The sequence below is a fragment of the Ictidomys tridecemlineatus genome, chromosome 12 (assembly GCF_052094955.1).
Source record: "Ictidomys tridecemlineatus isolate mIctTri1 chromosome 12, mIctTri1.hap1, whole genome shotgun sequence".
In the NCBI taxonomy this organism is placed as follows: Eukaryota; Metazoa; Chordata; class Mammalia; order Rodentia; family Sciuridae; genus Ictidomys; species Ictidomys tridecemlineatus.
The window spans coordinates 35,984,523-36,039,512 of record NC_135488.1 but is presented as its reverse complement, the minus strand read 5'-3'; the positions used below and the strand labels follow the sequence as shown (position 1 = coordinate 36,039,512).

At 45.6% G+C, this 54,990-nt stretch overlaps 1 protein-coding gene and 1 long non-coding RNA gene across 9 annotated transcripts; both read left to right on the top strand.

Moving 5' to 3' along the window:
- The first annotated feature begins 7,811 nt into the window (after positions 1 to 7,811).
- LOC144369246 (uncharacterized) lies at positions 7,812 to 8,540 on the top strand. The gene is made up of 2 exons (XR_013428711.1): positions 7,812 to 8,075; positions 8,302 to 8,540. It is a non-coding gene; the product is annotated as an uncharacterized LOC144369246 (long non-coding RNA).
- A 13,145-nt stretch (positions 8,541 to 21,685) lies between these two features.
- LOC144369245 (uncharacterized) lies at positions 21,686 to 43,737 on the top strand. 8 transcript variants are annotated; one of them, XM_078028454.1, is made up of 16 exons: positions 21,686 to 22,142; positions 22,678 to 22,768; positions 22,982 to 23,113; positions 25,266 to 25,350; positions 25,636 to 25,849; positions 31,167 to 31,354; positions 32,839 to 33,047; positions 33,284 to 33,489; positions 34,562 to 34,676; positions 36,011 to 36,126; positions 36,293 to 36,523; positions 37,606 to 37,720; positions 40,023 to 40,123; positions 40,290 to 40,403; positions 41,378 to 41,492; positions 43,366 to 43,737. In XM_078028454.1, exons 5-16 carry the CDS (start codon positions 25,808 to 25,810, stop codon positions 43,569 to 43,571), a joined length of 1,758 nt encoding a protein of 585 aa, XP_077884580.1. In that variant the 5' UTR covers positions 21,686 to 22,142; positions 22,678 to 22,768; positions 22,982 to 23,113; positions 25,266 to 25,350; positions 25,636 to 25,807; the 3' UTR covers positions 43,572 to 43,737. The 8 variants fall into 8 exon arrangements, with proteins under 8 accessions (XP_077884580.1, XP_077884582.1, XP_077884583.1 ...); XM_078028455.1 differs by lacking the exon at positions 21,686 to 22,142 and adding an exon at positions 22,149 to 22,386; XM_078028453.1 differs by lacking the exon at positions 21,686 to 22,142 and adding an exon at positions 22,149 to 22,386 and having other exon boundaries at positions 22,540 to 22,768.
- The last annotated feature ends 11,253 nt before the right edge of the window (positions 43,738 to 54,990 follow it).

The window sequence follows — 54,990 nt, the reverse complement described above, 5'->3', positions numbered from 1 at the left end:
ATTATTACCTTTCCATCCCTTAATATAGATTCTCTCCTTGGAAGACAGAGAGGGAATGGTAAAATTCTGAATTTGGGTAATAATTTTCAAAGTGATTTAGCAGTAGTCAACTTAATCATATTCACCAGGACATGATTTCAGCCTGATTTCTTATTTTTTAATAACATGAGGCTCATAGTCAGAAGTGAAGCTTAATTATAGAAAAATTTGAAGATTTATATTTCTGTGTATCTTAGGTTTATAGTCTATGACATTCTCTACTGGAAAAAGAGCAGGAGATATTTGAATGTGAAATAACGTTAAGGTCTAAAAAGGGAGGAGGGTATTTTAGTGTGGGCAATGATGTCTGCAAAGAGGAAAGTGTTGAAAAACAAGAATTCATATTAAGGGTAGAGAATCATAAAAAAGTATTGAATTTTAATGAGATCTTTAAACCACTGACCAGTCAAGAAGTGAAAAGGTTACCTTTCTCAACTTTGGGAGTGTAAACTGGTTCAATCTACTTTGCCTTTGTTCAATATCTGGTCATGCTGTATGTAAATATATAGCACTGTGACCCAGGAATTTCCTACTTTGGTTTATACCCAGGAAAACTGGATATAAACTCCCAAGGCAACATGGTCGCAATAATCAGAGTGGCATTGAGGGTAGGGCAAAGTCTTGGAATCAGCCTAACCACCTAGCAATAGGGGAATAGATATCTAAATAAATTATGATTTATGATAAAACCAAGAGAGAAGCGGGTTTATTCTACTCATTTCTGAAATGTTAAACTGCAGTGAAAGAACCAGGACTCTGTTTGAACATGGATGAATATGCCAGACATAGTGTCCAACAGAAAAAGAAATTTGGGGAAGAATATATATCTATAGTATGATGATTTAAATCTGTAAGCTTGATTATGATAAATATCAAAACTGCATGGGAATGAGAATCACAAATATCAGACAGAAGGAAAAGGAATGCTCTCTGAGATGGTATCCATTGGCTTCCGCTGTGCTGGTGATATCTTAAGCAGTGGGTACATGAGTGTTGCATTTTATATCTCTCTGTTTTGTATTATATGCAAAAATGTTCCTCTGACTAAGGATTCCTTATATCTGACATTGTGTCCATGTGCATTTTTTCACTAATTGGAATAATCAAGATGTTTTCCCATTTTGATGTAAACATGACCTGGACAGCTTTATTGACTCATCAATTAGTCATTGTTTAGTATTCCATAAGCCCAAATGTCTGGGGACTTAGTACATGTGTCCAGAAATCTTTGCTTTCCAGATAGTGCTGGAAAATGTGCACTCTGGATTTGTCTTATCCAAATGAGGCTAACTTAAAAGCCTGAGAATTAGCATGACTCTATAGAAAGAAGCAAGCATCCACTGCATAACACTCCAGGGACAGGAAATGTCTATGGGATTTTTTTTTTCTTAATCCTCTGCAAATGGACTTTGCTTTTCCAGATTTAATCCCTATAGGTGACTCCAAGTGGTTGGGAGGATCTGGTGATTCAGAATTATTGCATCCTTTGTGTCCAGCAGGGGGACCCATAATCTAGCAAACCTATGTAAAATCTTGGTACTTGCCTCCAGTCTATTGGATTTTTTGTTGTTGTTGTAGTCATTTGCTGTTCCCCACTGTCACCTAAGCAGCCAATAAGAACAACTGATAGAGATAAAGTTTATTAAGGCCACATGGTTTCAGAGGACTCAGTCCCTACTTAGATGGCTGACTCGATTTCTCTGGAGTGGGGCAGCTCATCATGGAGGAGAGCCCAGCAGAGAATAGCTGCTCAGCGCCTAGTAGGATCAGGAAGCAAAGAGAGGTGGGAAGGGGACATATGTTCAACACATCCTGCCAGGGCACAGCCCCAGTAACCCTGCTCCTCTAGTAGTATCCCACCTGCCTAGAGTTACTACCCTGTCATTCCAACTAGGATGAACTCTTTAGGTCAGAGCTCTCACAATCCAATCACTTCACTTCTGAAAATTTGTGGCGTTAACATAGAAGCTTTGTGTGTGTGTGGGGGGGAGGCACTTCATACCCGAATTGTAACAGATGGACATCATAAAAATGTTTATTAAGCCACATGCTCACATGGGACATTATATGTATTAGAATGTGCAATGAACACGCAAACTGACCAGCCTTTTGTCTTTTTCCTAACTCTCCTCTAGTGCAGTACATATACAAGTTAAGCATTGATTAAACCCTGAAACTTACAGATCTCCTGGTCCTCTCAATTTCACTTATCTTTAGTTTCTCATGTCCCTTCAATATTTTCTCTCCCTGACCTAGGAGGTGTATTTTCCTCTCATGCTAATGAGGCCTCTTCCCTCTGCCTGCCCTTCTCTCAGTTCCCTCACCCCTTTTCCCGAAGACCTGAGTTAGCATAGGCAGAAATAGCAGATCATCAGGCTTGGCTTATGAGTCACAGTTGCTTGACAGTCCTGGTCTGATCATTGCCTGCCATCTGAGTCTGGCTTCTGATGCATGCACTGTCTCTACAAGCTGTGATTTTTGCCTAATAATTTTTTCTTGAAATCTGGACATGATGTACTTGTTAAAAGAATTCAGATACATAGGCCTTGAGTAATGTGTGGGTAAGATGTCGAAGAAAGGGAATTTTCTGTGGTCCTGGGATTATAACTTAGTGTTTTGGAGAGCATGTGTGTGGGATTCTGATCATCCTCAGTGAAATTCACTTCCTCCTCCACCCTTCCCTTAGGTTGTAGAGGACAGTTAGAGGGGATTCATATTTAGAATTTCTTTTCCTCCACATGGAAGGTTAGAGGGGTTCATAATCTCCCTTTCCCCCATGCCAGCCTGTACAGCCTGAAGTTGCAGTTTTCCTCTTCTCCAGGTCATTTGGGCCCTGAGAATGAGTTTTTATTTCTCTTTCATGAGATTTAAGTTCCAATTATTATGACATATACTTCTTTTTTATTTTTATTTATTTTTTATTTTTAAAATATTTAATTGATTTTATTTTTTAAACAACGAGAGAGTGGAATGCATTACAATTCTTATTACACACATAGAGCACAACTTTTCATATCTCTGTTTGTATATAAAGTATGTTCACACCGATTCATGTCTTCGTACATGTCCTTTGGATAATGATGTCTATCACATTCCACCATCATTGCTGTCCCCATCATTCCACATCACCCTGTGCCCTCTCTTCCCCCTCTCACCCGTCTGCCCTGTCCAGAGTTGGCCTATTCTTTTCATTGTGTTCACCAATAGCCAGGAGGCAGGTGGCGTTGTGATTCCATTCATTCAAACCAAAATCAATGGGAGACTGGTTTGTGACTCAGGGAGAGGCTACTGCCTGGCTGGCCAAGGGTATTGGGCATTGAGACCACTGTGTGAAGAATAAGTGGTCAGAGGCCTCTGTTGTCTTTTCTGGTTCCCTGTTGCATATCACCTGACCAAGCCTAGGAAGTCGAAGGTATAATTTTGAGGAAGAATAAAGGAGAATCCTTCAATTCTTTTATTGTAATCCCTAGTACCTTTCCCTGTGTCATATTAAAACATCCAGCTAACATATATTATTCATGTTCATTTTTCTCATCACTACAATGTAATTTTCACAAGAAAAGAGTTTGATTGTGTTCATTGCCTTAAACTGTACCTTGAAGATTGCCAAGTACACAACGACCCCTCAATAAGTATCTTTGAATGAATGAATCCTTCTGATATATAAAGCCTTCTGTGAAGTGTCTTTACCACCTCTGGCTAAATTTTGTGTATTTTTACCTTATCAGCCAGAACTCTGGAGGGAAACTGGGGACAGAGGATTTGTGGTTTTAGACCACAAACTTCCCTTTCTTGTAGTGGCTGATGAAACACTTTTGTTACATTTATTGTTTTTTAAATAGTTCTTTTCACTGACTTGTTCATCACATATGTTATCTTTCTGACCCACAGAAAACTCTCCAAATCTTCTGAAAGATTCAGCAATTTTTTAAAAAAATTATTTTGACCAAAAGAAAATATGAAAACCTTTTCCCATGATAGAGGCATAAATTATATCATGATTTCAGCAGGACATGATGAATATTTTGGCATGGATTCTGCTTTTTAACATCAAATGTGGTATAATGGATACCTTTATCTGGAACTTTGTCATCTGATTTCTTTCCAATAAGTTCTGCTGGATTCTGAGTTTCATGTTCTATATTCTACAATCAGAGTCAAGAGAAAAGTGAAGACTTGATACAAAAGAGGGTAGAAAGGATATTGAAATGGATTAATGACAATAACCAGTAAGATATCATGAGTTAGTAAAAAAGAACACTTATCTCACAAATGGTCAACCTTCCAGAAACAACTCATTTTTCTTTTTTAATTTTCACACTAAGGATGGAACACAGGGGTACTTTACCACTGAGCACATCTCCAGCTTCTTTCATTTTTTATTAGGGTGACACTAAGTTGCATGGGGACTTGCTAAGTTTATGAGGTTGGCCTTGAACTTTGAATCATTTTTAACATGGCAATTGATAACTATTTTGTTTTTATTGGGAATAATGAAGAATTTTTTATTCTTAGTAAGTTTTAAACATCAACTAGTTCAGTTCATTGAAATGTTTACCAGACAATGACATAAGGTACCTGGTCAATGTCTCAGTATGGAATTGTGTCCAGAGCTCTATCCAGAACTCCTGCTCTGGCCAGGGCATCTAAGTCAGCTAGACATCCAACGGGGAGATCCCATAGATCTGACCCAAAGGAATTGTAATGTATTTCTAACTTTGATAGAAATGTCCCCAGACCATGGCAGTAGCCATATCATGTGGTGGCAGGAGGCAGGGGGAGATATTCTATGTTTCTGACAAGGTACCCAAGACTAGTGACTCTTGGGCCCAGCTTGATCTGGTGTTGAGGTCAGTTCCAGCATGGCCACTGATTGTTCATCAGAAGGACACACAACCCTGTGACACCACTGTGGTTGTGGGAATCCCCTGAGGAGAGGGAAAGTAGAAGGGCCTAGGCTGACCACTGTGTCTGTGGTGGGCTAATGCTCTAAACTGTGAATAGCAATTGTGCTTAATTTCCCTGGAATCACAGAATAAGACTCACAACGAATACTGAAAACTGTGAGCTGTGTGTGAACTATGGTCAAGGGGTGTTCTACAATGTGATCACAGAAATGTTTTAGAAGATTTTAGGGAGTCAGTGTTAAATTGCCTATTGTAATAAAGGTTTTTTCTTGACACTCATAGTGAGTTTTATGCATTCCTAATCACATATCCTCTGACACTGCTTCCATTTATAGGGTAGGTGGACATTAATTGGAAATAGTTTTCTTATTCTAATTTTAATATGCACAATTTCTTCACTGACATCTTGGTCTGTCACATCTACTCACAGAAGAAGAAACTCTGTTAGTAACATGCGAGTCACCATCAGAATGTTCCTTGCTGGAAATTTTGGCTGCGATGTTTACTCAACTCCCCTGGGAATTTATAAAACTACAGATTCTGCTTTACCAGGGCTGGATGGGTGCCAAGTACCCATGCAGCTAGTGAAGCTCTTGTTGAATATCAAGGCTATTGGTGATAAATTCATTTATGGCAACTGTAATACTTCATAGATCTTTGTGTTTGGTGAGTCATAGAAAGTATCTGAGTAGATTATGACTTACAGAAATGTTCACAACAATCTGACTTAACAGATCTTGGATGTTATATTTTATTATTTATAAAATAATTAAACAATAACATGGGCAGAGCTAAAATATAAGATCTTAGACATTCTGTAATAAAACTGTATCACTTGAAGTATTGAATTCATCATCATTGGGTAACGAAATGGAAGTAATGGTATCAAAGCAAATGGTTGTCAGTTTAAAATTGTATTTTCTGGAGTAAGTGGTAATGTGGTATTGTATTAATTAGTGAATTAAATAGGTTGATGGTGGTTTCAGTCAGCTCTATCACTGCTGTGACCAATGGATTTGACCAGAACAATTATAGAGGAGGAAAAGTTTATTTGAGGTTTCAGAGGTCTTAGTCCATAGAAGGCTGGCTCCATTTGTTGGGGTTTGAGATGAGGCTGGACATCATGGCAGAGGGAAACAGCTCACATCATGGTGATCAAGAAGCAGGGAGAGTAAGACTCCACTTTCTAGAAACAAATATATAACCTAAAGCCACTCCCCAATTCCCACATCCTCCAGCCACCCGTTACCACTTCAGTTACCACTCAGTTAATCCCTATTGGGATTAAATCACTGACTGGGTTAAGATACTTACAACCCAATCATTTCTCCTCTGAACCTTCTTGCATTGTCTTACTTTTGGGGGACACCTCACATCCAAACCATAACAGTCATTGTTTTAGGAAACATTTAGGTGCCGTCAAACTGAGGCTGTTGGCTTTGCGTCATATTTCTGAGGAAAGCTGGGCATGTTTAGTGACTTGGTGCCATCACTATCAGGATAGCCATACTGATACACCTGTAGCCTCAGTGCAGTATTGAATACACAATGTGTCTGGCCACTTTTCCTAATCTTCAGGCTACATGTGCACATTTGAGAATGGGTTTTAGCCATTTTCTCATCCTTTGGCTTATTCCCTTCATATGTTCTCTGAGATATTTTATATGTGAGGCTTTAAGAATAAAAGAATACTCTATAAAGAAAACCTTGTTATTTGTGTAGTATAATATTTAATAGGTTCATTCAGAAATCAGAAATCTATTTAAAGTTATTTGCATCTGAGCTAAATGAAACATATTTGTAAGCATCCTGGACAAGACAAAGGTTTTCTCTCTTTATAAACATCTGTTTTTCTCTTTGAGCTAAATTCACAAATTGGCAGCTCATTTTATCAGTTGTGTATTTTGATGGCATTTTATTTAATTACCCACTTTTAACTCTTAGATATTTTTGCATCAACACTGTATTCTTTTCTTTCAAAACAGAAGATCTAGGCTCACAAGCCCACATACCAATGGTTGGCTTGAACATGTTCTTCAGTTTGGCATATCCCTCAGTATCTCCTTTTGTTATCTGTTCAGTCAGCTTCGCTACTCCTTCTGCCTTCATGGCTTTCATAGTTGCCACATACTGTTTATGAATCAGGAACCCCAGTTCTACAGCATTGCATTCTCTGAATATCACAAGTCCCACTTTTCACTTAGCTGTGCCTGACATAGCCAGTAATATTTACAAGCAAATGCTAGTTTTTTAAAAGTCACTGTGTCACTGGAGGTTTAGCTCAGTTGGTAGAGTGCTTGCCTTGCATGCCCGAGGCCATGGGTTCAGTCCCCAGTACCACACACACACACAAAAAGTCAATGTAAACTTTTCCAAAAGAGCATTAGGTAGGTATATAGCATACATAAAAATTAAGTAAAGAACACTGTTTTTAAAATATATTATTATTTATAGGGAATTCCAGCAGATATATAATGGTGAAATGAGAAGTCTTCCACCCATTTTTATTCTTTGTTTCCTGATTATTTTTATGAATAAGAATCAGATACTTACTTGTTCCAATGCAGATAGTTCCCACTTCTGTGAATGGATGTTGAGTGTCACCTGCTACTTGGATGTCTGCATGTTGTGGTTGACGCTAATATCGTACTTGGTAGTTGGCAGAAAGTTAATACTGAAGTTAAGCTCTTGTGTTCTAGCAGCTGTGCTGCAGATCCTTGGTGTGCCACCTTCTGCAATCCGTGCTGCTCTGTTCATGTTCCTTATAGACTTCCTGGTTATCAGCGCCATGGTCTCCTGGTCTTTGAGTGTGGAAGATAGTCATGTAGCAGGTTCCAGGGAGGACAGATCATTGATAACGTACTCTAATCCATGTGCCCCACCAATGAACTGTTGTTTCTTCTTTGGTTTTAAGGAAGACAGGGTGTCTTCAAACACTGCTGTGCACCTGGGAAACCAGGCATCTGCTTTACTTCGACGAAGTGGTAGTGATTCATTTCAAGAAGACATGAGAAGAAAGAACTGAACTTCTGGTATGATGCAGGCTCCTTGCATTGCAAATGGGTTAGAAGAGAGAAGAGTTGCTTTATGAGATTTTATAACATTTTTCCTGAAAAGTTCTACACAGAGGTGAGTCTCCAACATGCTTAGAAACCATTTAAGATATCTTTTTTACTGAACTGAATCAGAGCCCACCCATATTGCCCCCGCACTTCTGGCCTACACACTGCCACCTGACACATAGACTTCCTCAGACACGGGGGTGGACATGCTGGTGCTCTCTCTCATCTCAGGTCAAGCCCTTAACACTGACCTCTCTCTTCTTTATTCCCATCTATCCTTCCTGACCATCCAGAAGCTCCAATTCAAAAGGGCATGAGTAGTCCATGGTATTGGATGAGTGTTCCCTGCCTAGGGGTAAACACGAAGGAACACACCTGCTCCCAGGCTTACCAGGACAGTCTTGGCATTGTTTTGGCTTTGTTTTTCTAACCGGATGCAAATCAAGCAAGTGTCTCCCACCTGCTTGTTTAAAAGCAGCCTTGACAACTTGGAAGTTGATTCTGAGAACTGTGGGGGATGGACATCAGCAAAGCCCAGAAACTGAATGCCACCCCAACTTGCCAGTTTGCTCTACGGGCATTCTAGAACATATGTCCATATGAGGCTTCTTATCACTTGTGTGCATGTGGAATGGCACCAGGAGTCAGCATGAATAAGGTGGGTGCTTACCTCCTTTCCCTTGACCTGGGTCCTCTTCATGGTGGGATGTTTTCTTACAAGGAAATGATACTTCATTTGAGGATGCATGGAGAAATAGATGATTGCATGGTCAACTTCTGCAGAGAGAGGTGGAGAGGATTGGTAGCTGACACTCAAGGATTCTACCACAAGACATCCCCAACCCCTGAGAGTCTCTGCCAGGGCAGGCCTGCGCCACAGACTTGAGAACCCTCTGATCCAGCTACAGTTTCACCAAAGACTTCCTCAGTGATTCTTCCCTGAAAGAAGATTATGCACAGGATCTAAACCACAGACTCCCCCAGATGTGGGGTGGACATGCTGGTGCTCTCCCTCATCTCAGGTCAAGCCCTTCACATTGACCTCTCTCTTTTTTCTGTCTATCCTTCCTGACCATCCAGAAGCTCCAATTCTAAATGGCCTTTGATATGTGTTAGTTTCCTGCCCTGGGCCAACCAGGAGACACCCCTGCTGCCAGGCTTACCAGGACACTCTTGTACTTTTTTCTGCTCTGCTCCTCTGAGCTGAAATGAACCAAACAGCTGTCTCCCACCCGCTTATTGTAGAAGGTCCTTGAGGATCTGCAAATAATGACTCCAGTGACACTGGACTTCTTGATCCATTTGGTGGCCATGAACCTAGGTTTTGTTGCAGAGAACTCCAAAGTTGATTTGAAGAACTGTGGGATATGGCAACATCAGCAAAGCCAGAAACTGTAACCCACCCCAGCCTGTTCTATGGGGCTCCTAGAACATATATCCAGGAGCTGAGGGGTTTTACCTCCTCGTGTGGATGTGCAGTGGCACCAGGAGAAAAGAGTGAATAAGAAGGGTGTTTATCTTCCTTCCCTTTACCTTGTCTCACTTGCTGGTGGGTTGTTTCTCTGAAGTCATATTTGACTTGAGTATTCATGGAATAAAAGACATTTCCTTTGTCAGGGATCTTCCGCTCTGAAGAGAGAGGACCAGTGGGTGGTAAGTGACTCTCAAGGGGTACACCACAGGACACTTGCAACACCTGAGAGTCTCTGCCAGGGTCAGGCCTGAGCCATAGACCTGAGAGCCCTCTGATCCAGCTACAGTTCTACCAAAGACTTTCTCAATGATTCTTTCCTGAGGAAAGACTGTGCATAGGAACTAAACCAAACTACCACCTTTCAATGAAAAAGCACCTTGGACTCCAGAATGTCTCAGTTCAGGTTGGACCTGCTAAAGAGACACTGCTGGAGTTTGCATCAGGATTTGCCCCAGTGGCTCATGTGCTGAAGCTCTTCTCCCAGTGAAGCAATGTTCACACATGGGTTTTCGGTGAAGCATTTGATGGTGAGTGCTTTGACCTTCTTAGGGGATTAATCCATTCATAAATGAATACAGTCCTGGGAGGTGGTATAAATTGGAAGTCTTTTGTGCATGGATGAAGGATGACTTAAGGAACTATATATTTTTTTAGATGAGCTCCACTTCCTCTTCCTCCTCATCATTATCCTTCTGATTTGTAATCTTATTCTGGTTATTTTATATCTTCATGTGCTTTTTATATTCCTCCTCCTCCTCCTCTTTCTCCTCCCCTTCACATCTTGCTTCCCCTTATCCTTCTTCTTTTTCTCTCTATGACCTATTGACCTGCTCTGAGTAGCTTGCCTCTCCCACACACTTCTGCCTATGTATGGCCTCTGTTAAGGACCCCAAAATGGAGTGAGTTCACAAAGAATGGAAAGTAGTGAACCCAGAAGCCAAAAGAAATGTTTCTTCATTTAAGTATTTTTTTCAAATATTTGTCACAGTCATGAAAGAAAGGATGCCTAACCAGGCACCCCACTGTGACCATGCTTCCTTTTTTGGTGGTAACCACCTCCAACTGGACCAGGCTTTCTAAAGCAGAGGCCACATCTCCAGAGTTTCCCTAATGCAAACAAGCATTCCAACAATCAGGAGAACCAGGAGAGGTCTGGGATCACTGCAACCCTCCTGCCATAATTCATATGTCATAACACAAAGTGGGTTTCATGCATCCAGCTTGTCCTTTCTTTGGACATCTGTTACCCACAATCCTCACTGGCCCAGAGCTTGCTCTCAATCAATGATGGATTGGATGTGTCTACTTTTGATTCCACTTTCTTAGCCTATTCTTTTTTTTTTTTTTTTTTTGGTACAGGGGTTGAACCCAGAGGCCCTTAACGACTGGTCCATATTCCCAGCTTTTTTCATTTTAGGCAGGGTCTTGCTAAGTTGCTGAGGCTGGCTTGAAACTTGTGATCATCCTGCCTCACTCTCCCAAGAGGCTGGGATTACAGGCATGAGACACCATGCCTGCAACTTAGCCAATCTTGGCCTTGCATGTAAGACACTCCAACCTCAGACTTGGTTATTTATGAAAATGTTAGAGAACTGGTCATAGGAGCCATAGGGATGGTATGTTTCACTGTGGACAGACTTGGATCATGGCTGATATGAGTTCCTGGCTCACAGGAAAGAAAATAGCAATGAAATTATTTACAGATCAGCTTTTTGGCCTATGTGTTTAGGACGCCCTTAGCTGACAAAGGAAGGGATAATAACCTGGCTGTTCTGATCTGATTTGGAGATGGGCACACAGGCACAAAGGACTTGGAATTTTCAAAACACAGTCCAAACAGGCTGTCTCCTGGCCTTTATGTGTTATTGTGTCCTGTTCCCAGTTGCTACAATACTGACATTTCTCCCCATAGGCAGGGCTTCTCAGGTCCTACCCCTGGTTTTTAACATGTGCTGTTTCAGTCCACATCAGTGCTGATTCCACTTGTAGCCCATTTTTTCCCATGTTACTGTTAAATCATCCCTATCAGTGACCCATGGTGTATACTGCTGCTTGAAGGAGCTTTTCTTCTTTGCCCCTCATGGATGTTAGCTTTTCAATGGCTGATCAGGTGCAGGGGAGGATACATGTTGGGGAGGCCCTACAGGCCCTGGGGCAGCACAGAGAATCTACTACAGATTTTAGGCCCACTTCAGTGCAGTTTCCTTGGTGCACAAGGCCCACTACACATTCTGCCTGTTTTTCTAGGCTAAGGCACTCTTCTATTGGGTTGTGAGTTGTCCTGAGCCTGCTCGTTGATCATTTCTCCCCACCATCTGATTGTCCCACTTACTCTAATGCTTGGAGATGATTTGCAGCAGCTCAAATTTATTCAGACCCTCCTCCTTAAGCAAGTGTTGGTCCAAAGCCCTCTACCCTGGCAGGTCACCTGGATCAGGGTGGGAGACAGGTCATCAGGGTATGTGCCCCGGAGGCGATACCCACTGGATAGTGGCCTGGGACATTCAGGAGACACCTTAGCTATGAATACAAGGGCACCTTCTTGTTATCCTGCTACTAGAATCTGGCCTCCATGTAATTATATGGGGTCTTCTGATGGGCTACTAGCCCAATCTTCATACAAAAGACTGCCTGTACCTGCCATTGTCCTATGTGGAGCCATATTTCACTCGAGTAGAAGTTCCATTCTACTTTCCACTTCCACTGAGATCAGAGGAATGGGCCAGTGGCACCCTCTATGCCAGATTTGCTCTGGGATGCAGGATGAATCTGTGCTTATCACAGGTAGAAACTCTAAAGGCTTTGGTCCTGACAGCCAAGACACCAAACAAGTGAGTCAGCAGGGGGAGGATTGAACATGGCTCCTCTGCAGCTGGACACCTGGAATATTGGGAATATACTGCACATCCATACAAATTCTACAAAGAGACCCTCTGATTCCCCTTCAAGGGATATGCAGACTCTGACACTCCTGAGGACAGGGCTCGTCCATGGTGTTTGCTATGTTTTCTGCCTTTTCCAGTATGGGCACCCAGGTGACACCCCTGCTGTCAGCCACACTAGGATGCTCTTGCGCTCCATGCTCTGCTCCTCTAACTGGATATGTGGTAGTGAGGAACTGCTAGTGGATACCCCTGAGATACTGGACTCAATGTTGCTTTTGATGGCCATGGGAAAGGTCCTGGATGACACTGAAGAGGTGCTGCTCAAAGATGCAGTGATGCTGGACATCATTGCTGAGAACTCTGAATTTGACTCCAAGAAACATGGGGATGGCAACATCAGTAGAATCTCAGAAACTGCGGGATACATAGGTTCACAATTCTGTTTGGGGAGTTCTGGAAATTATACCCATGCACTGAGCCATCTTGGCTCCTTGGGTTAGACAAAGATTGAGGATGCAGTCAGAGACAGCATTGTCCTCACAGTCTGCCACCAAACAGGGAAGCTGAACTTTGCACAGGGTCTGCTTCTAAAGGTTCTTTATCCCCCAAAATGCTGCTTGTCCTTTTGGTTACCTTGCCTCTCTCTGCATGCTGCTCCTTCTGGAAGGTACAAAGGCACACCTACCCCACTGACATCGGGAGGACTGTCACTTTACTGCCATTGATGCTGTCCTGATTCACCTGCCCTGCTCAGAGTTCATGGACATATCATTTCCTTTGGAACCTCGTCACCTCCCAGGAGTGAGCACCCCTGGCTGCAATGGCAACCTGGGGTTGGGACAGGAACACAGGCTCTGGAGCAGGGAACAGCAGGTCTAGGCAGCAGAGACCAGAAGGAAGTTCAACCGCCCTGCTCAGCCATGCCAAGACACCTCATCCATCAGCACAAAGCTCTCTGCCCCCAGGTCTGGAGGGAATGGTAACACATGAGGCTTTTCCTCCCTTAGCGCTTTCTCTGTGGCCACAGCATAAGACTGGCAATCCTCTACTGATAGAACTGGCACTAGGGTGGACTCCAGATCTAGAGTTGGGGACAGACTTGGATCCAGCAGTGGAGCAAGAGCTGAAGCTACCTGGAGCTCTGGAGCTGACACTAAATCTAACACTGGAACTGCCTCTTGCTTCCAAAGAGATGCTGGAGCTGACTTGAGCTCTGGATCTGACGTTAGTGCTGCCACTTGACTGGGCAGCAGTGCAGCTCCTGGAGAAGGCTCTCTCTCTGCAGGTGATTTTAGAGTTTGCACTGGACCTGAGGCTGCAGCTATAGGAGAAAAGATTCCAGCATGACTGCCTTGCCTTCAGCTTTGCAAAAACAGATAATACCTCTATCTGTCAGGAAGACCTTAGCCCCAGAGCCGACTCAGGACCTTTTCGCAGATTGGGGCCATTGCCTGAGTGGTCAAAGCCTTATAATTGTTCCCAGTCCAACACCAGACTTAAGAGATTCCATCCAGTGGGGCTAAAATATAACTGTTTCTTCATTTACCCTTATGTACCCACCCTAGGCCTCCTTGCCCTCAGGCTCTGCCTCATGTCCTCAAGCTGGGCCTGCAGGTAGTGGGCACAGTGCTCCAGGTTCAAGCCACGCATGTTGAGCTGCATGAAAGGCAACAGCAGCTGAAGGCACAGAAGGCCTGGAGGCTGATGGAAATCCTCTCTATCCCAGTGCTCAGAATGAAAGGCATGGCACTGTGGGCAGGCAGGTGTGTAGTCAGCAGAAGCCTGGCCTTTCCTTCCCACAGCCTTCTATAGCACCCCTATGGACCTTGACTTCTGTAACTCCCCTGTCTCTCCACAGGCCAGTCCACACCAGCCAAGACACAGTGGCTATACAGGCAGTGACAGGACAGGTCTCTCTCCTTCCAAAAAAAACACAAAAAACCCAAACTCTGGATCCATGGTGTGACCAGCTCTCCCCTACCATGGGAGAGGCCTGACATTCTTCTGTTTGTTTGCATTCTGGCAATCTCCAGGAGGGTCTGTCCTCCTGTCCATCATTGTCAGGGCTCGATTGAACCTCATACCCGGGTTTTTGCTGCCATGCTACCTCACTCTCTGTGATCTGTGTATCTTGCTCCCAAGTGACACTATTCTTCTAGAGGGCACTCTCTGAAGAATAGTGTCATGGGGAGCAAGACACTAGCTCTCATTTCCAAAAAGTGAGGCCTGGGATGAGAGCTACTACTCTCCAAATTTCTGTGGCCCTAGGGGAGAGGACGGGGGTGGTGCATTCAGAATGGGATGGGCGTTGGGGGGTTGATATGCACATAAGCTGGTTCTGAGGCCACAGTCTCCTTAGTTCCCCAAATGACCAAAATTCCACCTACATCTCCTACCTTCTTCTACAATTGAGGCTCCAGACCTTATACTGCAAGCAGGACTCAAAATTGTGAAAACCAGAGCTGGAGTTGCTGCTCAGAGGTAGAGTGCTCGCCTAGCATGTGTGAGGCACTGGGTTCGACCCTCAGCACCACATAAAAATAAAATGAGGGTATTGTGTCCACTTACAACTCAAAAATAATAATAAAAATGTTAAAAAAATTGTGAGAACCAATGTTTTTGCAGTCTTCCCAAGCCACAAAACCTTATATATCCCCACACTGGAGATAGGAGCCCCCCATCTCGACCCCAAGTCCACTCCATTTTTAGTTGATCCAGTGGTCCACCATCTTCACTGGAGTAGGACAAGATGCAGCCATGTCTCCTAGAGGACAGGTTGATGTGATCATTAGAATATGACACCCGAGGTTTCTGTCTAACTGATAAAATTATATGCCAATTTTATTTTGCTTGGCCTCCCCAAGCAAGAGAGTTGGGACAGCTTTCTGAAGAAAGATGGTACGGATTCCCCCCATTTTTCACTAAATTATGTGATGTGCTGAGAAACGTCTTTACACAATAGGTGCTTCTTATATATGCTCCTCAAAGAATGAGCCCAACCAGCTGCTTACCATATATCTCACCGGGCATGGGAGCTGCCAGGCCCCCGGCCCTTCTCTGGCTATAACTAGGATGGGAATTTCTCTCTATGGAATCTGGAACATCCTTTATGAATGCAAAATTGCTTTGCCCAAGTTAAGTGAGGCCCCTGGCAGATACCTTTTTCTTGCAGATGGGAATGAGACACTAGAGAAACCCACAGCCCTCACTGAGTCCACTTGAAAATGAGCTGGGAACAGAATATCAAGGAGTGAGGCCCAGTGTGAGTAGGCTGCTCCACATACTTCTGTGGCCCAGCTGGAGACAGGGTGGTTTAGTCTGGCTGAGGAGGTGAATCCACTTTCTGATGCAAGGCTGTGGCAGACATTTCCAGGACTCATCCCATTGGTCCTGACAATACCCTGTGAGGATGGTCTCCTAAATTCCTCAGTTTTCACACAGCAAATTGGGACTTAGAAAGTTACAGGCCATTCTCAAGTTCAGCTAGGTGGTGGCATCTTTGGGTTAGAAGGTTGGGAGCTTAGCTTGGGAGCTCCGCAGGCGCAGCACCTGCTGAGTCGTGATGAACCTTGAGTAGTTGCACACAAAGGTGGTACCTAAGTCTGGGTTCCTGCGTACAAGACAGGCATGGACCGCTTCATGAGCGCTTCCTCCCTATTTGACTCAATGGTCTCTACAGATGCCATCCGTGTTCTGAGTGGGCTAATTTTCACACTGGGGTGGGACCAAGAATGGTGGGTTTAAAGGTGGAAATAGCAGCAAACAGAAACATGACTCCAATAAAGTGAAGTAAAACCATTGCGGAACAGTTGTCCTCAGTGTGTGTACACACACACACACACACACACACACACACACACACACACACGCACGGTGGGGGAGGAGAGAGAGTTGGAATTCTGGGCCATGAATGAGTGGTCAGACATGAAGGCCCGCCTCAGCTAACCTTCCCTTTGCTGCTCAGTGTTAGTCTTGGGCTTCCCTGGAAAAATCGCCAGAGGCTCTGGCAACTAGGGCAAAGGCCCAACCAGTGTTCCTACACTTGGGTGATGGGGAACCCCCAAGATTTCCTGAGGCCTGAGCCTCAGCATGCTGTGGAACAGAACATCCCTCTTACTCCAGCCTCCCCAAGCAAGACAGCTGGGACAGCTTTCTGAGGAAAGTGGGTACCTTTTTTATTTTTAACCAGGGTTTCATGTTCTGTTTGAACCATCAACCAATGAAAGCACTTCCTGTAGTCCCTGTACCTGAGACTTTTATTCACACGAGACCACTCCAGAGTCCCATGGACTGCTGACTGTCCCCCACACCACATCAAGTACACAACTGAACAGATTTTCACTAACAACCCCCATCATCCCTTGCCCAGCTTGGCTTCAGCTAGAGCTCCTGCTTTGAGGATTCAAAAACTGGATTCATAACCAGTCCCCCCTCCTCACCAGCTTTGTGATGCTAGACCTACCTTTGTGCCTCTCATGGGTGCTTCAGTGTCCCCAACTCTTCCCTGGGAATTACTGTCACACCACTTCCTAAGATGGAATTGGGCATATGTGCCCATAAATGCCTGTATTGTCTGTGAAACCCATAGACAGGATTCACAATTACAAGAAGGAGAGAAAGAATAAAACCTAACTCATTAAAGGACCTGGGCAATGCCACTTTCCCTCCTGTTTGCAGTTCCCACTCTGATCTATAGCAAGTTTGAAGCAATTGGGATTCAGAGACTGTCACCCTCTAGCATAGAACTTCCCAAGACTTCTTGTGAGATTTCACATTGGCCCAAGCGCCTCTTCTCAGTCTAGGAGATAGGTAACCCACAGAGACTCTAAGATACCATAGCTTCCTGGTTCCCAAAGGCAGTACACCCCTCACTTGGAGGTGGATCATACTCTTCCCTCTTGTGTCTAAGGAATAGAATTGGGCAAAAGTGATGGGATGTCACCTCCAAGATTGAGTTATGGGAAGCCTGACTTCTGTCTGGCTCCCTCTCCAGCATTTTCCCCCACTCTGTCTCCCTTCCAATCTTGATCCAAGGAATGAAGTGTTATGCTGTCTTTGTATACAACTTTGTGATAAAGACCAGTCCTCCCATCAGAAAAGTGTTGAGTCTCAGCCAAACTGTTTTTTTACCAGGATCACAGGCAAGAGCTCAGGGGCAGATTCTCCCAGCTAAGCCTCAGTGGGGTCTGCAGTCAAAGCCTCCAGGGACATGGAGACAGAGGCATCCAGCTGAGCCACCTTGGACCCAGTTGCACAGAAACTTGACCTTATAAATGCCCATGGCTTTCAGTTGTGAGTTAGGGGGTGGTGATCCACAACTCTGGACATTGAGTGCAGTCTTTGGGCTGTGCGGTGTGCCCTAACCTATCCCTATCTGCCCAGGCCCTCCAGCCATATTGGTCTTTTATCCATCCTCCTCTTGTGGCCACACTGAATCAGGACTTCCAATTTCTATGTGGCTATGCCTTCCTCAACACACTGTTCCCAAAATGAGCAGAACTGGCTTCCTTTTGTCATTCTAGTTCCTGCAGCAATGCCACATCACTGAGATGGTTCTCAGTCTCCACCTAGTGACTCCAACTTTCCTTCACACTGAGCCCTATTTTGGCTCTGGCTCTTGTTCTTTTCTTTCACTTGCATCTGCTTTGTGATTTTATGCACCTCCAGCTGCAGATGTGCAGCTACCAGAGGGTAGGGCTCATGGTGGTGACTTTCAGAGCCTGCGCAGGCCCAACATGACCCCTTTAGGTAGGGTGAGCGCTGGAACACAGTGATGAGTGAAGAAATGAATTCAGAAACCCCCTGCCTCTTAGTTGCTCCTCCTATGCACAGGAATGCTAATGATGGGAGGTCCCATGGCATGGGACACTTTGGACATACCATGACCAGGGCCCTCTGAGCATGGACAATACTGCAGCCCCTAGTGGCCAGCATCAGCACTATGCCCCAGGGAGGAAACCCCAAATCAAAACCTTGACCTGAGTGTGGGTATTCCCAAGGCAATGAGGTCTCAGGGTCCCTAGCACAAAGCAGTAAATCTTCTAAATTCCAGGGGAAATGAAGGGAAATCAGAGTCTCCCTTGTTTCTTTTTTCCCTCTGCAGGACCCAGAGTGTTGTCCTCACTTCAGCCAGGGCTATGACCCTGGCCCCATACCCAAATGCAGATCATTAGATTTCTAAAGGACAGTCCTTTCACTGGACCCAGTGTTATGGGCCAGGCTATATGGGCAATGACCAAACAGATGCCATTTTACAGTGAGACTCCATATCATGTAACAAATGCTTCTTCCATGGGAAAGCCCTGCCTCTGTACCTATTAATATTACCTAGCACAACATACTTGGCAAACAAAATAGCAATTCTTTTTTTTTATTTTTATTTTTTTATTGGTTGTTCACAACATTACAAAGCTCTTGACATATCATATTTCATACATTAGATTGAAGTGGGTTATGAACTCCCAATTTTACCCCAAATGCAGATTGCAGAATCACGTAAATAGCAATTCTTATACAATGTAAAATTGGCTTTTTTTTTGTTTGTATTTTTCTTGGGCAATGTACCTTCTCAGAGATCGATTGTCTAGACGTTAGTAACCATTTTCTAACTTGTCTGAACTAGGGTCATTTTGACCCACTTCCCTTCTGCTTGCTTGCTGCTATGCCAACCTGGAAAGTCCCATGGGAAATACCAACGTGCCCATTGCATTGTCTTGCTCACTGCCTAATTTAGTTTCTGTACCTGCTTGCTTGCAGCTACATCACCGCAGATGGTTTTTTGCCTTTAAATATCCTAAAATGTTCAGGCTCGGGGCTGTTCCTTGCAGAGACAGTTATGGGAGTGCGGGGAGAGTCACTGGCTGTCTGGCTAAATAAAGACTCTTCAATTGGGACAAAACTGGGACGTGGTGTGTTTTCTGAGTGACCTGCCCCACAATACCAGGAAGAGTATTATAACAATACCCTTTGCATAATCCAGGTCCCTCTTTCCCCAAACCCCAAGCTTCTTGCTCTTGAGAAAACCAGGAAAGGAAGAGAATTTTCCAAGGATCATGATAGGCGAGTGATTCATGGATGGTGAACTGTCACCACCAGAAACTACTGGGAGCATATATGGACTTTGCATCCCTGGCTTGTGCACCTGGATTTTTTTTTCCACATTGATTTTTTAAAGGAAGTGAGGCTTTCTCATGTGGCACCCCAATACTAAGGCGTCTTCCATGGGAACAAGTGGTGGGCAATGGACCTCATACCATGTCTTTCAAGAGCATGCAGAGAGCATCCCCAGCCCATCCTGACCCTAGGGAACCTGGGGGACATCCCACAAACACCATAGCATTTCTCCACTTCACATGCAAAGATCCCAGGTGAGAGCCCTACATTCCACTCTGGACTCTGCCCCTGTCATGTGCCTTGAACAGTCCTACCTCTTTCCTGCCACAGTTCCTTGATTGTCCTTCTATGGTTAGTTCATGGAACCCAGGGGGCTTGTGGCCCACCCTACCTGGCTGGGATCAACTGTTGAGATCTATAGAGAAAGTGGTGACACTGTGGAATATGTCTGGGAACCTTTGTATGATGGAAAGTCCCACCCTCCAGGTTTTCATCTTCAAGGTAATGTGTAGAAAGGGAGCCAGAAAGGTTCTGCCAGATAGAGGCAGGTGTGAGAACTGACTGAGCCTCAAAAAGGTGCCCAGGTCTCTGGGTGCAGAGTTAGTTTCATGTGGAATTTCTGGGGACCCTGAAGAAAACCTATTTATCTTTATGCAAAGAGACTGGACTCCTTCAGTCTAGTCATGCTGCTCTGCTTCTCAGATCCCTGGGACATCCCAGGTGTGTGGAGGTGGGGAGTCCACATAACATCCCAGGCTGCACCTGGGCACCTCTATCTGGATTTGAAGCATGTGTATATGCCTCAGGGATCATCAGAACAGTGTAACCCCCTCTGAAAGTGGGCTTAAAGACACTCAGGTCTGAATTAGCCCTGCCCTCTGGACTCCCTAGTCCCTGTTCTTTAGGAGACAATACCAATTCTTAGCCCACAGACTGGGCCCACTCAGATCCCAAGAGAATCCAGGTAGTGTTTCTACCTCTAGCCTTCATGACCCACAAGACAGTGTGTGGATGGACAAAATCAGATTCCTCTGCACCATGGGGATGGCCCCAGCCCACTTCTTAGCATGCTCATGTCTGTATATCGGCCTGTAGACACCTGGAGGAGGAAGGAACCCACAGGCTGATCCCATGATCAGAGCTGCTCCCTGACATGAACAAACAGGTCATAGCACATAGTCACCACTACCTGTCACTGAGAATTCAATTGAGACACCTGCAGAATTGAAATTGATCTGGCATTCCCAGGAGTAGGGGTAAACTGCATCCAATTACAATGATGGTTTCCACAAAAACATAATTATTTTTAGAATTTCACTTATCTCACATTCCCAGTAATCAGGTTCATAAAAACATAAAGTAGAATTTTCTTTTCTTGGGCCTGGGGAGGGCACTAGAATTCAGTATTGACAGCAAGATGAGAGTCCTGGGGATGGATGGTGGTGATGGCTGTGCAGCAACATGAATGTACTTAATGCCATTGAACTGTGCACGTAAAAAAGGCTAAAATTACAAAATGGATGTTTTGTGTATTTTACACAATTACAAAATTAGAGAAATTGTTGATTTACTCTCTTGGGGTTGTTTGTGTTGTGATGGCAAAAACCGTGTAATTTATAGAAGAGATTTTATTTCTCAAAGTTCTGGGGGTTGGAAATCCAATATCAGGTACCACGTTCTGAGAACATTCTTGCTGTGACCTCCTGTGTCAGAAGGTAAAACAGGGAGGGACAAGGGCTGCTTTGAGAAGCCTCCTCTGTAAGGACCTTAATGCCATTCTCATGGAAGGAGTCTCCATGGCCTAATGACCTCTTAATGTCCCCACCTGTTAACACAACATATTCAGGAGACACACATTGAAAGTATAAAACCACTAAGCAGAGACAAACACAATGATATAGATGGTCCTGCTGTGCCTTCCCAGGGCCCTGTCCTCCTGTGCAGCAGTCCTGTCACCCTGTGTGAAGAGCTCTTTCAGACCAGAAAGCCCAGCATCCGCGCGAGTCACACGGCCCCACGGCCACGAGGGGGCAGCCGCAGGCCTCACACCCCTCAGGGAGTGTGTATCCAGGTGAGGATCTTGTGGCAACCTAGGTCCCCAGCTGAGGGGACAGGCCAGCAGGCGGAGCTCGCGGAGGGCACCGCCCCCAGCAGGCCAACCCTAAAGGGGAAGCGGAGTCGTCGCCAGGGAGACGGGGGCGGGGCCTGTGCAGGGCGGGAACTTTGAGCCGCTGTCGCGGGGAGCTCCGAGGGGGAGGAGCCCGGAAGTAGCGCCCGCGGGGCTGGAGGTCCCGGATGGAGGGTCCGGCTCGCGGGGTCCGTGACAGGAGAAGGTGCGCTGCCGGGAGCGGCCCCGGTCTAGGCGCCCACACGAGGGGGGACCCGGAGGACTCTGCCGCCGCCCTGGAGCCTCGGTCCCCGGCTGCCTGTCCCCTGGAGCCGCCGGGGCGGTCCCCTCAGCGCCCACCGCGGACCCCGCGTTCCGGTTCTCACCTGAGGGCCCTCCTCGGCGGAGCTGCTGGTCACAGCGGGTGGAGTGTGACCTGCAGGGTCCTGTGCAGGACGCGGTGGCCTCAGCCGTGTGGCCTGCGCCGCGGACCTCAGAGAAGAGATGGCCTGACCCGCAGGCCCCTGGAGAGGGGAGGGCGACGGAGGAGCCCAGGTGACCTGGGGGCAGGAGGCGGTTTAGAAGGGAGACCCGCCCAGGGGTGTCAGGTGTCTCTGACTCTGTGTCCTTTTGTTTTCCTGTGGCACCTGTGGGTTTTGTTTTAAGTCCTCGCTTTAAAAACCCTTTCGTGTTTACTTCCTGCTCCTGGTGAACACTGGGAAGAGATCCTAAGGTCTTTTAAGGATTCTACAAAGCAGTGCAGTTCCTGGAAGTGCCATGGAAAGAGCAGCGACTTAGGGTAGGAATCAAGGGAGTGAGTCCTGCGGGCTCCAGTTTCTGCACTGTGTGTGAGAGAGTTGCCTGAGGACAGTTTTTGCAATATGTGCCATGGGATGATTCCCAGTGATGGCGGTTGATTGCTAAAATGTGTTGTTTGCATGCTTGGTTTCAGACACTAGCCTAAGCACTGATTCCTTTAGGAAACTCCATGGAAACCACGAGATGGATAGTCCTATTAGTCCTATTTCCTGATGCATGTTGTTGGAGGAGATATGCTTCCTTTCTCCTGTGACCAGGGGTTTGTATTCAGCTTGGCAGAGAATGGATTGGACACCATAAGGAATGTGAAGTAGCACGTGTTCTGACTGCTCAATGGACAGTTAAATCAGAACCTAGGACATGTGAGTCTATAAAAGAGTACAGTGTAAGAGGTTAGGGTTGCATTTTGCGTAATACAAGTTATTGAGTTGAAGTTGCATTTGTTAATTTTATAATATGGAAGGAAGGATGGAGGTTGGTCCACTTGAGGATTTATTCAATGGAATATCAGACTTTGTTTCTTTTTACTGGCACTGTGGATATACGAATGATAACAAGTTGGTGACATCTTTCAGGTGGAAACATTGCCAGAGGAGGAGGTCATCAAGTTGGCAAAGAAGCCATTTTGTGAAGCACCTGTTGACTCAAGGCTTTTGATGATGAATTCACGTATGGAGACTTTAATTCTTCCTAGATATTTGCATTTGGTGAGTCACAGAAAGTATCTGAGTAGATAATTATTTGTAAGCATGTCCACAATAATCTCATGTAGTATGCATAAGAGAGTAACAGATCTCTGATGGGGAAAAATTGCCATTTCCTTTGTTGCATTGAAGAAAAGTAATCATGACACAATATTTTCTTTAAAAAAAATTTTTTTTTGCCTTGAGGTATGCCACTGTGTTGACCAAGCATGATTATTGGTAGGTAGGATAGCAAGAACTTGAATTCAGGGATTTGACTGTCATGTGTCCATCTGTTTTTCATTGATTTCTTTGAATAGATCCAGATCGGCAGCTGTCACAGTTTAGCTTTTGACTTTCCCAGCTGTGGGCATCCTGATGGCCCTCAACTCCCTGTCAACACAGACAAGTCTATAAGGAACATGAGGATAAATATCCTATGCATGTCCCCTTGCTTAAGCAATATGTAGGTAAAGTACGACAGGTGGAATTTCTGGGTAAAAGAATGTCTGTTTACGTCTTTGACTAAGCAGTGCCAGGTGGCTCTTCTGAAGAGCTCAACCTGTCCATACATGGCCAGCATTCTCTTCTCTAGGTTTCTGACTTGTGCATGTTGAGTAGCTAGCATACTGTTTTTGTTGGTATATTTCTTAGTTTCTATTCTGATGCTTTTCATTGGGGGATTCTCTCCCATGAAAATGTGCTTCCTCTGGATCCCCCTGCCCATTCCTCCGCTTGACCTTGTTTTCTTCTTATCGCACATGTAAGTTCTCTGGGGATGTCGGATTGTTTGTCCATTATGAGACCAACACAGGCCCTCTAGAACTTTCAAACAATTAGTAAAATTCCTAAAGAGAAAGTGAACCCATTGTGCTAGCATTTTGGGAAGAAAAGTGTTGGATGATATATTCAAAGCATGAAATTCTATTTTATTCTTTCCAAAATATCTCTGGGCAATGAAATGGAAGTCAGGGTATCTGAGGAAATGATCATCTGTTTCCAGTTTTCTGGGATTTGGTTTAAGTGGTCAAGTTGTGATATGTATTAATTCATGGATCCAATAGGGTGATAATTCTTTTAGGTTACCTTAGGTGCCTTCAAACTGAGGTTGTTGGCTGTCCTCAGGTTTCTGAGGAGAGCTAGGCATAATTAGTGACATGGAGCCATGACAGTTGTTGGTACACCTGCAACCCTAGTGCAGTCTTGAAGAGGCAATGTGTCTGTCCCATTTCCAAACCTTCAGGCTCAATGTGCACATTTGAGAATGGTTCCAGCCATTTTCTCATCCCTTGGATCATTCCCCTCATATGTCCTGTGAGACATTTTCTATGTGAGGCTTGAAGAAGAAGAGACTATTCTGTAAAGAAAACATTGTGGTCTGTGCAGTATAATATTGAATAAAGTCATTGAGAACTCAGAAATTCTGTTTAAAGATATTTGCATCTTAGCCAAATAAAATCTATTTCTAGGCATCCTGGTGAAGGCAAGGATTTATCTTTATATCTACCATCATCTGTTTTTTTCGCTTGCATGAAGTTCATCAATTTACAGGCCGTTTTATCAGATGTGCATCTAGATCCCATTTAAATGACACACTTTTAAATGGTAGACCTTTTTACATGAGTGCTTTATCAAACACAGGTTTGGGCTCACGAGCCCATATATCAGTAGTTAGCTGGAACATGTTCTTCAGTTTGGCCTATCCCTCAGTATCCCCCGATGTCGTCTGTTCAATCAGCTTCATTCCTCCTGCTCCATCACTGGCTTTCATAGAAACCACATGCTGTCTATAAATCAGGGATTCCAGTCCTACAACATTGCATTCTTTGAGTATTTAAAGTAATCCAATTTTCACTTCACCATGCCTGACATCAGCAGTAACATTTATCAGCAAATGTTAGCTTTTCCAAGATGCAATTCTATGTGCTCCTCTCCCAAAGAGTCTTACTAGGCATATCGAATACATAATTATTAAGTAAAGGCTGTAATTTTTAAAATGTCATCCATTGTGCAGTTGACACATGTCTGAGATACTTTTTATTTTGGAGGAGGTATTATTTAATAGGGAATTTCAACAGCTACGTAATAGTGAAATGAGAAGTCTTACATCCATTTTATTCTTTGTGTATGACGATTTTTATGAGTAAGGATAAGATACTTCCTTGTTCCAATGCAGATGATGCCCACTTCTGTGAATGTATGCGGAGAGTCACCTGCTACTTGGATGCTGGATATTGTACTTGACACTAACATCGTACTTGGTAGGTGTCAGAAAGTCAATACTGAAGTTAAGCTCTTATGTTCTAGTAGCTGTGCTGAAGATCCTTGGTGTGCCACCTTCTGCAATCCATGCTACTCTGTTCATGTTCTTTACTGACTTCCTGGTGATGAGCATCATGGTCTCCTGGTCTTTGAGAATGGCCAAACATTGCACTGTGAATGGGGAAGATGGGCATGTGGAAGGCTCCAGGGAGGAGGGATCATTGATCATGTACTCTAATCCATGTGACTGTTTAATGACCTGTTTTTTCTTCTTGGGTTTTAAGGGAGACAGTGCCCTCAAACACTTTTGTGCAGCTGGGAATGCAGGCTTCTGCTTCACCTTGAAGGACGCATTAATGATTTATTTCCAGAAGACACGAGAAGAGAGAAGTGAGCCTCTGGTATCATGTAGGTTCCTTGCATTGCCCATGGGTTAGAAGAGAGAAGAGTTGCTTCATGAGATTTGATCCCCTTTTTCCTGAAAAGTTCCACACACGGGTGAGTCCCCAGCATGTTTAGAAATCATTTCAGACACCTTTCTGGACGGAATTGAATCAGAGCCCCTGATGATGTGGAAGAGCTAAAGATGGGTTTGCTATGAATTTTCTATTTCATTCATCAGGGCCTGAGTCAAGCCAGTCATTGTGCTGTCAGCGCATGAGCTGCTGGTCAAATGTGAGGAAGTGGTCTTGCTTTATGAAAACACCACCCTGATTCAGTGAGCCAGAGGCAGCCTGGAGTCCCTGTTTTCCTGTAAAGGCAGATTGCTGTGGATGGCCTCTGGCCTCGTCATGCAGCCCTGCTCAGAGTAGGGGATTGAGGGTCCAGGCAGATCCCTAGTTCCTTTTAACCTTTATTGCCATTGGGCCACCCCAGGATTCTTGGACTCTACCTGGTCTTCTGGCCTGGGTCAGGGGATGTGAGGTTTGGAATCCCCCTCTGTGGCAGGATCCCAGGCCCCCCAGCCACTTGAGGACAGGCACAGCCTTCCCTAATTGTGTTAGAGGGGGAGACTTCTCCCACCCATCCTCATCCATGCTCATCCCACATTTTGTAGCTTGACACCTGAGGACCTTTATTCATTGACTTAGTGGTTAGTGATGATGGTTACTGAGACTAAGTGACTCTTTCAAGTCACATCACTTGCATGGTAGGGCTAGAGCATGGATCTTCCTAATTGATTTCATGAGACTCTCTCATGGAAACTGTGACTGCCTCCTAAACACACACTCTACATTTGGAGTGTCAAAATTCTTGGCACTGCCTCCTTGGCAAGTGTATCTTATCTTCTACATGGGAATTTCACAATTTTTTTTTTGGTTTGTGGAGGTCATGCAGAAGTGATTTCATTTGAAATAGTCCAAAACAAGAAATACCAGTTGTCTTTTTCGCACATGGATGTGTGTAGTGAACATCCCTTTCTGTGTGCTTGCATGCGTTGCTCCTTTGAATTTGTTGAAGAATGGTTGGCTGGGGAGCAAGGTAATGAGAGATGGATATCAATGCTTGTCCAGTATTCTTAAGTGAAGAATGTATTGAGGATGTGAAGGCTTTTCTAGCCAGTTCCTATGGCTCAGTCAGGGATCAGTCAGAGGATTCTGTCTGGTAGACTCTTTGGAGTAGATGTCAAAATGGACCAGTCTTACTCTGTCCAGGACTGAATGCTGAGCTTGAGTGGGAGCTTCTTATCAGTTCAAGCACTTCCATGAGTCTGTCCTCTGTTCTCTTTGTTTGTTTTATTTTTTCAGTTTTCAGTGGACACATCTTTATTTTATTTTATGTGGTGCTGAGGATCGAACCCACTGACTTGCGCATGCCAGTCGAACATGTTACCACTCGAGCCACATCCCCAGCCCACTCTGTTCTCTTTTTTCCGAGCAGTTTCTAACAGGAAAGGAGAACAAACATTGAAAGTACAGTGATTGATTATGTATACCAATGTTATTTGAATCAACTTTGTATAATTCAAAATTAACTTTTTGCTAGTAAAATTTCATATGTTGAGGAAATAATGAAAATATTGGGGTTGGGGGATGAGGATGGGCAAATCAAATATTTCTGAGCACCAAGACCTGTTTTTTTTTTTTTTTTTTTTTTTTTTTTTAACTTAAATCATAAGCTGCCTGAGGACCACAGCAAGTAGATATTTCCAGAGACAGTGGAAAGGTAGTAGCACATGAGGAAGGGAAGAGCTCTCAGATTGGGAAGAGGGGGCCGCTTCAGGACTCACCGGGCAAGGCACGAGGCTGCTGGCCATGGTACATGCCTGGGCCCACTGAGTGGGGACGATCCATGCTCTGTGTCCCTCTACCCTCCTCTGTAGCTTGTGTTGGCAGCAGATCAGGGAATTGGGGTCAGAAGTGCTCCTAGTAATATAGGCACCAGCCCCCAGAGTGTGTTCCTAGCCCTTCCCCACCTGGCCTGACTTGGTGCTTGTGTTGATGCAGGGCTGAGACCCTACAGTCATCAGAGTGTGTCTGCGGTCCAGATCCACCCTGCATGGCCAACATGCTCAGACCTTCATCTGGGTCCTAGGCCTGCTACAACCAAACTCTGTCAACTGGGTGGCCAACAACAGAGGAAGGGCCTTCTCTCAAGCTCCAGGGGCTCAACACACAAGGTGTTGGGCGGTCCCACTGCCAAAACACCTCACAGGTTCCTAGGGGACTGTCCCCCAACTCTCCCAGCCCTTGCCCACTCTCCTATTGCTGCCCACGATCTGTGGTTCCCATATGGGCATCCCGTCCTGGCTCCAACCTCACATAGCTAGTATCCCCCAGTCTCCCTGGTATCTGGTCCAGACTCTCCTCTTCCTACAAGAATATCAGATATTGGATTTGGTCCCAGTTGATGCTGTGTTCCATCATGTGAGCTCCTAGCTTCATCACTGTGCAAAGACTCTTTTCCCACACAAGTTTGCACGACTTTTGGCTGGCTAAGAATTTTCAGGCGACACTTTTCTAATGAGTACACTTTCCTTCCTTCCGATCTCCCACCAGTGAGCATTCCTCGCACCCTTGTCCTACTTCCTTTATGGCAGTTTCCCTCCTTATGGCTGAGAGGACCTAGTGACCCCTGGATTCACATATTCTCCTTATTCACCAACACACTGCAGAATTCTCCAAAGGGCCATATATGCTCCTGGAAGTTGGTGGTGGAAATAGTTCTCCACCCATTAATCACTCCCTCACTCACTAATGTCCTTGTGTCCTTGAGAAAGGCTCTCCCTTTCCTGGTTTTCTGAATAGAAATCCTCTTGCCTCTTGGGTGAATAGGGTTATGGGTTGTGCAGAGGGTGTTGGTCCACTGAGCATCTTAGAGACTGTCCTTTATGGAGCCTAATGATCCTCATTGGGGAATGAGGCCAGGGTCCTAACTGTGGTTAGTGTGAGGACACCCTGGGTTCAGAGAGGGAAAGAAGGACAAGGGAAACTCAGATGTCCCTTCATGGGCCCGGGAGTTAGAGGACTTACCCCTTTGCACCTGGGATTAGGAGACCTCATTTCCTCGAGGACACGCACACTCGGACGTTAATCTTGAGTTTGGGTTCCTTTCTGGGGTCCAGGGCTGTTGTTAGCCACCAGAAATGACAGTGCTCTCCATGCTGAGTGGAGCCAGTTTTGCCAGGAAAGAGAGCCCATGGTCACGCCTTGTGCAAAGCATCCCACGCCAGGGGCTCCCATCCCTACATTCCTGTCCTGAAAGGAAGCCACTCAGAGGCAAGGTGGGTCCAACCACCTCCCATGTGTTCACTCATCACTGTGTTCCAGCATCACCCCAGTTAACAGTCCTGATGGGATTGGATGTGTCTCAGAATGTCACCCTCATGAGCTCTACCCTGCTACAGCTGCAGTTCTGCAGTGGGAGAAACTCAAAACCTCAAAACACATGCACATGAAAGAAAACAGCAAGAGTCAGAGCCCAAACAGGCCAGGTGTGGCAAAGACAGCTGGAGTGCCTAGGTTGGGACTCAGAATTATGTCAGTGGGGTGGCATTGCTGCTGATACCAGCATGATAACAGAGAGCCAGCCCTTCTCCATTTGGGGAAGGCAGCAGAAATTGAGAGGCAGGATTGAGTTTGGCCCTAGGAGGAGGTTGGGTAAGAGGCCAGTGTGGTTTGGAGGGCCTGGGCAGATAGAGACAGGCCAGGGCACACCCCAAAGCCTGGAGACTGCACTTGATGTCCAGGGTTGTGAAACACCACCTCCCCTCTTACTCACAACTGAGAGCAAGGGGCATTGATGAGTTCAGTTTGTGTGCGGCTGCATCCAAGGTGGCTCGGCTAGGCACCTCTGTTTCCTCTTCTCAGGAGGCTGGGAGTCCAGGCTTCACTGAGGCTCGGCTGGGAGGATCGGACTCTGAGTTTATGCCTGTGTTCCTGGTAGGATCCATGTTGGCTGAGCCTCAGTGTTTTTGTAATGAGAGGATGGGTGACTGTCATGTCTTTATCACAGGACACACTTGCTAAATGGATTTGTTTGCTCTGAGGAGGAAAGAGAGAGAGGGGAGTGTTGCTGGAGACAGGGATGCAGACAGAGGTCATGGACTTGGCATAACTCAGTCTTGGAGGTGATATCCCATCACCTGTACCCACTTCAATTCTTATGAATTCAGAGGCTGAGCCCCCTTGAGGTGAGGGGTGAACCGGTTCTGGGCAGCAGGATGCTGTGGTACCTCGGAGTCTCTGTGAGACCCCAACACTAGACACACTTGGCCCTTTTGAAATCTTAGGAGAAGCCTTGGGAAGTTGTATGGCAGAGGGGAGCAGCCTCTGCATCTCAGTCCCCTCCAACTTGCCATGGTGTAGAGAGGGAACTGCAGCCACGATGGGATGGACATTGGCCACATTCCTGTGTGGGACACAGGCCTGATTGAGTTAGGGTGCATTCTTTGTCTCTGCCCTTCTTGTGATTGTCCCATCTCTACATTTGTGCTTTAGCCACCTGTGAGTCCCATCTCTGGTTTCAGGAGAATAGAGGGTGTTATGGGCCAATAGACACAATAAACCCTAGATATTAGATGCTACCCTACTTTCCAGAAAAGACTGGGAACAGCATGAGTTGCACATTAATGGGACCAGGGTCCAAAAGCTGCTGAGAGGGAAGGACTGGTTGTGAATGCATTTTTGAAGGCTCCAAGCTGGAACTCTAGTGGCACCAAGCAGGGCAGATTTTGGTGGAGATGTTTGGGTAGTTGTTGGTGAACACCTGCGCACCTGAGATGGGTAGGCATGGAGGAGAAATCAGAAGCCCATAGGGCTTTTGAAAGTGGTCTTATGTGAAAAGAGGCTCAGGTATGGGCACAGGAAATGACATCATTGCCTTGACAATGGATCAAACAGAACATGGAACCCTGGTATCCAGGCACCCACTTAACTGACCAAGCCATCCGAGCTCATTTGGTTGGAGAAACTGGAGTGAGAAGGATGTTCTCCTGTGGTTGCAAACAATGCCGAGCCTCAGGCTCCCAGGAATCTCAGGGGGGCCAACTAGCCCTTTTGTGGATGCACTGGGTGAGGCTTCATCTTAGACGCCAGAGCCTCTGGAGATTGTCGCAGAGGAGCTCAAGAGTAACAGTAAGTAGCACAGGGCAGGTGAGCCCAGCAGGCCCTCTAGTCTGATCCCTGATGAATGGCCCAGGACTCCTATTCTGACTGTGTGTGTGTGTGTGTGTGTGTGTGTGTGTGTGTGTGTGTGTGTGTTTGTACTGATGGGAACTGTCCCATTGTGCTTTGACTCTAGTGTATTGGCACAAGTCATTTTTCTGTTTGTCACCATTTCCATTTTGAACCCACCATTCTTGGTCCCAACCCAGGGTGAAAATGATGAGAACACGGAGGAGCCCTTCAGGGTACAGAGCCTTGAACCTTACAGGCAGGACCAGCTTAGGAATGAGCTCCTGCCTGTCATTTGTGGGAGAAACCTACATTTCAGCAGCAACATGGGGTTAATCTCCTGGGATTCCATCCCCACCCAGCAGGTGCTGGATCTCTTGTTCCCAAGGTAAGCACCAGACCACCAAGCCCAAGTGTGTAGCCCCCTCTTGCCTGTCTTGCGGCTGCCATGTACCTCTCAGGGACCCAAAGGTTTGTGATACCTAGTGAGATAGAGGACCACACTCATAGTGGAATGTCAGCCCCGAATGGGACGAGTCCTGGAGGTGCCTGCCACAGCCTTGCAAGGGGAGTGAACTTCCCCTCTCAGGCAGAGAAACCATTCTGACTCCAGCTGATCCACAGAGGTCCGTGGAGCAGTCCCCACACATTGAACTGGGCACCACAGCTCAATGGTGTGCACTGAGCTCATTCCCAGGTGGACTCAGCGAGGCCAGGTGGTCTTTCTGGTGTGATGTTGGCTTTGTGAAGAATGTAGATCTGTGCCAGAGGCGTCTCAAAACTCGGGCCTTGGGAAAAGCACTTTTGGGTTAATAAAGACATGTTAGTTTCCATAGTGGGACAGAGCGTCCTAGCTGGGACATAGCTGGACAGGGGCTTTGGACATGGCAGCTCCCACACCCAGAGATATGTGGGAATCAGCAGTTTGGGCTCATTCACTGATGAACATGGAGAAAGCACCCACTGTGTGAAGACACGTTTCTAGTCACGTTTCATAATTCAGTGAAAAATGGGGTGCAAATGACTGCCATTGTGTCCCTTTTCATGGGGGTCAGCCTCAAACCGCAGGTGCCATGAGTACATATCCTACATGTGACTGCATCCCTGACTCCATGGGGCATAACTGCACGTTGTCCTCTTCAGTGACTATGGTGGACCCTTGGATCAACTTCAACATGGAATGGTCTTGGGGTCAAGAGGGTGGGCTCCTGTTTCTAGAGTAGGGACCTGCAAGGTGATTTGACTTGGGAAGGCTGAGGAAAGACTGCTCTCCCCAATTCAGTTTTCTGCCTGCAGTGTAAGGTGTGGGGCTTCAACAGTAGGAGGGGTAAGGCAGGGAGTTGTAGGTAGTCATGGTCCTCTGGGGAAGGCCCTGGGATAATGGATCCCCTACTCTACACCTCCCTGTCCTCCCTCAGGGCCACAGAGATGTGGTCTGCACTCATGGGAAAAGAGAGGTCCACCGCTACTCAGGGGGACTCAGTGAGAGCTCACAGAGAATGAGGTAGCATTGCAGCCCTCGCCAGGGGAGGAGGTGTCTCTTGAGCCCTGAGAAGAGTGGGCAGGAGGACAGACACTCCCGGAAGGTGCATTCCAGGTTGGAGAGCAGGTAGCCAAGAGGAAGAAGAGTGTCGGGCCTGCCCAGAGGAGGGGAGAGCTGGTCATACCATGAATCTAACGCTCCTTCGTTGAAGGTTCTTTGCCTAGCGACCTGTCCTGTCCCTGCCTGTACAGCCACTGTGTCTTGCCTAAGGTAGACTGGTGTGTTCAGAACCAGGGACGGTTCAGGAGGGTAGGGTCAGAGGTTTGCTCTGGAGGCCATGGCGAAGGCTAGGCCAGGGTTTTGCTGACTCCACACCTGCCTCCCCACAGTGCCTCATCTTCTTTCCTGGGGACCTGGGTGAACTTCCACACTGAGGCTTCCAATCAGCCTCCAGGCTCTCTGAGTCTGCAGCAGCTGCTGCCGTACGTGTGGCTCCTCCTGAGTGGCTTTAACCTGGAGCACCAAGCACACCACCTCCTGGCCCCAATTGAAGATGGCATATCAAGCCAGGCAGAGCCTGAGAGCCAGGCGGACTGTGGTGAGTACCTAAGGGTGTATGAGGAAAGGTCTGACTGTTGTTCCACTGCAGGTAGTCTGTATGCCTGGTGTTGGGTTAGAAATTAGGATAAGCCTTTGTCCATTCAGGAAGTGACCCTAGTTTGCAAAGAGGTCCTGTGTGGGCTAAGGGTCTGAGTTCTTCCTGGCAGCAGGGGTATTGTCTGTCTGTGTGAAGGTCAGGGCAAGGCAGTCATGTTGGCATCTTTTCTCCTCTAGCTACAAGCTCAGTTCCTGTCATGGCTCCTAAGCCAACCCCAGAGCCAGAGCCTTCTCCCAGGGAAGGGGCAGAGCTGGAGTCCAGGACATCAGGGGTCTCCACTCAGTACTCCCCACGGCCCAAATATACCAATCCGATGAGAGGCAGGTGCGTCATTCGCATCTACCTGGAAAACGAAAGGACAACACAGTATAGGAGCATCCTGGTGAGTCTTCAAGCAGGGGAGTCTCCTGGGAGCCCACAGTGGGGAAGACCGAGTCCACAGCAAACACTTTGGACTAGGCCTGTCTTCTTGAACTGGAGCTTCTGGAAGGTCAGGAAGGAGAGCAGAAAGTGAGGAAGAGAGAGGCGGGAGAGCAGCAGCATGCCAGGTCTGGGTGCGAGTGGGCCTGCGTGTTTGGGGATGTGCAGGTCAGAAGTGCAGGAGTGAGTGCTGGGTTCAGAGGAGGTCAGAGAAATATCGAGGGTACAGGCCATCCTCTACTGACCTTGGTATTGAGGAGGAGTATATTGAACCGTGGAGGTTGAAGCAGAGGAGTTGGCAGTCATTTTCTTGTGTGTGGGAGGGGATATGTTGCTGGTTGAAGGGAAGGGAGCCATTGTAGAATGATTAGGGTGGGTAGGTGTGGGTCACAGAGAACTGGGGGCCTTGGAGGGGCCCATTAGTGTCCTAGTTTGCATGTATGTGAATAGAGATTTAGCGGGTCTCTCTACAGGATCTTCCTGGGTGTGGAGTATCCATCATGAGACTCTGGTGTCCACCTCCAGGGGAGCCATGTTGAACCACTACACCTGCTGGGTCCGAAACTTCTGACACCCCAGCAAGCACTGACACTCTCGAGCCCAGCAGCTTCCATGCCTATCATTAAAGAGTCCTAGTGTGTGTTGTGCCTGGGTGTCAAGACCAAAGCACCTAGGGTTTGTGCCTTGTCCACACAAAAATGCAGCTGCATCCCAGACCAGAGCAGGGATATGGAAGTGCACTGGACCATTCCTCCCATCTTGATGGGACTAGAGTGTGTCTGTACAAAGCCTTTTGGTCCTTATTCCCTTGTCCCTGTAGGGCATAGCAGGTTGAAGCAAACTCTTGTACCAAGATTGGACTAGAGGCTCATAGGAAGACCCCCACATGATCACATGAAGGCCTCAGGTAGCAGGGTATCAAGATGGTGCCCTTGTGTTGAGAGCTCACTTGTCTCTGATTGTCCTTGAGCACTGTCCTCTGGGTAGCTACTCCCAAATTCCCTCTCTGATGAGCTTTCTCCAACCCTGCTTAGGTGACCTCCCAGGACAGGACTCCAGTCGTCATCCGCAAGGCCTTAGATGTACACTTGCTCCAGCAGAAGGATCCAAAAAACTATGAGCTTCTGCATATTGTCTGGAACCATCAGAGTAAGTGGAACCATCAGAGGGTAGGGAGCAGTGAGTCACAGTGGGCTCACGATAACTGGGAGACAAAACACAGTGTGCGTTGGCCCAATGCCCAGGAAGAGTATGGTGGGACTTGTGCACAAAACAAAGTGTAATGATGGGGCATAAATCTGCAGGTTCTTCATGTTCCCCAGGGGCTGTGGACCTGCCTATCGTGTTCTTTCCTTGGCCTGAGGAGGCACTGCAAAGCTATTATCCACAAAGGGCCAAGAAGAGAGGCTTCTTTGTCTTGTGTCAAAGAAGACAGACAACCACAGGGTGCCTACTTTGGCAGCCTTTCCTGACCTAGATGAGTACATGAGAAAAGCAGTTCAATGAAGAATCATTTCTGGCTTCCAATCTTTTTATTTATTGCAAACTGAGTCCACTTAGGACCAGAGGCCATTTCTAGAGAGAAGTGTGTAGTAGAATAGAACCTTTCACAGCTTGTAGACTGTTCTTGGAGAAAGAGAGAGAGAGAGAGAGAGAGAGAGAGAGGGAGGGAGGGAAGGAGAGAGAGAGAGAGAGAAGAAGGAGGAGGAGGAGGAGGAGGAGGAGGAGGAGGAGGAGGAGGAGGAGGAGGAGGAGGAGAAGGAGGAGGAGAAAAATGAAAATAAGTTGAAGGAGAAGACCATGAATAAGAAGTTCAAGATGACTATAAGAAGAAGCATGAGGAGAAGATGAAGAAGAACAAGAACAAGAAGGAGAAACACAAGGTGAACAAGAAGTATAACAATACATTGATTAAAAATGTGAATGAGATTTATACTCATGAGCAGGAAATGCAGTAGTGGGGAACTCAAGAGAAATATATTGCTCTGGATGGCACAGCCCTGCTGTGGACATCCTCCACCCATGCTCAACACACCTCCAAACCATACCCCTCCAATTAGTGTAGCCCTGTATGAGTGTATGAATCCACTGGCAAGGTGGAGGCACCCACCATCAAATGCTTTTCCCCAAACCCACCTGTGATCATTGCTGCAGTGGGGAGAAAACCTTCAACACTTGAGTCTTTGGTGACCAATCCAGATACAAAGTCTAGCTGTTTCTCTTTGTTGGGTCCAACGTGAACTAAGAGAGTCTGGGGTACAAGGGGCTATTTCTTTGAAAGGTGTTTCTGTACTGGACCTCCTGTGCATAGAGGGTCCTCAGGGAGGAATCAGTGGGGAGTCTTTGGTGGAACAGTAGCTGGATTCGGGGGCTCTCAGGTCTGTGTATGAGACCTGAGCTGGCAGAGGCTCTCAGTTGTGGGGGATGTTGGGTAGTGTATTCCTTGAGTGTCACCTACCACACCTCTGCCCCTGCCTCTCCAGAGCTGAGGGTCCCTGCTAATGCGAAAGTATATGGTGGCCTGATTGGAGGAGCGCATTATAACTTTATTCTTCGGGAAACAGATGCCAGCAAGTCGTTGAAGTTCAAGCCAAAGGAGGTAAACAGTCACCTTCTTTACTCTTTACTCCTGGTGCCACTCCACATCCTCCAAGGGGACAAGAACCTCAGGTTCTGGATGGATGTTGTAGAATGCCCACAGAGCCAACTGCCAGGCTGGGTGGGGTGCAGGTGCTGGGCTTTGCTGATGTTGTCATCCCCCACAGTTCTTGGAGCCTTCTGTGGCAGTGGCATCCAGGACCCCAGCAGCTGTGAGCAGCAGCTCTGCAGTGGCTGCAGGATCATTGCCCCAGGCCACCCAAAGCAATGAGTGGTGCATGAGAAAAGTCACCAGTAGCAGCTCCTCACTGCTTCACTCCAGCGAGCAGGTGGAAGACAACCGCTTTGTTTATGTCCTCCTAGAGGGACAGAGCCTGAGAGAGTCAAAGCGCATCCTGGTAAGCCCGACAGTAGGGCTGCCTCCTGGGTGTCCACACAGTGGAAGGCAGGAGACACAGCTAACCCTGGGGCTGTGGTGGGAAATTAAGAAGAGAGATGTCAGTCTTAAGGGCTTGACCTGAGTGGGGAGAGCCTCAGCATGCCCAGCTGCAGCGGTGAGTGGGCCTGTGTATTGTGGGTTTGGCAGGCCAGAAGTGCAGACGGAAGTGCTGTGGACAGATGAAGGCAGAGATATGTCCAGGGTGCAGGCTGCAGTGCCTAGAACTTGGTATTCTCAATGAGTGAGGTTGGAGCAGAGGAGCTGGCAGTGACTTGTCACATGTGTAGGAGGGGGTGTGTTCCTGGTGGCAGGGAAGAGAACCTCCTTAGCATGACTAGGTGTGAAAATTTGGGGTCGGGATCACCTGGGGGGTCATGCCAAACTTCGGAATGTCAGTCTTTGCATGTATGTAAATACGGAGCTAAAGGGGTTCTTGGCAGAATTTCTATGGATGTGCAGTAGACACGCTAATGCTGCAGGTGTCCAGCTGCAGAGGAGACATGTTCAGTGACTGCCAGTGCTGTGTCAAGTACATCATTAGAACCAGACCCGCACCGAGCTTCCAGAGCCCAGGGCCTCTCCAGGCTATCATGAAGCACTCAAGTGCACACCCTTGTAGCTGAGTCTGTTTTGTGTAGTGGCAGTCAGGACCAAAATTTTCAGTGCATCTGCCTCTTCCACCCACAAAGGCAGCCTGCACCCCAGAGCACACTTGGTGCGCAGATCCCTGGCCCATTTCTCTCGTCTCAGTGAGATGAGAGTGTGTCTGTGCATAGGCAGTTTGGTCCTTTGACCTGAGTGGAATGTGGCTCCCCAGGGGGAGGGGAGATGGCAGGTACAGGCAGATATTTGTACCAAGATTGTTCTAGTAGCACGTTGCAAGAACCCAGGGGGTATATGGAGGCTACACTCAGGTAGCAGGATAACAAGATTGTGCCCTTGTATATGTAGCTGAGATTTCTCCTGAATGTTTGACCACAGTCTTCTGGGTAGCTCCTCTAAAAGCCATTCTCTAATGACATTTATCCCACCCTGATCCAGGTGACCTTTGTGGATACGGTGACGAGCCTCATCCGAAGGGCCTTGGACCAAAATTTGTTGCAGCAGGAGGATGTGGACAACTTTGAGCTGCTGAGAATGATTTCTGAGAATGAGAGTAAGTAGGACAATCAGACAGTGGGGAGACATGATCCACAGTGGGCTCAGGATAACTCACAGCCAAGAGAAAGTGGGCCTTGGCCACAAAATACCAAAGTGTGGTGGGCCTGGTGCGGGAGACCAAGTGCAGTGATGGGCGTATCCAATGTGGAGGTGCTCAATGAGGCCCAAGGGGGCTGCTGAACCTCCCTAAATGTGTTCTCCCCTGGACCTGGTCTGGCAATGCGAAGCTAATATCCATGAGGGCAAGGCAGAGAGAGGCTCAATCCATGATCAGTTTGGTTTATGGCTCACCGATAAGGATGCCTTCAAATGAAGAGGAGGAGAACATGGGTCCTGATTGGATCAGCATTGCTATGGACAGAAGCAGCACAGGTCCCAATCCATGGCCAGGATATGAGAAGTCCTGCCTACTCACAGGAATGTCAGGATTACAGCAACTGGGAACAGGACTCAGTGAAGAGGAAGTCAAGGCTAGGGGACAGCCTGTTTGGGTTCTTTTGGGAACAATTCCAAGTCCTCTGTGCCTGGGTGCCCATCTCCTGAAGATATCAGAATGGCCAGGTTATTATTCCTTCCAGCAACAAAGAAGGGCATCTGAAGAACAGAGGCCACAATGCTGAGCTGTCTACAATTCCAGTGCTCTTTCCTTTCTTGTGAGCCAGACACTCCTAGCCTCCACCATCCCAGCCTGTCCACAATAGAACCCACCATCTGTCGGGCACGTAAGTGAGTTTTCCAATTTTCCCACACCACCTCATTTGAGTTGGCTCTGTCTCACACATGAGGAAGACTGAGGTGCAAGGAGCTGGGCAAGGGGCAGTGTCTGCGAATCTCAGGGACTTGGGAGGCAGTGCAGGAGGATGGGGATTTCCAAACAACCTCAGAAACTTAGGGAGACCCTATACCCAAGTCAAAAGGCCTGGGAATGGTCTCAGTGCTTAAGTGCCTCTGGTTTTATCCCTGGTACAAAAATAAGCCAGTCAATAAGGAATTACCAAACTGAGAAACTACGAAGATGATTTCAGAAACAGACTTTCAACACAAGCATCAGTTGAGAGCAGGCTGCAGACCAGGGGAGGTTTGTGTGTAACAGACGTCAAAAGGGAGGACTATGGGGGGCCTGGAACCCACTAGGTGTGATGGCATCTATGCCTTATGGCAGGAGGGTGGCAGTGATGCTGGCCCTCTCCTAGATTTTGGAAACCTTGTTTTCATTGGGGAAACTTTATGGAGGTGGAATCTATTTTAGCAATCCTGGTCCAGATGAGGTGCGGACTTCCACAGGTAGAAGCCTATCCAGAATACGGTGTCTGTTATTCAGTCTTTCCTGACTGTGACAATGACAAAGAAAGGAAGTCACTTGTCTTTGGTCTTGGTTTCACTCCTGACCATTGATTGAGAACTGATTTCATGTTGGACTACTGAACAGAAGCTGCATCTGGGCAGAAGAGTGTGATAGATTTGAACTCCTCAGGACGCCCCACCATTGCCAGAGATATAAGGAGAAGGAGGAGGAGAAAGAGGACACAACTGAGTGGGGAGAGGATCACACGATGAAGAGCAGGAGGCAGAAGAAGAAAAAGAAGGAGCTGAACAGAAGGAAGGGTGGAGGGAGATACACAAGAAGAAGAACAAGAAGGAATGATGTAAGAACAAGAAAAAGACCCAGAAAGAACTACAAGAAGATGCAGGACAGAAAGAAGAGCCAGAAGTAGAACAAGAACCAGAATAAAAGTACCAAGCAGACAGCTCATGATGAGAAACAAGGGGAAGGAGAGCGAACTTAGAAAACAATAGAGTTCTCCAGGGCACCACCCTGCTGAAGTCCTCCCATGTCCATGCCCAACACACCTCTGATGGATACCACCTCCCCTCGGCGTAGTCATCCATGAGTGGATTCATCCAGGGCAAGGGGATGAATTCGCCCACCATCCAACGTTTCCCTGAATGCCCATGTGTGAACATGGCTGCCCTGGGGAGAAAGGCCTAAGCACAGGAGCCTTTGCCAATCCTGATACAGAGCCTAGCAGTGTCCCTTTGGCAGATCCAACCTGCACTGAGAAGTTCTGGGCCCAAGGTGCTGTTTCCATTGCCAGGTGCCCTTTTGGTTTAGAATCCTGTACATCATCTTCTCCAGGGAAGAATCACTGAGGGAGTCTTTGGTGGCACTGTAGCTGGATAGGAGGGCTCTCAATTCTGGTGCAGGCTCGCCCTGGCGGAGACTCTCAGGGATTGTCTGTGTTTTGTGGTAAAATCCTTGAGTGCCATCTAACAATTCTCTCCACTTTGCTCTGCAGAAATCAAGGTCCCTGACCACTCACTGATGTATCTGTCCATGAATCCACAAATCAAATATTATTTCATCGTGAGGAAACGCCGCGAGGTCAAGGGAAAGGAGGTAAACACCTACCTTATTCAAGCTGTACTTGTGCTGCCATTCCACTCCCACCTGGGGAAATAAGAAGCCTCAGCACCTGGACATATGTGCTAGAAGCCCATAGAGCCAACTGACAGGCTGGGGTGGCTTTCTGTTTCTGGATTTGCTGATGTTCCATCCCCCACAGTTCTCAGAATCAACCTGCAACAAGTGCTCCAGGCCGCTTTTCCAGATGGGAGACACCTGCTTAATTCGTGTCCACTTAGAAACACAAAGTCCAAAGATGGCCAAGAGTGTCCTGGTAAGCCTGGGAGCAGGGGTGTCCCCTGGTGCTTACACCTGGGTGGGGAGCAGACACTGGTCCAATACCATGGACTACTCATGCCCTCTTGAATTTGGAGCTTCTGGATGATCAGGAGGATAGATGGGAATCAAGAAGGGAGAGGTCAGTGTGAAGGGCTGGAGCTGAGATGAGGGAGAGCAGCAGCTTGTCCACCACCATGTCTGAGGGAGTCTGTGTGTCAGGTGGCAGCATGCAGTCCAGAAGGGCAGAGGCAGGTATGGGTGACAGATGAGAACAGGCCAGGACCTAGATTGCAGGTTTCACTCTATGGGATGCTAAGGTCTATGGAGGAGGACAGCAGTGTGAGGTTCTGCATGTTCCTTGAATAAGGAGCTGAGAGGGTCTCTCTGCAGAGTCAGTATGGATGTGGAGGAAGCACACTAAATGTCCAGGTAACCCAATGACCACCCTTGCTGGATGAGGTGCCCTCCTACACCCCAGCCAGCACTGAGCCTCTGGAGGCCAGGAGCTCTCATGGCTATCTTTCGTCACTCCTGTGTGTGGTCATGTTCCTGGGTCTGATTTGGGCCCTGGCAATCCAGACCAAAGCCTGTAGGTTTTGTGCCTAGGCCATTCCCAATGCCGCCTGCATCCTCGGGCGGACCTGGGATCTTGGAGGCTATTGTCCAATTCCTCTCAACTTGTGGGATGAGATTGCATCTGTATGCAGGTAGTGGGGTCCTTTCACTTCTAGAGGAGTGCAGCTCCACAAAGAGCAATGGCAGGTCCAGGAAGTCCTATGTACAAGGATTGGGCTAGTAGCCTATGGGAAGAGCCCATGCGATGAGCAGGAGGTCAGCCTCAGGTAGTAGGGTCATTGATGTTGCCCTTGTATTTAGAGTGGAGGTACCTCCAGAATGCCCCTGCCCACTGTCCTTGAGTAGTCACTTCAAGGCCCATTTCCTGAAGGCCTGTCTCCCATGCTGCTCCAGGTGACCTGCCAAGATCGGGCTCCTGTCGTCATCCGCAGGGCCCTCGAGCTGCACTTGCTTACTCAGGAGAACCCGGAGGATTATGAGCTGGGCCAAATCATCTCTCACCGTCACAGTAAGTGGGACACTCAGATGGCAGAGAGCAAGGGTCAGGATGTGGACTCAGGTCAACTCTTAGCACCAAAGTGTAGTCTCTGACCCCCAAGAACACTCCAATAGGTGTGTTGGGTTCGTGCACAAAGCCAACTGCACTTCTGCTGGTGGAAGGTCTTGAGGTCCAATGGTTTACCCCAGTGGATATTGTGGCTCCCCACCAGGTGCCTCCCCTGTACATGAACAGGCATCCAAAGCTGACATCTTTGAGGAATGAGGAGGAAAGCCTCTTTCCATGAGCAGTATGCTTTCATGGTCTGGGATAGTGGTTTCAGAGGAACATGGAATGCATGGGCTAACGAGGGAACTGGCATTTTGTGGACTGAAGCAGTAGGATTGAAAGCTTCTGTGTGACCAGAAAACCACTGCCTTGGCAGAGCATTGCCAGGATTCTAGCAAGCAGTAACAGGATGAAATTGGGAAGAAAACACAGCCTGGGAGACAGCTTGAATCATCTGTCTTTGCATAAATTCCATGGTCTTCTGTACCTGAGTTCACTTGCCAAGGAGTGATCACAATAGCCAGGTTATGATCCCTAACTTCCTGAGCACGTAGCCACAAAGCTCATCTGATAATAATGCCAGCGCTTTTTCCTTGGTTGGTTGGTTGGTTTTTGTGAGCCAAACACCACAGCAGCCATTATCCCAGCCTATGTATGCTGAAGACCACCATCCCTACGAGTTCTAGAATCACTTGTCTCCTATCTTAACCTACTGTTAGGTTAGTAGAATCATTGGAAGAGGAAGTCTGTCTGGGGCCTTGGTAGCCTTAGAATTCCATAGCAGAGATCTTCACATCCAACCCAGAAGGGATGGAGAACAGGCTCTAGGTTAGAGGAGGGTGACAGGAAACACGTGTTCAGAGCAAGGAGAAGCGGGCTGTTGTATTCCCCCACTTGGGGTCATAGCACCACTGGACCATACACCATGTTGGAGGGAAGCATTCCCTTTGCTGGCCTTTGGAACCATTGTTCTCAATAGGGCAGCATTTGGAATGTGGCCTCCATTCTCAGAAGCCTGGTTCACATGGAGGTGGGCTCCACCAATGCAGAAGCATGGCTCTAATGTGGTATTTGTGCTGGTCAGCCTGTCCTCACTGTGGCCATACTTGAGGAATCCTTGGCCTTTTCTCTGGCTTTCACAACTTTCTCTTTGGTTGTGTACTGAGGCTGTCCATAAAGCTCTAGTGTGTGGCAGTGGAGAGCTCCTCAGCCCTTGCCACAAAGGCATAGACAGGGAGAGAGAGAACAAGGCTGGGAGAGAGGGAGAGAGAGAAAGATGGAGAAGGAGGACCTCTACTTGGAGAATGAGGATTCAGTGGAGCCTACAGGAACAAGGTATTATTGCCCAGGGCGCACCCCTGTTTAGGTCTTCCTCCAACCATGCTCAACCTTTCTTCCAGTCCCTCCCACCTTGCAGTAATGTATTCATCTTGAATGAGAATTTTATGTTGACACCAGAGCACTCACCATCCAATGCTTCCCTCCAAACCCACTCATGAAGATGGCTCATGTGTGGACTGAATCTTTGGCACAGGAGCCTTTTGTGGGAGATTTCAGATGCAAACCCTAGTGGTGTACTTTGGCAGATGTAAGAGGACCTGGGATGTTCTGGAGTCCAAAGCCTTTGGTAGGAACCGACATTAGGTCTGTTGAAGTGCTCTGCCTAGTTCTTCCTCAGGGAGGACTGTGGAGGCTGTCTTGTTGGTATTGGTGCTGAATTGGAGAGCTCTCAGGTGTGTGGCTCTGGCCTTTTCTGGCACAGGCTCTCAGATGTTGGGGTGTCCCAGGGAGCACCTCCTGAGCCACCTTATTTTGTACACCCCTCTCTCTCCAGAGCTGAGGATTCCAGCGCAGGCCAACGTATTTTACGCAAAGAACCCTCACATAGAACCCAACTTCGTGCTGAGGAAAAGGAGCCTCTCCCAAAAGAATGATGATTGGATCCAGCCTCAACCTCCCCCTCATTCTACAAAGAAGGCTGCAGCCCTCCTGAGGATGCTTGCAAAACCATTCTGCTGCTGTGTGCCTGGGCAGGGCTGAGGCAGCCCAGGAATATTTACATTGATAATTATTTTCTTCAAAGTTTGAATCTATAGTTTGCCATTGTCCTTGACCTTGTTTAGTTACACAGTTGTTACTCTATCCTGTATTTGTTGTTTCCATTAATATATTATTATTTTAAAATATATATGTTTTTGTTACCTGATCTACTGTGATGATTTGAGTATACTCAATGTAGCAGTGATTCCTAAAGGACACATCCAAACCAACAGGAAGGAATGTTTCCTTGTATTAGCAAGAAGTTTGGTTTTTAGGAGTTTGGCAGATGGCATTATCTGAGTCAGTTTTCCAATGGGGGCAATGAAGTATCGGCTATCATGGTACAAATACAAACAAAGACACATAAAGACACACTAGAGCGCACACACACACACACACACACACACACACACACACACACACGAGCACACACACTGACTGAGCGATAGATACACAGATGGAGTTGGTCTCTTCTGAAATACTTTGGAGATGTGGTTCTGATTTCTCCCATTTTGGAGTATTTTCCATTGATAAGGTGTCTTGCAAATGAATCCCATGTCTGAAGAAGACATGCATGTGTACTTCACATGCCACTTTCTACATAACCAGAAGGTCATGTCATGTAATATTTTTCATGCAGCTGTGTTTTCACTGTGAACCATCCCATGAGGTCAGCTGTGGAATTTTCCACTGGTAGCATCACAATGGAGATCCACTCTTTGGATTTGGGGATATTTCTGATTTTCTTGATTCAGATTGGAAATATATATATATACACACATATATATATATGGTTTTTGATGAAAATTCTGCATTTGATGATAATGAATGCCATGCATCTAGGAATCTGTAGACTGTAGACAACGAATGGATGCCTACTGTTGTCTGGACTGGTCTGCAAAGTCCTGTAGCATCTGAGCATGTGTGAGGGCTGTACAGGTCTTGCCAAAAGTCCAGGTCTGATGATCCTGCACAAAGCTGAGCTAGTGGTCTCCAAAACAGCATAAGGGCCAAGGAGAAACACAGTTCCACACAGAAGTTGGGGAGCTACCTTATGAAGGTAATCATATGTATGGGATCCTCTTGCTAGGTCCCTTTTTCCATTGGGCCAGAACTGTTTTCTGAATGTGCTTGCTGAGAAGAGCTTGGAATTTTCTATCTGAAGCAGTTTATGCAAGCTGCTTCCACTTGCAGGAACAAAGTGTGTTCTCATTGACCACTTTGGGCTTTCCCTGGTTCAACTAGAGTGTGTCAGAAGCACTTGTAATGATTGGCATTCACGGTTTCACATTGAAGCCTCTGTGCCATCTGTCAACCACTGTTGGCTGCAAGTGGGGAATGGAAGCCATTTGCTGCAAGCAGTTTCAACTTGCAAGACTAACTTTGTTGTAAGTAGGCACATGGTGTTTTTTTTCTGTGTGAGCTAGAAGAAAGAAAAATTGCTCCTTACAGGTGACAGGCATGCTTTCACATTGAAGCCTCTGGTGCCATTGATCAAAAACAGTTCACTCATTTGGGTACCTGCACTTCAAGTGTATATTGTAAACAAATGTGACAAGTGGATGTCAATGAGACTTTGGAGAACTGATCTTCTCAGCTGGTCCTCTTTCCTCCTGCAAGTTGGTGATCTCTTTCTGGTGCACTTTGTGTTTCATGCCTGAACTGTGCTCTGAATGTGCTTGATGAGAACAGCTTAGAAGTGCAGAAGTAAAACTGTTTGTGGAAGCAGCTTCAAGTAGCACAAGCTAACTTGTTCTCAGTGAGCACATGGGGACTTTTCCCAGGTTGAAGAAGTGTGAATGAGAATGGCTTCTCAGAGCTGGTAGGCATGTTTGCATTTGGCAAACTTTGCCATCTGTCACACACAGTTCCTTGCATGCAGAAACCTGCATTTCAAGTGTTCTCAGAAAGGTCCGATGAGTGGGTTTCCATGGAATTTTGTGGAGTTCATCTTTTCAGCAGTCCTCATTACCTTCTCAAAATTGGTGATCCTGGGTGCAAGGCCTCTCTTGTCACCAACATTGTATTTTGGGCCTGACGTCGGTTCTGAATGTGCTTGCTGAGAGTAGTTTGGGAGTGCAAAAGTAAAGCAGTCTCTCAGCAGCTTCAACATTCAGGAGCTCATTTTATTCTCAGTGAGCACATTGGGGTTTATCACTACTTAAACTAGCATGAAGAACCACCGCTTCTCAGAGGTGGCAGTTTCCCTTTGAAGTGTTTGTACAATTGGTCAGTGCGAGTTCAATGCAGGCAGGCACTTGGATTTCAAGTGAATTCCGTGACAAAAGATTGAGCAATGGATTTCAATCCACCTTGGGGAATTGCTCTTCCCAGTGGGCCCACAGTTCTCCAAGTTGCTGACCTAGGTCCAAGGGCACTCTTGCTAGCACTCTTTGCATATGGGCTGAAACTGTGCTCTGAGTGTGCTTCCTGAAAATATTTTGGAAGTGCAGCACAGAAGAATTTTGACAAGCAGCTTCCACATTAGGAAATGACATTTTTCTCATCGTGCCCATTGAGCTTTGATCCTGGCTGAAGTAGCCTTAAATCCAATGGCTTCTGAGAGCTAACAGGCACAGTTTTCATTGGAAACAACTGTGCTCTTGGTCAATGGTAAGTTGGTTGCTGTCAGGCACCTGCAGTTTCAATGAGTTTTTAGAAAAAGGAGACCAAGGGAATACAATGAAACCTGTGCAATTCATTTCCTAATCAATGTTGGTGATGCTAGACCAGAGTGGACTTTTGCAAGGATACTTTCTCATGTTTTTTGCAGGAAATGTGTTCTGAATGTGCATCCTGAGATGCATATGTAGGGGGCAAACAGAAAAATTTTGTGCACAAGTAGCTTTGTTCTCAGTGAACACGTGGCGATTTTTCCCTGGTTGAACATGCAGGAAGCAGAACCTCTTGTCAGAGATGATGGTGCCATTTCACTTGGAACCATCTATGCACTCAATAAAGCAGAGGTCATTGTAGTCAGGCTCATGCAATTTCAAGATAGTTTTTAGAATCCGTTTGAGGAATGGATTCCAAAGAATCATGGAGGAATTGAACCACCCATCAGACCTATCTGAGCAACTGCTCCAAGGTACAAGGGCTCTCCAGCTAGTGCACTTTGGATATTGAGCCTGCACTGCTCTCTGAATGTGCTCAGTGAGAAGAGTGTGAAGTGCAGAAGAGAACCAGGGTGTGCAAACAGCTCTAGAGTGTGAAGTGCAGAAGAGAAGCAGGGTATGCAAACAGCTTCAATTGCAAGATGTAAAAGTGTTCCTAGAGAGCACATTGGGATTTGGGCTTGGTTGAACTAGTAGGATTTGGAACCCCTTCTTAGAGCCAGCAGTCCCGGGCTTTACTTAGACGTTTCTGTGTCTTGTATAAAGCAGAGTTTGTTGCTTGTGGGCCTTTCATTTCCAGTGAGTTTTCAAAAAAATTGAGAAAAAGATTTCAATGAAACTCTGGGCCATTGATCTTGTCAACCGTCCAACTTTCCATGTGAATACTGGTGATGATGTTAGGTCCAAGGGCTCTCTGGGTAGCACAATTTGCACTTTGGGTGTAAAGTGTTGACTGAACGTGCTGGCTGAGAAAAGCTTGGAAGTGCAGAATGGAAGCATTTTGTGCAGGCAGCTTCCAATTGAAGGAACGGTCTTGTTCTCTGTAAGCACATTGGGTTTTGTTTCTGGTTGAAGCTGCATGAAGCAGAACTGCTTCTCAGAGCCGGCACTCTCACTTTCTCTCTGAAGTATCTGTTCCATTAGAAATGCAGGTTCCCCTCATGAAGGCTCCTGCGTTTCTATTTTGTTTTCTGAGTAAGGGGGAACCATTGATTTCAGTGAAACATTGGCAAATGGATTTTCTTCAGAGGGCAGCTTTCCTCTTTAAAGTTGGTGATCAGAGCTACAAGGGCTCTCTTCTAGGTACACTTTTCCTATTGGGCCTGAAGTGGCTTTTGAATGTGCTTGCTCAGGAGAACTTTAGAAGTTCAGAAGTGAAGCGGTTCATGCAAGCAGCGTCCACTTGTGGCAGCAAAGAGGGTTCCCAGTGAGCAATTTGTGGCTGTCCCTGTTTGAACTAGAGTGCAACAGAATGATGTGTAATAACTGGCAGACACAGTTTCACTTTGAAGCCCTTGTGCCATCAGTAAATGTGTTTGTTGCATGTGGGTCCCTGCATGTCATTTATCACTAAACTCATCCAAGTCCAGCAGAACACGAAGCTCACATATTGGCAAGGAAGGCTGTGCTTGAAAACATCTCAAGCCCTCACGGGTGTCTTCAGCTGAGAGTCTGTAGCATTTCCTCCTGGGGCCTCTTTTCCAGTGATGCTGCCACCCTGCCCTCGCCAGCTTCCCTCCCTTTCCCATCTTTCCTCTCTCTGGTCCACTCCTCAGATCCCATCCTCCCTTCAATAGGGCCTCATCCAGGAAGCCTGCCCATGTGCCTCCCACTTGATTCAAACTTCTCCAGTGCACTTGTTGTCAAAGCAGGGAGTCTGAGGAGAGAGGGGCTCTCCTTTCTCCACATTGAAGTCTCTCAACAGGGAGGACTCTGCTTTGGAGAATGAATCTTCTAAATGTTATTGGGCTGGCTTTTGAAATCTCGTGTGGTTTGGCTAGATATAGAATTCTTCCATAAAATTAAGCATGATGTACACTTAGAGAGCATTTTCGCTTCCTTCAAGGTGAAGCAGAAGCCTGCATTCCCAGCTGCACAGAAGTGTCTGAGGGCCTTGTCTCCCTTAAAACCAAAGAAGAAAAACAGGCCATTAAACAGGCACATGGATTAGAGTACATGATCATTGATCCCTCCTCCCTGGAGCCTTCCACATGCCCATCTTCCACATTCACAGAGCAATGCTTGGCCATTCTCAAAGACCAGGAGACCATGATGCTCATCAACTGGAAGTCATTAAAGGACTCGAACAGAGCAGCATGAATTGCAGAAGGTGGCACACCAAGGATCTGCAGCACAGCTGCTAGAACACAAGAGCTTAACTTCAGTATTGACTTTCTGCCACCTTCCAAGTATGATATTAGTGTCAAGCACAACATGCAGACATGCAAGTAGCAGGTGACACCCCACATCCATTCACAGAAGTGGGCAACATCTTCATTGGAACAAGGAAGTATCTTATCCTTACTCATAAAATTCATCAGGCACAAAGAATAAAATGGATGCATTTTATTCTTTGTGTCTCATTTCACTATCATGTAGCTGTTGGAATTCCCTATTAAATAATACCTCCTCCAAAATAAAAAGTATCTCAGACATGTATCAACTATTCAATGGATGACATTTTAAAAACTACAGCCTTTTAATATTTATGTATGCTATATCCTTGCCTAATGCTCCTTGAGAAAGGAGCACACAGAATTGGATCTTTGAAAATCTCACATTTGCTGATAAATATTACTGCCTATGTCAGGCATGGTGAAGTGAAAAGTGGGACTTTGGATATTCAAAGAACACAATGTTGTGGGATTGGTGTCCCTGATTCATAGACAGTATGTGGTTTCTATGAAAGCCAGTGAGGGAGCAGGAGTAACGAAGCTCATTGAACAGATGACCTCAGGGGATACTGACGGATAGGCCAAATAAAGAACATGTTCCAGCTAACCATTGGTATTTGGGCTCCTGAGCCCAGACTGGCTGTTCAAAAAGGTGCAGACAGTCAGTGCTCATGTACAAAATGTCTACCATTTAAGAGTGGGTAATTTAAATGGCATCTAGTTACACATCTGAAAAAAATGGTCTGCCAACTTATGAATTTCATTCTAACAACAACAACAACAAAAAGAAAAAACACCGACAATTGTGAGAGGCCATCCTCCTACGTGATTTGACTTACCTCCCTGGCAGGGTGAGAGACGCTCAAACACAGATGTGTCAGAGCCATTCCCCACCCTTTCCCAGGTCCCAGGGCTTGTCCCTGCAGATGCCTCCTGGCCACTGACCTGAAGACCCAATCGTTGTCCTTGACCTTGGGATTCTGCTCCCCCTTAACCTTCACTGGATGGGATTTTCCCTTGAATTGTTTATTCACCAATAAAAGCTCACTCCCTGGCGTGCTCTCCCTCTCTCCCTAGTTTTTTTTTATTGGTTGTTCAAAACCTTACAAAGCTCTTGACATATCATATTTCATACATTAGATTCAAGTGGGTTATGAACTCCCATTTTTACCCCATATACAGATTGCAGAATCACATCGGTTACACATCCACATTTTTACATAATGCCCTATTAGTAACTGTTGTATTCTGCTACCTTTCCTATCCTCCACTATCCCCCCTCCCCTCCCCTCCCATCTTCTCTCTCTACCCCATTTACTGTAATTCATTTCTCTCCTTGTTTATTTTCCCATTCCCCTCACAACCTCTTATATGTAATTTTGTATAACAATGAGGGTCTCCCTCCATTTCCATGCAATTTCCCTTTTCTCTCCCTTTCCCTCCCACCTCATGTCTCTGTTTAATGTTAATCTTTTCTTCCTGCTCTTCCTCCCTGCTCTGTTCTTAGTTGCTCTCATTATATCAAAGAAGACATTTGGTATTTGTTTCTTAGGGATTGGCTAGCTTCACTAAGCATAATCTGCTCTAGTGCCATCCGTTTCCCTGCAAATTTCATGATTTTGTCATTTTTTAGTGCTGATAATACTCCATGGTGTATAAATGCCACATTTTTTAAATCCATTCATCTATTGAAGGGCATCTAAGTTGGTTCCACAGTCTAGCTATTGTGAATTGTGCTGCTATGAACATCTATGTGGCAGTATCCCTGTAGTACACTCTTTTAAGGTCTTCAGGGCATAGTCTGAGAAGGGCATTAGCTGGGTCAAATGGTGGTTCCATTCCTAGCTTTCCCAGGAATCTCCGTACTGCTTTCCAAATTGGCTGCACCAATTTGCAGTCCCACCAGCAATGTACAAGAGTACCTTTTTCCCCACATCCTTGCCAGCACTTGTTGTTGTTTGACTTCATAATGGCTGCCAATCTTACTGGAGTGAGATGGTATCTTAGGGTGGTTTTGATTTGCATTTCTCTGACTGCTAGCGATGGTGAGCATTTTTTCATGTACTTGTTGATTGATTGTATGTCCTCCTCTGAGAAGTGTCTATTCAGGTCCTTGGCCCATTTGTTGATTGGGTTATTTGTTTTCTTATTGCTTAACTTTTTGAGTTCTTTGTATACTCTGGATATTAGGGCTCTATCTGAAGTGTGAGGAGTAAAGATTTGTTCCCAGGATGTAGGCTCCCTATTTACCTCTCTTATTGTTTCTCTTGCTGAGAAAAAACTTTTTAGTTTGAGTAAGTCCCATTTGTTGATTCTTGTTATTAATTCTTGTGCTACAGGTGTCCTATTAAGGAATTTGGAGTCCGACCCCACAATATGTAGATTGGAGCCAACTTTTTCTTCTATCAGATGCAGAGTCTCTGATTTGATATCAAGCTCCTTGATCCATTTTGAGTTAACTTTTGTGCATGGCGAGAGGAGGGGATTCAGTTTCATTTTGTTGCATATGGATTTCCAGTTTTCCCAATACCAGTTATTGAAGATGCTATCCTTCCTCCATTGCATGCTTTTAGCCCTTTTATCAAATATAAGATAGCTGTAACTTTGTGGATTAGTCTCTGTGTCCTCTATTCTGTACCATTGGTCCACCTGCCTGTTTTGGTACCAGTACTATGCTGTTTTTGTTACTATTGCTCTGTAGTACAGTTTGAAATCTGGTATCGCTATACCACCTGATTCACACTTCCTGCTTAGAATTGCTTTTGCTATTCTGGGTCTTTTATTTTTCCATATGAATTTCTTGATTGCTTTATCTATTTCTACAAGAAATGCCATTGGGATTTTGATTGGCATTGCATTAAACCTATAGAGAACTTTTGGTAATATCGCCATTTTGATGATGTTAGTTCTCCTATCCATGAACAGGGTATATTTTTCCATCTTCTAAGATCTTCTTCTACTTCTCTCTTTAGGGTTCTGTAGTTTTCATTGTATAAATCTTTCACCTCTTTTGTTAGGTTGATTCCCAAGTATTTTATTTTCTTTGAAGATATTGTGAATGGAATGTTTTTCCTCATTTCTGTTTCAGAAGTTTTTTCACTGATATACAGAAATGCCTTTGATTTATGCGTGTTGATTTTATATCCTGCCACTTTGCTGAATTCATTTATTAGTTCTAGTAGTTTTTTTGTAGACCCTTTTGGGTCTTCTAGGTATAGAATCATGTCATCTGCAAATAGTGATAATTTAAGTTCTTCTTTTCCTATTTTTATGCCTTTAATTTCTTCCGTCTGTCTAATTGCTCTGGCCAGTGTTTCGAGAACTATATTGAATAGAAGTGGTGATAGAGGGCATCTCTGTCTTGTTCCAGATTTTAGAAGGAATGCCTTCAATTTTTCTCCATTCAGAATGATGCTAGCCTGAGGCTTAGCATAGATAGCTTTTACAATGTCAAGGTAAGTTCCTGTTATCCCTAGTTTTTGTAATGTTTTGAACATAAATGGATGCTGTACTTTGTTGAATGCTTTTTCTGCGTCAATCGAGATAATCATATGGTTCTTATCTTTAAGTCTATTGATGTGGTGAATAACATTTATTGATTTCCATATATTGAACCATCCTTGCATCCCAGGGATGAATCCTACTTGATCATGGTGCACAATTTTTTTGATGTGCCTTTGTATTCAATTCGCCAGAATTTTATTGAGGATTTTTGTATCTAGGTTCATCAGAGATATTGGTCTGTAGTTTTCTTTCTTTGAGGTGTCTTTGTCTGGTTTCGGAATCAGGGTGATGTTGGCCTCATAGAATGAATTTGGAAGAGCTCCCTCTTTTTCTATTTCCTGAAATAACTTGAAAAGTGTTGGTATTAATTCTTCTTTAAAGGTTTTGTAAAACTCCACTGTATACCCATCCGGTCCTGGGATTTTCTTGGTTGGTAGTCTTTTGATTGCTTCTTCTATTTCATCGATTGATATTGGTCTGTTCATATTGTGTGTATCCTCCTGACTCAGTCTGGGCAAATCATATGACTTAAGAAATTTATCGACGTCTTCACTATCTTCTATTTTATTGGAATATAGGTTTTCAAAATAATTTCTAATTGTCTTCTGTATTTCTGAAGCATCTGTTGTGATATTGCCTTTTTCATCCTGTATGTTAGTAATTTGAGTTCTCTCTCTTCTTGTCTTTGTTAGCATGGCTAAGGGTCTGTCGATCTTATTCATTTTTTCGAAGAACCAACTTTTAGTTTTGTTAATTTTTTCAATAGTTTCATTGTTTCAATTTCGTTGATTTCCACTCTGATTTTAATTATTTCTTGCCTTCTGCTACATTTGCTGTTGTTTTGCTCTTCCATTTCTAGGGCTTTGAGATGAAGTGTGAGCTCATCTATTTGTTGGTTTTTCCTTTTTTTGAGGAATAACCTCTAGGCGATGAATTTCCCTCTTAAAACTGCTTTCATTGTGTCCCATAGATTCCGATATGTTGTGTCTGTATTTTCATTTATCTCTAAGAATTTTTTGATTTCCTCCTTTATGTCTTCTGTAACCCATTGATCATTCAGTAACATATTGTTCATTTTCCATGTGATGTAGGATTTTTCCTTCCTTCTTTTATCATTGATTTCCAGTTTCATTCCATTATGATCAGATAAAATGCATGATATTATCTCCACCCCTTTATATTTACTGAGGGTTGCCTTATGACATAATACATGGTCTATTTTTGAGAAGGATCCATGTGCTGCTGAGAAAAAAAGTATATCCACTTGATGATGGTTGATATATTCTATATATGTCAATTAAGTCTAGGTTATTGATTGTGATATTGAGTTCTATACTTTCTTTATTCAACTTTTGTTTGGAGGATCTGTCCAAACAAAAGAGAGAGAGGTGTGTGAAGTCACCCATAATTATTGTGTTGTGGTCTATTTAATTCTTGAACTTGAGGAGAATTTGTTTTATGACTGTCGAAGCACCATTATTTGTTGCATAAATATTGATAATTGTTATGTCTTGTTGGTGAATGGTTCCTTTTAACAGTATATAATGTCCTTCCTTATCCCTTTTGATTAACTTAGTCTTGAAGTCGATTTTATTCGATATGAGGATGGCCACCCCTGCTTGCTTACAAGGACCGTGTGCTTGGTATATTTTTTCCCAACCTTTCACCTTCACCCTGTGTGTGTCTTTTCCAATCAGATGTCTCTCCTGGAGGCAGCATATTGTTGGATTTGTTTTTTTAATCCATGTTACCAGCCTATGTCGCTTTATTGGAGAGTTTAAGCCATTAACGTTTATAGTTACTATTGATATATGGTTTGTACTTGCAGCCATGTTTGATTATTTATCTTTTTTTAAATTTTAGTTTGTTTCTCCATGATTAGCTTTCCCCCCGCCCTCTGTCTTTACAGAGGGACTTCCCACTGATGGTTGTGGTTATTGTTTTTCATTTCTTCCTCGTGTAGTGTTTTGCTCAAGACGCTTTGCAATGCTGGTTTTCTGGCTGCAAATTCTTTTAGCTTTTGTTTATCATGAAAGATTTTTATTTCGTTGTCATACCTGTAGCTTAATTTTGCTGGATATAGAATTCTTCATTGGCATCCATTGTCTTTCCGTGTTTGAAATACGTTGTTCCAGGATCTTCTCGCTTTCAGCATCTATGTGAAAAATCCGTTGTTAACCCTATTGGTTTACCCCTGAATATAATCTGCCTCCTTTCTCTTGTAGCTTTTAATATTTTCTCTTTGTTCTGTATATTGGATATCTTCATAACAATGTGTCTTGGCGTTGGTCTACTGTGATTTTGTATGCTCGGTGTCCTGTATGCATCTACAATTTGTATATCCATTTTCTTTTTTATTTCTGGAACGTTTTCTGTAATTATTTCATTCAGCAGGTTACTCATTCCCTTGGTTTGAATCTCTATACCTTCCTCTATCCCGATGACTCTTAAATTTGTTTTTTTTTTTTTATGTTATCCCATATCTCTTGGATGGTTTACTCGTGATTTTTTTACCAGCCCTTCTGAGTTGGCTAGACTCTTTTCAAGATGATATATTTTGTCTTCATTATCTGACGTCCTGGCTTCTACTTGCTCCAATCTGTTGTTGATACTCTCATTTGAGTTTTTAATTTGGTTTATAATTTCCTTCATTTCTAGAATTAATGTTTGATTTTTTTTATAATCTCTATCGCCTGATAAAGATGCTTAACTTCTTCTTTTATCTGTTTATGTAATTCATTTTCAATGTGTTCTTTCACTGTTTGAATTTGCTGTCTCGTATCCTCTTTAAGGTTCCATTCCATCTGTCTAAGGTATTCCTTGAGTTCTTTATATGACCATTTTTCAGATGACTCTAGGTCCTCCTGAATATTTAGGCTGTCCTGCATTGTTTGTACTCCTTTTCTT

Coding starts and splice junctions, on each gene's coding strand:
- LOC144369245 (XM_078028456.1), top strand. CDS start 25,808: ATGAGATTTGATCCCCTTTTTCCTGAAAAGTTCCACACACGG. Junction 36,524..37,605: donor GAGAGTCAAAGCGCATCCTG/GTAAGCCCGACA, acceptor ACCCTGATCCAG/GTGACCTTTGTGGATACGGT. Junction 41,493..43,365: donor AATCATCTCTCACCGTCACA/GTAAGTGGGACA, acceptor CTCTCTCTCCAG/AGCTGAGGATTCCAGCGCAG.